The sequence below is a fragment of the Pelobates fuscus genome, chromosome 2, assembly GCF_036172605.1.
Source record: "Pelobates fuscus isolate aPelFus1 chromosome 2, aPelFus1.pri, whole genome shotgun sequence".
In the NCBI taxonomy this organism is placed as follows: Eukaryota; Metazoa; Chordata; class Amphibia; order Anura; family Pelobatidae; genus Pelobates; species Pelobates fuscus.
The window spans coordinates 210,322,891-210,394,979 of record NC_086318.1 but is presented as its reverse complement, the minus strand read 5'-3'; the positions used below and the strand labels follow the sequence as shown (position 1 = coordinate 210,394,979).

The window sequence follows — 72,089 nt, the reverse complement described above, 5'->3', positions numbered from 1 at the left end:
CTGAATGGTGGGTTTAAGCCATCCATTCAGAGTGCTCTGACAGGTAAATGAAGAGACTGACAGGTAAGTCTCTACGTTTACCTGTCACAGCACTCTGATTGGTTGGTTTGAAATCCACCAATCCGAGTGCTCTGTGTCATTTTACACAGCGTGGGAAAGTTCTTTGGAATTTTCCCACGCTGCGTAATTTGACTCATAACTCTCTGATTGGTGGATTAAGTAACCAATCAGAGAGTTATGAGTCAAATTACACAGCGTGGGAAAATTCCAAAGAACTTTCCCACGCTGTGTAAAATGACACAGAGCACTCTGATTGGTGGATTTCAAACCAACCAATCAGAGTGCTGTGACAGGCCCTCGCCTGGTGAAGATGGATCATTTTTTTTGCGCTCGTTTTTTTTTTTTTTTTTGTTATATAATTGCGTCGGTTATTATGTTTTTTTATTTTGCCTTTTTTGGGGCTGAAAAAAGAAGATTTTAGAAGAAAGAAAACATCGAATGGTAAGTTTTTTTTTTGTTTTTTTTTTACAGGTACTTAGGCCCCCCTATTAGTTTTTAGGGTGAGGGGGGTAGGTAGGGGGATAATTTTGAGGCAGTGACTAAGGGTTTGGGGACCCCTAGTCACCTGGGGGGGGACACATTTTTTTTAGGGCCCCCACCCGCCGCTCATTGGTGGGGGCCAGGGGGGAGGACCTTAGTCCCCCCCTTATTAGTATTTAGGGCCCCCACCCACCGCTGAGGGGTGGGGGACAGGGGGGAGGACACTAGGTCCCCCCCCTTATTACAATTTAGGGTCCCCACCCGCCGCTCATGGTTGGGGGCCAGGGGGGAGGACATTAGGTCCCCCCCCCTTATTAGTATTTAGGGTCCCCACCTGCCGCTCAGGGGTGGGGGCCAGGGGGGAGGACCTTAGGTGGGGGCCAGGGGCTCGGGAGGGGGCAACTTATTATTTTTATTTTTTTTACAGTGAGCAGCCACAGGCTGCTCACTGTTTAATAGACATGCCCCTACTCGCGGTATAGCGAGTAGGGGCATAATTTACCGTATTTATCGGCGTATAACACGCACCGGCGTATAACACGCACCTCATTTTCAGAAGGAAATTCCAGGAAATTTCCACCCCTCCCATAGTATTCCCCCCCCCATCCCATAGTGCCCCCCCCCCATAGTATTCTCCACCCCCTCCCATAGTATTCTCCCCCCTCCCATAGTATTCTTCCCCCCCATAGTATTCTCCCCCCCATAGTATTCTCCCCCCTCCCATAGTATTCACCCCCATAGTATTCTCCCCCATCCCAAAGTATTCTCCCACCCTCCCATAGTGTTCCCCCCTCATCCCATAATGTTCCCCCCCTTTCCATAGTATTCTTCCCCCCTCCCCTAGTGTCCCCCCCTTTCCATAGTATTCTTCCCCCCCTCCCATAGTTACTTAATCCACCAATCAGAGAGTTATGAGTCAAATTACGCAGCGTGGGAAAATTCCAAAGAACTTTCCCACGCTGTGTAAAATGACACAGAGCACTCGGATTGGTGGATTTCAAACCAACCAATCAGAGTGCTGTGACAGGTAAACGTAGAGACTTACCTGTCAGTCTCTTCATTTACCTGTCAGAGCACTCTGAATGGATGGCTTAAACCCACCATTCAGAGTGCTCTCAGCCTAATTGCAGGGCGGGGCAAGGCTTTATTAGCCTTCCCCCGCCCTGCAGAGCTCAGTCTGCGCGGAGCCCTCCATGGGTGAAGATGGATTATTTTTTTTTGCGCTGTTTTTTTTTTTTTTTATATATAATTGCGTCGGTTATTATGTTTTTTATTTGCCCTTTTTTGGGGCTGAAAAAATAAGATTTTAGAAGAAAGAAAACATCGAATGGTAAGTTTTATTTAATTTTTTTACAGGTACTTAGTTAAAGGTCACCCCCTCATTAGTTTTTAGGGTGAGGGGGGTAGGTAGGGGGATAATTTTTATTGGGGGGAAGGGGGTGACTAGGGGTTTGGGGTGGGGGCCAGGGGGGAGGATCTTAGGTCCCCCCCTTATTAGTATTTAGGGCCCCTACCCACCGCTCAGGGGTGGGGGCCAGGGGGACGACACTAGGTCCCCCCCTTATTACAATTTAGGGCCCCCACCCGCCGTTCAGTGTGCACACTTCCTTTCAGTCCCGCTGGAAACCGGAACCTGAAATTTAAGTTCCAGTACCGCAGTGCGCGCTGAACACCGGCCCACGCTTCAAGACAGGTAAGTAAATATGGGATATCAGCGTATAACACGCACCCATGATTTTCCCCCTATTTTCAGGGAGAAAAAGTGCATGTTATACGCCGATAAATACGGTACTAATACTAAGTAATCTTTACATAGTATTAGTAAATTTGGCTGAAAGACCAATTTAGGTCTTTCAGCCTTTTAGTAGATAGCTCCCTAATACCATGGGAATTAGGGAGTTATCTACTTATTCATTCCAGTCTTTACATTGACTGGCCAAGTAACTTACATTTTATATTTTATGTTGTAAGTGTTGCAAATGCTTACAGCTGAATCCTGGCTATGTTTGTATACTTTTTATTTAAAATTGTTTACAATGTAACATTCTTCTTCTTTCACTGGGTAAGTATATTAGTACTTAGGCAATAGTGTGCTTCAGAACTTCGGCACTTTGGAACTTTGACACTTCGGAACATCGGCACTTTGGAACTTCGGCACTTTGGAACTTCGGCACTTTGGAACTTCGGCACTTTGGAACTTCGGCACTTTGGAACTTCGGCACTTTGGAACTTCGGAACTTTGACACTTCGGAACTTTGACACTTCGGAACTTTGACACTTCGGAACTTTGACACTTCGGAACTTTGACACTTCGGAACTTTGACACTTCGGAACTTTGACACTTCGGAACTTTGACACTTCGGAACTTTGACACTTCGGAACTTCGGCACTTCGGAACTTCGGCACTTCGGAAATTTCTGAAATTCGGCACTTCGGACATTCGGAAGTACCTGAATGTCCGAAATTCGTCCGAATCCATATTCGGACCGAAACAAATTGCACATGTCTATTGGCCATATAGTGAATGGGATACTTTATAATTTTGTGAGGTAGGGGTAGGAGGGCTGGTTTTTTATAACTCTCCACCAGCACTCAGCAGATAAGTTTATGATAATTTGTGTTCCAGTTTTAGGTGTGTGCTTATGGCGGTAGCGATGTGAACAAAATTGGAGTGGGAAAAGGGTTATTAAGAATAACAGTATGGTTATATTTGGATTCATGTTAGTGGTATGAGGTGTGTAGATGAAAATGAAACACATATAGTGAAAAACAAAAATTAAATCAATGTATATAATATTGGTGTGTGATATATAGATATTTGTAGGGAGAGAGGGTATGTATTATAAAGGGTTAAGAGATTGGAAGGACGTGCTGATCAGTGTTTGCACCTGTCATTTCAGGAGAATGAAAGTTGTGTGGGAGACTATCTATAAATGAGATAGCACCCTCTAGCTACCATAACTGTGCCCCTTGCTCTCCCACCTACCCACTGTGCCCCTTGCTTCCCCACCTACCCGCTGTGCCCCTTGCTTCCCAGCTACCACCATTGTGCCCCCTCGCCCCAGCAAGCTTATCTGTGCACTGCGCCCCAGCTACCCACTGTGCCCCCCTGCTTCCCCACCTAGCCTAACTGTGCTCCTGCTCCCCCAGCTACCCACTGTGCCCCTGCTGCCCACCTAGCCTAACTGTGCCCCGATGCTCCCCCACCTACCCACTATGCCCCACCTACCCACTTTGCCCCTTGCTCGCCCACCTACCCACTGTGCCCCTTGCTCCCCCACCTACCCGCTGTGCCCCTTGCTCCTCAGCTAACACCACTGTGCTCCAGCTACCACCACTGTGCCCCCACTCTCCCAGCTACCACCGCTGTGCCTTCTCACCCCAGCTAGCTTAACTGTGCCCCTGCTCCCCAGCTACCCACTGTGCCCCCTGCTTCCCCACTTAGCCTAACTGTGCCCCTGCTCCTCAGCTACCCACAGTGCCCCTGCTCCCCACCTAGCCTAACTGTGCCCCCTGCTCCCCCACCTAGCCTATCTGTGCCCCTGCTCCCTAGCTACCCACTGTGCCCCCTGCTCCGCCAGCTACCCACTGTGCCCCTGCTTCCCCACCTAGCCTAACTGTGCCCCTGCTCCCCCCGCTGCACACAGTGCCCCTGCTCCCCACCTAGCCTAACTGTGCCCCCTGCCCCCCACCTAGCCTATCAGTGCCCCTGCTCCCCCAGCTACCCACAGTTCCCCTTGCTCCCCCAGCTACCACCACTGTGCCCCCTCTCCCCCAGCTACTACCACTGTGCCCTTTCTCCCCCAGCTACTACCACTGTGCCCCCTCTCCCCCAGCTACCCTCTGTGCCCCTGCTCCTCCACCTTCCCACTGTGCCTCTGCTCCCCCAGTTACCCACTGTGACCCTGCTCTCCAACCTACAACTACACTACCCCTGTTCCCCCAGTTACCCACTGTGACCCTGCTCTCCAACCTACAACTACACTACCCCTGCTCCCCCAGTTACCCACTGTTCCCCTGCTCTCCTACCTATCACTACACTACCCCTGCTCCCCCACTGTGTCCCCTGTTCCCCCACCCACCACTACTTTACCTCTGCTCCCCCACCTACCAATACACTACCCTTGCTTCCACAGCTACCACCACTGTGCCACCTGGTCCCCCACCTACCACCACTGTGCCCCCTAATCCCCTACCTACCACTACACTGCCCCTGCTCCCCCAGCTACCACTACACTACCTATGCTCCCCCACCTACCACTACTGTGCCCCTGCTCCCCAACCTACCAATACACCACCACTGTGCCCCCACCTACCACCACTGTACCCCTGCTCCCACACCTACCACTACATTGCCCTGCTCCCCCACCTAGCACTACACTACCGCTGCTCCCCCACCCTCCTCCACTATGCCTCCTGCTCCCCACCTACCAGTACACGACCTCTGCTCTGCATATCAGCAAACATATCACACACATCCAATACACACATATATCACACACAGTCAATACAACAATTACAAATATTACACACAGCCAACACATAGCATACATATCACACACAGACACCACACACTACATCATATTATTATGAGATTTATTACAGCAGAGCTCTCTCATACAAAATACAATATGTAGCTGTCCTCCGAGCTCCGGACAATCAGAACGTTGCCACGGATTACCACGGGAAAGCTTTGTCACTGTAAGTGCCTGATCTCACAAGACAGTTACTTATGGTCTTGCACCCGGTGGAGGCGCCGACCAGACTCCCAGCATACTGGATCACCAGAGATCAGCATGCCCACCTCCCTGCAAGGTAACAACAGGGAAGGGGGAATCATTTTTGTTTTTAAATAATTATTAATTTAATAAATCCTATATACAGACACTGCACACACAGTACATGGATAAAGGGGTATGATGGGGGGGGGGCGCTGTGAAGATTTTTTGCACAGGGCGCCTTAAGGCCTAAGGCCGGCCCTGATTACAGCTAACTACCCAGTAACCTCTCACTACTAGGCAATCTCTCATATCACTAGCCTCGCTGAATTGGACACACTGCCTGATACTGGACTTCCCCCCATAAACTGGCTCAAGAGAGGCACAGACTAAAGGAAAATAGGCAGATCCCAAGTTTCCTCTGCAACTAGGTTTATGCACCGCAGCAGCTCCCTTCATTTAATTTGATCAATATTCTTTGCACCAATACTCGTTACCAGTGGTTTTATATTCTGTTAGATATTCTGTTAGATCTTGATGACGCATACACACCCAAATGTCTAGATGGTACTGCGATGATACACTACATTATTAGAAAGCACTAGATATGTTCGCTTAACGTGTTAACTACGAAGGTTACAGGATTAGCCAGTTATTTTACTGCCAAACGCTGAAACATGTAGGCTCTTTGTGTAACCATGCTCCTCACTAATATTATTAAATGTGCACTGCTCATCAAGACACACAACTGTTATACCATATTCAATGTTATGCATGCACCAGCTGTTGTGGCTGTACAAACCTGCTTGTCTTATATATGCACAAATAAAATAAAGAATTAAAAATATATATATTTTACCTGGATGGATACATTGAGACTTCTCTCGTTTTCAAGTAGGTCCTGGGCCTTTGTCCTTAAGAGGTTACATACCGCATGTTTGTACACGTTAAAGTGTTTCTTTAATAGTGCTCAAAAAACAACTCGGTTGTTGAAAATGATATTTTAGGGATATTATCACACTAATATTTCATACATTTCTAACATAACAATAGCCACAAGGTGGTAGTATTGGATTATCTTTGCTTTTTTTTAAAAAAAAATTTTTTATTTCGGAACAGTAATTTTGTGAGTCCACATAAATTTAGAACTCTTTAAAGACCACTGACATTTTACAGAATAATTTAAAGAGATTTCCCTAACCATAGAGGTTAAATATACAGGTATTTATAGAATTAAATTTAAGGTGATACTAAAGCAATATGCATGGTTGGAAAGGATCAATTATAGCGAAACATTTTTTTTTATTAATGTTAATGTTTCATGAAGCTGTTTAGTAGACAGCTCCTTCAATTGTTACCCTTATGTGTAAATACTATTTTTAAGAATACTAAAATGAGGGCACTATCTGCAAAACAGGGCACATATTTGTTATTGTGAGATCCAAATTATATTTTGATTCTAAAATTCTTCTGCATTTCGGTCCAAATTGATAATTTCTGAATTTTGGACAACACTAAACTCAAGAGTAAACAAATTGGAAGGAAATGCAACAAATTTTTCAGCCATCTACAACTCTACCCCTTATTACCATTACAGCAGGCAATATTAATCTTCTGTGTTACTATACAATCAAGATGTAGCTGACATGGTTAACAGAAGCAACAATCATTACAGATTTAAACAGATGGAAATTAGAATCAGCTCAGTCCCCATATGTCACAATACCTGTCCCTCGTGGCACCGTCATTTTGATGAAGTTGTTATAGAGCCTGGAGTATTCCTTTAACTAGATTTTGAATGTGGAATAAGTTCAGCAATGACAGTTGCTAATGAAAAAATTTTGTCCCTTCGCGGTCATGTATAGGGATGGGAGCTAGGCTATTTAAAATGAACAGGATAGTTTCTAAAGGAAACGTTGCCCTCTAGTGGCCAGATCCTGCATAGGCATTGGAATTATAGTATTCCAAAAAAAGCATCCAATTTTACAACAGAACGGAAGGCTTCATATTTGCTTTACTTTCCTTATTGCATCTCCATAGCAGCAAACCTTTATTAGGGAACTTAAGAGGCATGTAAAAATCTTCTCACTGCTTAAGAAAGAACAATTGTGAGAAAGTTCTTTCATAATCCATAAGGTGTTTTTCCCAGGGCTTATCGGCAGAGAGGCATTGCCACCAGCTTGCTATGGCCTTCATGATTCATGATTCATGAAGTCCTACCAATCAAATCAATTCTACCCGGAATTTAATTTAAGAACCTCGTTCCCTCCCTATCGTGGTTCCTCAGGCGAGTCAACCTTACACAAAGGGTTTTTTCGCTACATCTGACTGTAGGCCTGCTAATTAATTTCTTCCAGGCATGTCCAGAACTTTCTTTGGACACATGGATTCTGCATATTGTGAGGTGGGACTCAATAGAATTTCATTCTTACCCCATAAAAAGGTAATACCCCTTCAAATCTCTGACATGCAACACCATCTCATTTTGGAAGAACTATGCAACCTTACAGAGAAAGGTGCCATTCAGTCGGCTCCAGTTGTGTTCTTGTCTTTCTGGTCTACAAAGAGACGGGGGATATGCACCGGCTATCAATCTCAAAACCCAAAACATACATGTGCAATTGATACCAGAGAAACTGACGGAAGCCAAGCACAGAGAAGTGGACACAGGTTTCTTCAGGAAGGAAGAGATTCTTTATTCGATTCACCGACCGGGGCTCAGAGGGACTAATGTCACCAAAAAACAGCAAAGTCTGAGCCCAGAACTGACTGTGTAAATGCATAATATAGACATATAGCTCCTCCTATAGTTAACTCTACCCACATATACTCTTTACCCAATCAGCTGAACAAAGCCTAACTTCCCTTACCTGTTAGACCACATGGCTCACCCAGAACAATGGAGGAGGGGAAGTGTTTTCAGTTTCTGCATTCCTGCACTTGCTCAGTAGACTATTGATTGTATCTTAGCTACGTGTAACTGACTAACTGATACACCAACATATGCAAGTGCACATACCACGTGGCAATCTTGTCCTAGTAAATTTATTTTTACTGAGATTCCACCACATTCCCCCCTTTGATGCTTCTGATATATATATATAATAATTCCAGATGCATCACCTAATCATCGCTTACTTACACCTCAAGTTACCATGAATCAGAACAGACTTTGCGACTCCCTAACGATACGAATCCCTCAACATTCCTCTTCCTGTACTAATTCTCCCTGATTTAGAGCCTCATACCTATATATAGCCATTATCTGTGCAGCAGCCTTTCTCTCTGCTATATTCTCTATAATGCTCTGCACAGACCTAACTACCAAAGGAATCAGACATGGTAGGAGAAGGCACAGCATCAAAATTAGCATGACTCCACCTACCAATGCCTTAAGTCCTCCAAACTGCTCATACCAATTACCAAACCAACTACTTGGATTATACCCTTTCCATACCTGGGTAGGCACATGCGCTAGTTTAACCATGTGGCTTGTGAGATTGAACTTTCCACATACACCTCCTTCTATTTGCACTGGAAGTGAATGGAGGACTTTATCAACAGCCCAACTGGTTTACCTGGTAAGAAGGCTATGTGCTTTACAGAGGAATCCATAATTGCCTAATGGTAGAATGAGGCTTGAATCCCTGTATTAGAATACAATAACACTTCATGGGCATACAGTTTGGCTGTTAACCAGTTCCCTCACATATTACATCCCTCCTATTGGCAATGAAGCACGCTAAGGTAGCCAGTGCCACTCATTATCTTCCCAGCTACCTACATTCAAGGATGCTAGCTTCTTTTTATGATTCATAAAACATCATAAACCTTAACTTCCAAGGTCTCTCCTGTTTCAATTGGCAACAAGAAGAAGGATGGTCTGAGCATACCTAATACACATGCCCCTTCCCAGTCCTGTGGTAACTCCGAATAGGCTTTCTTACCACAGATCCAGTACAAATTTGCTGGGGCTTTCCAACTAGATGTAGCAGATAGGTCAAACCACACATCCTTTAAATTGGTATAACTTGCAAACGGGTTAGGTGGTTCTGAGACATTTAAAGCTGACCACCAAGTTGTATTCTTTGTATCATCATCATAAGCTTTTTGCCCTAGACAAGTTAATTCTCCTACAGAAGTATTATACATCATTCCTTTCCTTGCTATGCAAACATAACCTATAATGGAGGTCTTTAATCGCCACTCAGATTTACCTCTAACACTCACTTGATAATCAGTTTGAGAAGATATTAACTGTTCAATTGTCTCAGAACCGGAATACATTACCTCCTTTGCTTTCCAGGGCCATTGGTCTCCCATGTTAGTACCTCCACACACATAGCAGTTGGTTACATTAAGACTACCAGCAATGCTTTCGGCTAGATCTATAAACAAGTTTTTCGCATTATGGGGGATCTTATTTTCCACACTCATCTCCTCATAGAAGGAATGAAAGACCTGATGAGTCTGGGTTGCCACAGTATCGGTCTCTATTCATATAAATAATATTGTCCCAGGATCCAAACCTGTTCCATATATCTGGAACCCAAATAAGTTCCCAAACCTATCTATGAATCGTTCTGGGTCATTGATAAGTATATGGACTGGGTTACACTCCCTAGACTTACAATATGGCTTGGTAGGCAACTTAGTAACAATCATATCCTTATCTACTGTCTGTCCCCAAGTTGCCCACCCTACACAAGACCAATATGGACAATAATTATAATTCTTATTTGGGCATTTTGGATCGATATACTTGTTCTTACTACTGGGGCAAATATACTTATCATTAGACCCATACGTTCTTTCCCATTTAAGATCCCCGCATACATTCCACGGTTTTCTACCACTTGATATCGCCTTACATGCATCAAATAGCAGAACACCCGAAGAATGTACGGTTTCTAGTATTGTCTTATTTATTAGGGTCCCCTGTGAGTCTCCATTCCGAAGGGTCAACCAAATTGTACGGGGCTGATACTCTGGACTAAAACACTTAGGTTCTCCTACTCCTAAATGGTATACACTATAATCTATACCTAAGTATCTACACTTAGATACATATCCTTTACACTCATATTGTGAATGCCAAATAAGAGTCTGGGAAATCCCTGTTTTACCTGTTTTTGTAGTCTTAATGCAAACCTCACAGCCAGGTGTATCGGTACCTCTACCTTCCTGAATAATTAAAAACACACATATATACATTATAAAACACATCACTCCTAACATATTTGTCCTCATTCTTCGACCTCAGCTTCCAGGATGTAAGGGCTGCAAGGAATGGAGTCCTTCAAGTTCTCTCTTCCCTTCACAGAGGTCCCTTCAAGACACTCTGGCTATGTAACGTGGGTAGGTGGTCAGGCTTTATTGTGGCCGTCAAAACACCTACTTGTAGATCTTTGTTGATGTTCCCTTTTAACAATATTCTCTTCGCAAAAAAACACTTTTAATCCAACTGGGTCACACGCTTCAACCGGATCTTGCAAGGATTCTCTGGATCTATGGTAGCTTGTCAGGAATCTGCCGCTGGTTTTTACCCTAGAGTGATGAATCCACTGAGTCACTTCTACAACCTTTACAACTGTTGGGGTAGATAAAAGAACAACATAGGGACCTCTCCACTTGGAACCTAATGGAACAGTGTTCCATTCTTTTATCCACACTTGATCCCCTGGATGGTAAGAATGAACAGGTGGATATATGTTCACAGGTAACATATCTTGCACCTATTTCTGTACCTTCATCATAGTTTTACTCAACTCAGCCACCTACAGCCGAGTAATTCCATCATCAAACTGACATAAATCTCCTCCTAAATTACTGAGTATGGGAGGTGGATGCCCATACATCATTTTTCAGCAGTACCCCAGAAACAAAAAAAAAGCATCTTTGAGGTCTAGGAAGGTATAGTAGGTTGCCCCACCTGGTATTAAAGCAAGCAGATTATAGGGGATGGGTACCACTGGGTGTATATTGACTACTGCATTATTAACTGCTTTTGTACAGGATGATACTCATCTGATCCCGGCTTCTGAACAGGTAATAATTGAGTGTTCCAAGGGGAGGTACAGAATTTTAGGATGTCATACTTTACACACTTATCCACATAGGTTTGTATATTTTTCTTAGCCCTCTATAATATATGGTACTAACTAAGGCTAACAGGATACGCTCCAAGCTTTAATTCAATGTGTATTGGTGGAATATTGCGAGCAAGTTCTGGAGGATTATTCTCTGTCCATATTCTTGAAATGTCAAATAAGGATTCATCACTCTTAGGGTCTGTATTTGTTATTATAGAGTAGAAGTGCCATTCTTCTTCCCTTTGCACCGATACTGATATTATGCCTGGTGATCTATTAAACTTCAGAGACGTTGATCCGTTGGGTTTAAAAGTTATCTGGGCTTGAAGCTTTGATAATAGATCTCGTCCTAGAAGCTGAACTGGACACTCCAGCATATATAGGAACTGGTGCTTAACAAAATGGCCTCCTAGAATACAAGTATGACTCCTGAGAATTGGTCTAGCAGCGCTTTTCCCAGTAGCTCCTATCATAGTTATAGTCTTCCTGAAGGAGGAGCAACTAGGTTAGTTACCACAGAGTACTCAGCACCAGTGTCAATCATGAAAGAGCTCCTCTTTCCCTCTATTGATACATCGACCATAGGCTGCACTCGGCTAAAGGGGGATGGAGCCCAGTCGGTATCAATAGTCTTCCATGACAGTGTCAGCCAGACCGGCAAAATCTCTATCTTCTCTATCCCTTAATCTCTGGGTAGGGGAATAGTATCTACTTCCCTGAACACATCCTCTGTTACTACTGTCATTCCCTCCAAGACTTTCTCTATAGCCACCTCTGTAACCATCTCGTAACCTTCTCTCTTGTCTTATCTATAACTTGCTTTATATTCCCTCTGTGGGCAGTCACTTTTCCAATATCCTTCCTCTCTACAATACGCACAGTGATTCCTACTTCCTCCCTTACTCAGCCTATTCTCAACTCCTCTATTCACCTCCCTTCCCTGTCTCTCTACACTTATGATAGCTACAGCTAGCATATCTGCCTTCATCCTCATTTTACGTTCTTCCTCCTGCTTTGTTTCAATCTCCCTTTTCATATACACCTGACTTGCAATTTCCATTAACTGTGATATGGACATTCCTACAAATCCCTTTAACTTTAGCAATTTTCTTTTGATATCACCTTGGGTCTGGCTGACAAATGCTGAGTTGTTCATTCGAGAGTTCTCAGGGGCCTCTGGATTAAAAGGAGTATATAATCTATATGACTTCAGCAATCTCTCATAGAAAGCACTAGGTGACTCGTCGGCTTTCGTAAAGGAATTATGGGTCTTCCAATTAAACAGATCAGTCATGGTGAAAGGGACATAAACAAATACAGGGTCTGCCAACTGTAATTGACCATTAATATCAATGTGTGGTGGACCAGGGGTAAGCTGCAGTGGCATTTGTAAATGTCAAAGTTGGAGGGCACCGGTCATTTGTCAGGTTAGGGTGGGACTTAGATAGGGTTGTTTAGTCATAGGTTCCGGTCGGGGAGTGGTGAGGTAGGTGGAAATGGATAAATTAATTTTACTAGTCAGTAACTCGATTAACAAAATGTTTCGGACAGGGCTAGGAGGAGCCTGACCAGTAACCAAAAATGGTAAAAGTGTATTCCAGCGTCCTATACCATTGACCATTTCATCCAGCTGTATTTCAAAACTAATTTACTGTTACTAAAGGCACACAAGGCTCAGTAATTATAGTGTTATGTCAGTGGTTATGGTGTTTTCAGTGGTTATGGTATTATCAGTGGTTATGGTGTTTTCAGTGATTATGGTGTTTTCAGTGGTTATGGTGTTTTCAGTGATTATGGTATTGTCAGTGGTTATGGTGTTTTCAGTGATTATGGTATTGATAGTGGTTATGGTGTTTTCAGTGATTATGGTATTGTCAGTGGTTATGGTGTTGTGTAATTGCTGAGAATTATCTGATTCAGTGGACTCAGTTACTGTTATTAAGAATTCTCCTCACAATTTTGACTGCTAATAATAAAACTGAACAATAATAAAAAAAACACTAAAATACCCTTCCACCAAAAAGGGCCTCAGGGTACAAAGAACCAGTTGGGGGAGGGGGGGGTAGGAGGGCACAGAAATAGGAGGGCTTAAAGCAAGGGGACAGGCATCTGAGAGCCAGGGACAAAAGAGCACAGGTGGACATACCAGCTGAATCAGTTCTTGCTAAAGAATTTAGTTGAGGGATGGTCAGATGGGTCAGATTCCATTGGGGATGGACAAACCAGTTTTGGTAACCATCTAGTAACACAAACGGTTTAACAGTCAAAATATGGAAACTGGGCATAGAATTCAAGCATAATAGATACAGCCACATGTACACGCTGCACTAGATTTAAATCAAGACAGATTACCACAGAGGCCATTCTCTACTACATAAGGTAGTCAGGTGATTTGGAGCCAATTTAACCCCAAAATCACACACATTATATCCCTTTTTAAAGTTATTTAGCATACATTCTAAGGAATCAACAATCTTTTGAATCCGGCACACCCATACTTAGCAACGGAGCGTCTAATTCAAAGAAACACAACAAACACACCTCCAACAGTCAAACTCGCTTCCTTGGCAACAGCACCATGTTGCACAGTTACTAGGTCAAACTCATACAACAAAACATACAGGGAATTCCCGTACACACACAGCTGTTACACCAGTCACTAAATAACTAATACTGTGCCCTTTGGCGAAACTATACAGTCACCCACGCTATAATTCCCTATATCTGAATTACCCGTCTATAACACACCCAAGTAAAATCGTCTTTACAAACAGTAGTTATAGTACGGTTAGCATTGGTTAGAGAACAATTTAAAGTCACAGTTCAATTAGTAGTGGTTATGGTGTTAAACATACAACATAGACGACAGTTATCAGTAGTTATTATACATGGTTATGGTACCGTGCGCTATAATACAGTTACACACTATTCACACTCTCGCTAGACGGCAGAGCTCACGCTATCTAGCAAGATATACACACTACTACAACAATCTTTAACACATTTACAATTCCCAACTAATCTATTGGCCAGTACCTCGATGGACTACCTAAAACTATTTACATCCGTTTTGGTTAGCCACGCTGCCCAAGCACCACATATAGCGAACTAGAGGGCGGAATTTACAACAGCACCCTCTTAGTCTATATACTCTATCAAAAATCTAGTGGGTTCCAAATTTACACGCCTTCCCACTTAGCCAAGATAGGTTGAGATCTAGCGGACCGAATTTACACAGACGCCGCTTAGTCTCCCGGTCCCTCCGACCTAGCGAACGTAATATACACCCTAGAACGCTAGTCTAGACAAGACACCGGTGTCCGGCTTGGGCTATTTACACAGAACCCAGCCTGACTCCAAACCAAAATTAAACGGGCTGACTACAGGGCGTTTAATTACGAGCGGTGTGCCTTCGCTCCTTCCCTCTACTGAGGGGGCAGATTCCATACACAAATAACCCCTTATGGGCCTACCGCACAATCGGTATCCAATACCCCTAGTGGGTCCACCGTCTAAAACAGTAGTCGTCTTACCTCCTCGTTCCTGAACCTGGGTTCACACTCATCGACGGGGGCACCCCAGCACTTACTACGTAGAGGCCGATGATCTCCTGGACAACAGACCAGTGGTGCCGAGACGAAAGGAGGTCCACGCAGAAGTTCAGGGGTGCAGCCGTAGGGAGCGTGGGCAAAGATAGACCTCTCACGCCTCTGCTTCTCAGCTACCGTTGAACGATGAGCTTCCCGGCCAATTGCACCAAATGATACTGGAGAAACTGACGGAAGCCAAGCACAGAGAAGTGGACACAGGTTTCTTCAGGAAGGAAGAGATTCTTTATTCGATTCACCGACCGGGGCTCAGAGGGACTAATGTCACCAAAAAACAGCACAAAGTCTGAGGCTAGAACTGACTGTGTAAATGCATGATATAGACATATAGCTCCTCCTATAGTTAACTCTACCCACATATACTCTTTACCCAATCAGCTGAACAAAGCCTAACTTCCCTTACCTGTTAGACCACATGGCTCACCCAGAACAATGGAGGAGGGGAAGTGTTTTCAGTTTCTGCATTCCTGCACTTGCTCAGTACACTGTTGATTGTATCTTAGCTACGTGTAACTGACTAACTGATACACCAACATAGGCAAGTGCACATACCACGTGGCAATCTTGTCCTAGTAAATTTATTTTTACTGAGATTCCACCACACAATATCGCCACTTTAAAATGGAAGAGATCCATCTGATCCAAGAGTTGAGCAAAAAGGGAGATTGATTCTCATGACTGGATCTCAAGGATGTATACTTGTCCAGTCACATGCCTCACATTCAGACTGAGCTCAGGCCCTTGGTGTTTCACCAAGCTGCCCAGACCTGTAACAGTACATATCTGAGCTCAAGGAACCCAATGTATAATTTACTTGGATGACATTCAGCTATTTTCCATGATGGCCTACTGGAAACTCTAGACTTTGTGGTAAGTCGAGTTGGTGCTAAGGCCTGCTCGATGAATATAATCCCTGGGATTCGACTCACAGCTTTTGTGCTGAAGTTACCCATAGTTAAGACGGACAAGATTCTAAATGAAGTTTGTGGAATCCTGTGACGAGACCCTCGGCCACTACGCCACCTGATTTGTTTGATCTGACTCCTTTCATCATCTATCTCCTATGACAGGATTGAAGAATCTTCATTACACATCAACTGTTCTGCAAGTTGAATTGATGCATCCTATTATAGATAGATCATTTTCCCACTGTACATTATATTAATCATCTAGAAGGAATGCGCTGGAAGATCTTACTAAATAAATGTACCAATTTTACATTGCCAAGAACATATCCATCCAAGCGGTGTATTTACCAGGAACTTCAAACCTGAAAGCGAATTGGTTCTCCAGACACTGGAGAGATTTCAGTGACTAGAGGTTAGACAGGTCCATCTTCTGTGGGTTCCTTTTAGTCTGAGCTTTGATTTCTTCCAGCTTTGGATCATTGACAGGAAGACTGTTATATACAGTGTGCACATGTATGTCCATACCTTCACTGAGGCTTAAATCTTGGTAAAATATTGACTTTACGAGTCTGCAACTGGAATGTCTTTGCCTGGATGGTGAGTGATAGTGAAGTGATACCTCTGGATCTGTAGAATCATTCTTTGCAGTCGTGGAGGACTCAATGCCATTGGTTTGCGCAATATGGACTCTAAGGGTATATGGTCACTTTTAACAAGGCTATGGCATCGATAAATATATTGATGAAAATGCTCGCAGCCAAACAGTATAGCAAAAAGTTAATTTTAAAATTTGCGCGTAATTTCACTTTCAGTAAGTGATTTTGATGCATACATGATAGGTCTTCCATCTTGCAGCAATTTCACCTCAAGTCAATACTTGGAAGCATTAACTTGTAGTTTTAGTTCTTACTGAGGATTGAAATATGTTAACACTGGTCCTGGCACGCATGTGAGCAGCTCTTTTATTTTGTTATAAGCTTCGTCTTTCTGTGTGTCCCACACAAATGCAATTTATTCCTTTACACTTAGAGGTGTACTCACTTTTGTTGCCAACGGTTTAGACATTAATGGCTGTGTGTTGTTATTTTGAGGGGACATCAAGTTTACACTCTTATACAGGCTGTACACTTACTACTTTATATTGTAGCAGAGTAATGATACATTACTGCTTGGGATGGATAGTATCAGTTTAATGACGCCACAATCTATGATGCTTTTTAGGCCTATGACGGGAGATTCTCTTGTCGCGACAATGTAGAATGTCAGGAACATTTCAATGTCTTTGTGCTGACATTTCAGGTCACATTGAACACTTTAACTGCCAAGTGTTCACCACTGTAGCTATATAGGTGGGCAAGGTGCCGGTTGCATAAATGTACAGGGTTTTCAGCTTATTGTAGGGGAGGATCCAATGTCTATGTCTGTGTATTCGAATTCGCTTTGGACGGACTTGGAAAATGACCAAAACTTGCTCTGCACCGTAATTGTTTTGGGTCACAGAGGCCACAAACATTTCATCACACTCTTCTGGGTCAGTGTCATCATTGTTTACAGCACAGACATTTTTCCCACAGGTGGAGTGGCACACTTTGGCAAAGCGGTTTTTTTTCCACGTGATTTGCATATTTTTCCCCTTGCAGGACATTGATAGCAGGCAGAATGTAGCTTTTTTTCACAACAGTCGCACTCTATGGGGTGATGTCCGCATATGGAGCATCTGGGCTACACTATCCAAGAACTTTGGGAAACATCATACATAACGTACAATGGAGCCTGATTTAGCAAATGTCCGATCTTTATTAAACAGAACAAAAGTGTTATAATAACATGCAAAAAAAAAAAAAAAAAGGGAAATCTAGTGGAAGTATATTAAGAATCAAATATTGACAACGATTAACTAATATTATGAACTATCTTGTGTAGACAACACTTTCAAAGCATGTAACAAATCATTGATCCACACATTATCTATTCTAGGGGACATTAATAGGTAGGGATGTCTTTGAATAGGAGTTTGTAGGGTAATGTTTTCTTAGAAGAGGGGGAACAAGAAGGATCATACGCAAAACTGTGTATGTGATATGAAGTCTTTGCAATGCTCACAGCTGTTAGTCTTACGATTTCAGCTGAACAGAAATTAACACTTTCACATATGCAATAGTAAAGTCCAGATGCCAGTTGTAGGTAAACGTGTGTCGATTTATTAAATACAGCAGAGAGTTGAAAATAACTGTTACAGAGCGGCTCAACCTGAATACTGCTATGTGATTGGTTGTAACTTACATATGCCAATATTACACAGAGCATAAGTGATTGAATGTGGAAGAGATAGGGAGCAAAAAAGAGGCAGATTGAGTGTAAGGAAAGGATGCAAGAAAGTGACACTCACATAGTGAGTGTGGAAGGGTGAGCATGTCTGACAGTGATTGAGTGTATGGGAGAGAGAGGTGAGAACAAGAGAAGGTAAATGTGAGAGCGACAGAGAGCATGAGAAAAAGAGGGAGTGTGGAAGAGAGGAAGAATGAGTGTCACTCAGAGTGAGTGAGCATTAAAAAGAGTGGGTATGTGGGAGACAGAGTATGAGTGAGTGGGGGGAGAGTATGAGTGATTTAGACAGGGTGAGTGAGTGTCGGTGACAGAGTGTGAGTGTCGGTGACAGTGTGAGTTAGACAGTGAGTGAGTGTCGGTGACAGAGTGTGAGTTAGACAGTGGGTGAGTGTCGGTGACAGAGTGTGAGTTAGACAGTGAGTGCAGTATCACAGCAGCTCCCACTGATTCCCAGTAGCTGTTTCCCTCTCTCTGTGCCATGTGACCCGGAGTAGTCGCACGGCTCCTGTGTCCTTTACCCGGATTGGATCCAGACTCTGCTTGGGGTCACTATGTTCGCGTTCCAAGGTCTAACATTACTATAGTCTCGCTTAGCGCCCTGTCAGCCCATCACGTGACCCGCGCGTGCTCATTGCAAACCGCACTGTGCCAGTACTAGGGTTCCCCGGAAGTGCTTCACAGCTGCCCTGGTGTTGCTAGTTTGCTTTTCCGGTGTTTATGGGCTGCAGTGGTGCAACCTTCTTTCATGACCGTGCTGTTTCCGTTTGGTTTTAAACATATTGCTTCTTCATTAAACCCCAAATCCAGCAACTCGAGCAATTATGGATTTTGCTGGAGGAGAGGAGGAAGAAGATGATTACATGTCGGATGCCTTCATCAACTCACTGTGAGCATCTTAAAATCACACTCTGTGCAGAGAGCACACTGATATTATAAATGTTTTACCAATTTAAAAGGGATCAAGCTTTCTAAACAGCTAATTACTGCTATACCCTAACAGTAATCATAAAAGATAGCATGAGCTTGTTTTAGTATTAAACCCATATTCCAGAATGATTTTATCCTCCAGAAACGTTTCCAGGCATTGTGTAAATATATACATGTGTCAGATAACCTGTATGTGGATTTCTTCTGATTAGGGTACACATATGAATGCAATTCGTCAAAAATAATAAACATCAGCCCCTTCCCTACCTGACCTTTGTATATACTGGTGGGAGAATTTTGGGAAATCCAAGTAGTTAGCCATGAACCACAACAGAGCGTCCCTCTGCTTTGATATTCCTATGGTACAGGGCAGATAAACTTTGTGAGTGTACCCTGATCTCTCTGGTACAAAGTGCTTGATATTACTAAAGACATCTTTTAATGGCTGCTGCTAAAATCCTTTGCAACTGTACATGATGCCTAGTAGACAGAAGGGTTTACATCTACCTTACCAAATCCATATGGGGCTAACCTGTCATTGCACCTTGCACAGCTGTGTTTTAATGAGCTTACACTAGTGGTGAATAACACTCTGATTTGAAATTGCATCTCTACCGCATACATAAAAAGGTCCTTCTTACAATAGGGTTGCAATATATCAATGCTGTAGTGAATCATACCTGTCACTGCACCAACATAATCATCATGAGTGGATGAATTTTTTGAGGCAGGCATTTTAGAGGGTTATTCGAAATGATGATATTGGAGAAAAGAATGTGAAGTAGGGACTGAAATAGGAAAAGAGAATGAAGTGCGGATTAGGTAGAGGGTCTGGGGTGTAACTTGTAGGTGGAATGCAAAGGAGCCTGGAGATTGTCAGAAATGTAACAATAATAATAATAAAAAAAAAAAAAAATGATGCTCCTCTATAGATTTATGATAGTCCCTTGCCATTGTGCCCCTACTGCATCTTCAGCCTAACAGGACATGTTCATGTTAAAGGGACACTATGGTGACCAGAACAACTACATCTTATTGTAGTTATTCTCGTGAGTATGGTCAGTCCCTGTAGGCTTTTTAATGTTGATATTGCCTTTTCAGAGAAAAAACAGTGTCTACATTAAAGCCTATTATGAAACCTAGGGACACTTCCAGTGGCACCACGGACGTTCAGCCGGAGACTTTGAATTTTTCTCATTGAGATGCATATGAGGAGATGCCGATTATCCAGGCTGGTGTTTGGCCCTGCCCCCATCCCACCTCGTTGATGGTCTCAGCCAATCCAATGCTTTCCCTAAATAGTGTTTTTATCATTATATGGTCTGGAGTACATGTCTGTGTTCCTCATAAAAAGTACAATACACAATAAGTGGGGAAAAAGTGTCAGCAACAAGTGCTATGGACCACCTGAGTGGGAACCCCTTATACCACTCCAAATAACATAAGATAAATACATACAATAGGTGGAACACTTTAGATGAATCTGTGGAAAAGAATATCACATAGGATAATACCGTCAGAGTATAATGGATCTATATAGATAAATTCCAATACTCACAAGCGTGGAGCCAAATAAAATCATAAGGCTCTCATGAGTAGCGCTGAGGGACTCTTAAAGGATGTCCCCAATCCTGCTTCCAGCTGGTATAAGTAGTAATAACAAGTAGAAGTGCCTTAAGGGTAAAACTTCACTTTATTAGTAGAGTGAGCACATATAGCAATGTGCATTGAAAATATATATATATATATATATATATATATATATATATATATATATATATTGCTTGGAAAGCAAATCCCAACGAAATTAGTCAAAAAATATAAAATAAGGCCAATGTAAAAGTCCAAATGGTACCTGTAATGGTAATGTTTGTACCAGTGCCAATACGCGTTTCGCCCCTATGGGGGCTTCCTCAGTCGGTCTGATGTGATGAAGAGTGTTCCCGGCTTTTTACACTACCCGTAGCGTCCACTTCCGGGTCCGGCTTGTGCGCACTTGGAAAGCAAAGTGCATTTCAACTTGCACATCGTGCGTTCCATTTCCGGGTCGCACAAAGTGACGTAATTAATTAGTTGGTTATGGTGGATTTTAAAATGGTTGGAGACACTGTGTGTCTCCAATCCTTTTTTTTTTTTTTATATTTCTTATATGTTCCGAAATTACATTCACACATGTAATAGTCCGTCTTGTATATATTAAGTTGCACGGACATTTCAGGAGCTATATTACACATTTTAGAGTAACAAGTTTAGCACTATATGGTCTGGAGTACATGTTTGTGTTCCCTACCCTATAGTATTCCTTTAAAGTGCATGTTAGTAGGGCGAGCACTCTCCATACTAGTCTCTTCCTCCTCTGATTGGGTCTTTCATAGAGAAGAAAATAAAATAAAGGTTTTACTCTTCTTTTTCCAGTGTTGAGGCTGTTCTTTTTTTCTGTCTTCCGCTACATCATCGAAGAGTCACAGCTTCCTCCGGCGATGGCCCAATCCAATGCTCCTCATCCAATTATTTCCTATGAGCTGCCGCTTGGTCAGTATCGGCTCTACAGGCTGTTAGTTTGTCAGCCACTAGAGGTGTGTGAACCCTTCAAGGTAAGCATTGCCCTTTCTGCAAAAGGCAATGTTTTACATTGAAGTGTTAAACATACAGGGCCACTGCACCAAGACCACTTCATTGTGATGAAGTGGTCTAGGTGACTTTAGTGGACTTCTAATTCACAAAAATTATTAATGGAGCTACAAATTACTGCAGTTATAAGCAACTGTGGGCAAGGAAGCAGTGACCAGAAACACTCTGTTCTGTACCGTGTGTAAGGAGCATAGTTTGATGAGGTGCTTGGAGTGTCTCTTTAAAGCAATATTTCACTAGAAGTAATAGTTCCTTCTTCCATCACTCTAATATATGCTCTTGTATGAAATGAAAATGTTAGTAAGACTAATGCCTAGAGCAGTGGTTCCAAACCCAGTCCTCAAGTACCCCCTAACAGTCCAGGATTTAGGGATTACCCAGTTGTGTCTAAGGTAGTTTTTTAGGAGAGAATAAAAAAACACTTTTGATACAACAGAGTAATCCCTAAATCGTGGATTGGTAAGGGGTGCTTGAGGACTGGTTTTTGTGAAACCCCTGCCTGGGAGGTAAGCTTTAAAAAAAAAAAAATACTACCTCTGCTGTGTGTGTCTTTGCTTCATAATGCCTCTTGCTCATGCGTGTTTGGGTATCTACAGAAATATGCAGGCACATATGTACAGGAGCATATGGCACTACAGGGGGTAATTAAATTAGCTAGCTTTTTCTTGTGCCTGGATAGCAAAGCAGGCAACGTAATTTGAGATATAAAAACTAGTGAGGATTTAAAAAAAAAAAAAAAAAAAAAAAAATCAATTGGTACATCCCAAAGGTTTGTGCAGTTGACAGTTCAATTTTATTTTGAAGAATTCCTAGAATGCGCAGCCATCCTAAGGCATAAGTATTTGTCCGTAACAGGCTAAAGGTATTTGCTGTAATAGCAGCACACAAACCTTCTAAAGGTTAATGTGCTTTATTTGTTTAAAGATAAACATAATGAATAATAAAAAAAAATAATCTTAATACTAATGTTGCCCTCACATGTCTTTTTTTTTTTTTTTTTTCCCTCACAGGCAGGACATTCGACCAGGAATGCCCCTGTTAAGGAGGGTAAAGCAATCATATACGAAGGAAGAAAAAGAAAAGGAGACTAATCTGAAAAATAGACAAAAAAGTATAAAAGAGGTGGAAAAAGAAAGAAGGGAAACAGTTCTCGGCGAGGCTCTGGGCAATGACAACAAAGGTTTTGCTTTGCTTCAGAAGATGGGCTACAAAAAAGGACAAGCCTTAGGCAAAAAAGGTACAGGATGTACATGTGTAATTTTTTTGACTTATGAAATAAAATTCAAACAAATGTCACCCTAGTTCCTGATTTCCAGTTTACCAGGCCTACTTGATGAAACTCCACTTTAAATTTCAAGATGTTAGCTAGCATTCTTAATAATTCAGCCAATGTAGCTTAGTGTATGGATGATCAATTTAAAGTGAACCTTTTTAAGAACAAGATGCTGGCCTTCTAGGCAGAGTTAGCGGCATCAGCCATTGCACACTGAGATAAATCTGCTCTACATGTATAGTTTTATATTATTGCACTAATGATTTTCACCTTTTTTATTTTTTGTAATTATATTGTTACAACATATTGTATGGCTATGTAAGTGTTATGACAATTATTTTGTAAAATGGCTTGATAAAGGCTACAATGCATGCCCAAAACATTGCTACAACTGATGTTTCATTAAAGTATGCATGAAAAAAAACAAAAAACAGTGTCTGGAATACCGATTTTTGTTATTTGGTGAAGTTACACTCTGTGTCACTAGTTCTAAAGTTTTTTTTTTTTTTGTAAATACGTTTTTATTGAACGTGCAATCTTTCAGATCGTCGAATAGCTATGTATCTGCGACAATTAGGACACGCAGGTCCCGTTAAAATGAAACCTAAACAATTATAATAGGATGTGATGTCCACTCAGTAATATATCAGTGACACGCAGGTCACAACATAACATGCAACCTCTTGCTAATAATATAGCTAATCCATTCCATACAGTAACGGGTAGTAATGTGCGAACTTGTGGTGAGACTCGTATGTCTCAGTCTGCGTCTGAACTACAATGGCGTGAGCACAACATGCGTCCAAGATTAACGTAAACGGCAATGCCATTTTCGTAAGCCTGTGGTCTATAACCTTGGTGAACACATAAATCTTGCGTGCATGTTCCTACCAGATGTCGGGTAGTGGGGTTAGTCCCAAGATAATATCCACTAATGTGGGGGGTGCAGTGCGGATCAGTCTTACAAAGTACTATGGTCAAGTACCGGGCCGTGGTCTCCCCCGACCGTCTGTTCTGATACTAGCGTCTCCTGTTCTGCAGTGTTTACTCAGGTCTAGTACAGGGTGTTTATTGTCAAGGGCTGGATCCTTATCTGGGTCTCATGTGTGGGGCGATGTCCACATGGTGTGGCTTTGTGGTGTGGCAAGTCATCGCTACTGTCTTGCTTCCTATCTGGTTGCGTTTGGTGTAGTCCTTTAGTCTTTAGCTACTACCGGAATCTGTACTGTGTCGTGCAGGTGTACCCCTCGTAAGTCAAGTGTGCTGTGTCGACACACCATCTGTGTGTCTATTCTCATATGTCGTCTTGAGGTTGCTCCTCTGTGTAGGTGTAATCTTTACAAGAGATCGTCCCTACTGCAAAGTGCAGCGTCGTGTGGGTATCTGTTTCTCTATGTAGTCTCGTTTGCCCCGTAGGGTCTCCCACAAGTGAGTTCAAGTAACGCCGGGCGGCTCCCAGATCCGTCCGAAGGTGTAGAGGGGGGGGGGAGGAGAGGGGAGTGAGGTAGGAGGGGGAGGGGGGGGGGGGTTACTGAGCAGGCTGTATGTGTTGTGTTGTCATATAGTGCTAGCGTTTCTCCCAACTGGTTCTAAAGTTAACTATAACACCATCCATATTCAATGCTAACCCTAACTTAGAGGGATTAACTTTGCTGATGACAGTATTAACATCAGCAGATAGATTTGTCCTGCTTACATAGTTCAGAACTGCCTTTGAGTGCCCTCTTATGCTCCACAGGTCCTGCATGCTGTCCCTGCCTATCACACAGTAGCAGTACAGCCCAACGCCGATAACTATTGGCAGGAGGGCATGTAGGCCCCCAATCCAGCAGTAGAACACAATCATTTATCTGTGGTGATGATTACTGCACCAATGTCATCTGGAAGTCTGACAAAGTATGAAAAATTTTTTTTTTCACTTTTCATAAAAAAAAAAAAAAAATCTATACATTTGCCTGGAATTCTAATCCCTATATGTCACAGTAGTCACTATCGCTGGGACCATATGAACTCTGCCTTTCCTTCTGGAAGCTATTTTAGTTAGTGTTATCCCCAGAGTTGCTCCACCTTGGACTGGGTTTGCTGTTAGGAGTAATGGAACTGTGGGTTTTTTGTATGTTTAACACCTCTTGTGGTTTTTCATATGTTTATGTCTAAGTCACCATTTGCCCATTATGGTTGCAGGGTCTGTATTATGTCATGTTAAATTTCGTATGTGCTCACCTTTCACATAGGTCACTTTGACTTTGGGGCCTATGTAGCGTCAGCTGTTGGTTGTGAATGATCTTGCACCACTTGTTTTTTTTTTTTTTTTTGCAGCAATAATGTGCAACACCTGAATAGCAAGACTCATTCATTTGTATATTCATGTAGATTTGCATATAATGGTTTATACTGGTAGGGGACATTATTTCTCGTCTGTGTTTTCCCCACCTATTTATCAATATTGTATTGTATTGTGTTATTAGTGCCTGTATGATTCATCTTATAATTATGTATTATTTATTGGATTGTGTGGGTTTGTCTAAATGTAATGTGGATAGGGGCTAGTCCTGAGTGTAAATAAAGTATTTGGAACTGTGTGTCCTGCCTGGTTTGTTCAGGTATTCCAGTATCAGAGTTGTTGGACCCGTTTGCTGACTGCACTGCAAGTGCCTTTTTAAAATCAGTATTTCGTAGCAGTGTAGGCAGTGGTGTCGCTATCAGCCTGAGATAATGGCAGCAGGCACAGGGGTCACTACCTTCCTGGAAGGAGGCGGCATTGGTAGATGGGCCTGCACACTGAGATCAGCTTGTAGAGATACAAATTGACCCCTCTATGATGTGGCAGACAGCATCCTAAACAGCATTTCAGTCACAGTATAGGTTACATTTTATCTTGTTTAAAAAAAAAAAAAAAAAAAAATGTGTGTACCATAAACTGTACATGTTAAGTCTCCACTGCAAAATCTCTTTGAGAAAATATCTTAATGTGATTCAGAACGCACTGTATAGGGCATTATGTAGAATTCATTCTGCCTGCCGAGATGATTAAACGTGGCATAGATATTTCAAGCTTACGTGTTGTTGATGCTAAGCTTGTGTTATTCAGAAATTCATGTATAACTTACCTCTAATCCAGCGACGAGATGGTCACTTGTTGCAGCTCCGCTTTGCCCATTAGGAGAGCATTCGTACTGGTGGTCTCCTGACCAATCCAATGCTTCTCATAGGGAAACATTGGGATACAAAGTGCTTGTGCAGCACTGGGGCACAAAGCAATCAAGAAGAGCATTCTGATAACTGAGGAGTGCAACCATGTAATTCTATGGAAATCTTCACTTTTGTAAAGTGAAAAAGAGGGGACACTGTTAATCCCTTAAAGGACCACTCTAGGCACCCAGACCACTTCAGCTTAATGAAGTGGTCTGGGTGCCAGGTCCAGCTAGGGTTAACTAATTTTTTTATAAACATAGCAGTTTCAAAGAAACTGCTATGTTTATCAATTAGTTAAGCCTTCCCCTATTTCCTCTATTGGCTGTCTCACTGACAGCCGCTAGAGGCGCTTGCGTGATTCTCACTGTGAAAATCATAGTGAGAGCACGCAAGCGTCCATAGGAAAGCATTATGAATGCTTTCCTATGTGACCGGCTGAATGCGCGCGCAGCTCTTGCCGCGCGTGCGCATTCAGCCGACGGGGAGGAACGGAGGCGGAGAGGAGGAGGAGAGCTCCCCGCCCAGCGCTGGAAAAAGGTAAGTTTTAACCCTTTTCCCCTTTCCAGAGCCGGGCGGGAGGGGGTCCCTGAGTCTGGATTCGCTCTCGCAGAATATCAGAATGTCGTCTAGGTAAATTAGGCACCGAGTACCCAATGTCCTTAAATGCGCCACTGCCGGCTTGAGTAGTTTTGTGAAGCACCAAGGAGCGGAACTGAGTCCGAACGGGAGACATGTGAACTGACATGTTCGACCTTTCCAGTGGAAGCGAAGGAATGGCCGGCTGGATTGGGCCATCGGGACTGACAACCAGTCGTGATCCAGTAGTAGATCCCTGAGGAGATGGATGCCTTCCATTTTGAAATGTCTGTAGGCTACGAATGTATTGAGTTCAAGCAGATTGATGACGGGTCGGTAGTCTCCCGTCTTTTTCTGAACAACAAACATGTTGCTGATGAATCCCGTGTCGTCCGGAGCGAATTCGACCGCTCCTTTGAGGAATAAGGTTCGAATCTCTTCGTCTATGAGTTTGGCGTGTTCCGTCGAAGTTCTTATTGGTTGTGGATGGCGTGTCTGGAAAGGAGTGTCCGTGAAATCTATCTCGTAGCCCTTGATCGTACTTAGGATCCAGGCGTCTGCAGAAATCTTTTCCCAATTCTGTGAAAAAAGAGACAATATGCCAGCAGTTAAGTGAGAATGGCAATGAATTGGTGTTTGAGTGCTCACCTGAATTGATGCGTCCGCGGCCACGGGTACGTGCCCCTCTGGGGCGGAAGGTGCCTCTGGTGAACGGTGGTCTTGATGGGAAGAAAGCTTGCGACGCTTGAGTTCTGGGGCCTGTCGGCCAGAAGCGGCTGGTGGCTCGGCCCCGTTGGCGACCAGCCCTGCCGAAACCCCCCCTGTATATTGAGGGTTTACGGAAAACTTGTTTGATCGAAGTTTGAGCTTTGCTTAAAGTGGTGAAGAGGTTCACGTGCTTCTTTAATTCGCCAATGAAAGGTTCCCCAAACAATTGCCCGTTGGCTTGCGGGCCCAACTCCCTTTTCCCCAGTTCCAGCAGTTGAGTCCATTTTGAGCAGGGCGGCCTTGCGTCTCTCTGTACATAGGGCTGCGTTGGTATTGCCCAGCTTTCAGATCGCCCGTTGAGCCCATTCCCTAATTGCATGGGCGTCTAGAGTACTACCCCCAGTGAGGGCGTCATCGGCCAGATACAACATCTTTGCTAGTGGTCCTAGCATGTCTAAAAGCTTATCCTGAGACGCTTTGAGGCCCTTCTCGATGCCTTTGCGTGGATCACGGCCCGCTCGTGACATGAACAATTCTACTGTAGCGTCGAATTCTGGGGTATGGGCAATCTTGTCCGGAAGTATGGGTCTCGGACACTCGGCCTTTAGTCTTGCGCGTACTTCTCTTTCCATTGGCTGCCGTTGCCAAAAATGAATGAATTGGGCCAGATGGTCCGGGAGGCCCCACTCTGATGACCTTGGGTGGCGTATTGTGCGTGGGTCAAACATCGGTGTGCCCTGGGGGTCCAGGAACGCACCCTCTTCCGATCCGTCTGTCCGGATGCAGGGTTTCCTCTGTCCGTGACGGGTGTCTCTGTCTTCATCTGGGTCCGACCCAGAATCATCTTGGCGTGCCCGCCAGTCTTCCTCCTCGGACGGTGAATCCTCCACCTTCCATTCGTCCATAACCTCTAGTGCCGGAGGTGGGTTATGTTCTTCCTCATCAGAAGAAGATAGTGGAAGGGTAGAAGGGTCTTGGCGTTCCGCCTGGCGGCTCCTTTTCAGTGGAGCTTTGCCCTTTCCGTGGGGCTGGTCCATTACCTTTCCAATGTCTCTTGGATGAAACCAAGTCTCCTGTAGACCGTTCCAGGTCTTTAGTCTCAGGATCCTCGCCTGAATTATGGGACCATAATTTTGCTATAGCCTTTTCCATGGAGGCTGCTACTTGCGGAGTTAATCATTGACTGAAAGTCGGGTTGTGTGGGTTGAGAGGATTCGCTCATGATGCCACGGTCTGTCTGTGGGAGATAGGACAGGGTCAGTTACCGAAATACTGAATAAACGGTAATGAGTATTGTGGCCTTCCACTTACGACTGGGGTTCCCCAGTGTATGAGAATGGACCCAAGCGGTTCGTAGACCGGTCCTGTAAGTGTTGCACCGTTGCTGCAATTATGGGCTGGTGAGGGGGTCACCCTCTGTGAGACCGGGGTAAGCGGTCATAAATTGACAGGTGAAATTCGTTCAGCCTGTGTTGTCCAATAATAAGTTTGTAGGACGTGTTCCAATAATGATAGCCCAATGGAAATATATTCTCATAGATCTTGCCTCCGATGTTTGGAGGATTGTTACGGGTCACCCGAATTGTAAAGTGGAGGGTGCCGGTGTCAATATCTGCAGCTTATGTATAGGGGGGTCACCCCAATGATTGTATAGCTTGGTGCAGTGGCAGCACACGACTGGGGGTCACCCAGTGCAGGGGGGTCACCCCTTTAATAATAATAATAATCAGTGTGCTAGTGGGGGGTCACCTCTGGAGAGTACACTTATGCTGAGAAAATCAGTGTGTCTCTTTAAATTGTATATATAATTATATTCCAATATTTTATCTCCACAGACTTGTTTGAATATGTAGTTGACTGTTCCTTTAAATCCAAATCTGTTGTTAATAATTTATTTCCACAGATTTATTTGCACAGTTGAAATCCAACACTTTTAGGTAAGTATGAGCTTAACTGGTTGGCTGGGTGTATTGGGAGTAAGTGGCCGACCGTTTGAATGATGGTCTGCCAGAATCCAAGATGGCCGACTTGGATTTCGCGGTCTTCCGCGAGATCTAAGATGGCCGCCGTTCGTGACAAAATGCTGAGCGGTCCGCGGTCGCGGTGTTAGCCGCGATTGTGGCCGCCAGTTACAAAACTACAGAAAATATTTCGGGTCTCCCCGCTCCCACCTCTCCACGAATCCCCCCCCCCAGAGGTAATCCTCGCACCTAATGTTAAGCGCGATCGCGGTAGCTACCTGCGATCGTGCCGTGGGAAAATGATAGGAAACCGGGAGGGGAGTGACAGGGCGGGAAAGCAGGGGAAAAACCTGAAAGGGAAAGAACTCAATCTATGGAACGAAAATTTTGTTTAGACACTAAGATAAAACAAATTAAGAAGTAGCTATGGTTTAAATAAAATTATGAATAATAGCAATAGGGAATAGAATAAAACAGTATGACTAACAGAAAAAACTCAACCAGAGAAACTGAAAAACGTTTAGACACTAGATAAAACAAAATAAGAAGAGCTATGCTTAAATAAAATTATGAATAATAATAATAGGATATGAATGAATATTATGACTAACAGAAAAATCAATACTCTGACCTGTGCCTTGGCTGGAGCAGCAAAGAAAGAGGAAATGGAGAGTCTGTCAGGGACTTATATGCTATATGTGCTGGACTCTGGTTAAAACTTTTTTTCATTTGATTGATTGACTTGTGCTGCTGGAGGCATAAAGTAAAGAAAGTTTATGCAAAATAGGAAGCCTCCTGTCATGTAATAAAATTACATTGCTACTTCGATCCCACCAGACAATGATGATTTCATTACTGTGTAGCCTTTTATGACTCCATGCAATTTCCACCTTATTTTGTTTTTTTGTCTTATACTGTCAAACATTTGTTTTCTTATTTTGATGCTACATTCAACACAGCACACCTAATGCTTTATGCCATGTGTATAATTTTATATACACGGGCGAGGGGGGCACTATAGAGTTGATGTATTTATATAATACTACATATGAACTATTAGATTCCTACATATATTTTCAGAAAAAGAGCAACTATATTACCTATTTTAAGATATTTGTATTTGCTGTAGTGGGAAAAGCACTTTCTGCAGCAATTTTTTTTTTTTGTGTAAATATCTTTTTATTGGAAAAAAAAAATGTCAGAGTTTCAGAGAAAGTGTAGTGCGAGGAAACACGCAGGTTTCAGACATAGAGCATAACGATCAACATGTCGAGATACGCAGATCTACAGAAAAGTAGTAGGTAACGAGACACGCAGGTCTCGAGGCATATTAAGTGCCCAGCAACTATATACAAATTTGAGCGGCACTATCTTTCATTGGCTATTAATAGACACGTTCAATATGACCTATCTGTCTGTGGATGATGTAAAGCTTCCTCTCTGCGCTTAGTCTTGAACAGAGGTGTAGATAGTTATAACTTGACATTCGTGTCTGGGCACCTAATTTTACTACACGGACAGGTCCGCTGCAGGCTGACTGTATGTGAGACTTGTGCCTGATGGCATCCTAGGGACTTTTTGCAGCAATTCTATGTGACTTTTATGCTGGAAGCAGCATGTTGAGCTTTTAAGCAGGTTATTAATCAATATTCTAGGCCCAGAACATATTAGTGTAGACTGATTAGAGTCTAGTGTATTACATATTTTTTTGGATGAATTAAATTTTAGTCTCTGGCATAGTATATCACTTATGTAGAAAGTACTTTGTAGTTGCTGTGCAAGCTGCAGTGTTTTTCAGGTGATGCAGTAAGGACATTTACCATCCACGAAACTCAGAAATGACAGGTCTGTGCAAATTGTAAAAATGTGCCATAATCTATAACTGTGCAAGTCTGAAATTGGTGTACTGAGAGTCTCCAAGTTAGAGTTTATGCATCTATGTTTAAAGATGGACATTTTCAACTCTAGTTTGAATAAATCTAACCAAAAAATCAATAACTAGTTCACCTGCTATAACATTAGTAGACATATAGCTGTGCTCCTCTAGGTTTGTTTACATTGTCACGAGGTCTGATGTACATTGATGTTTTCTGTTCATGTTGATAATTTGTAATCAGCTTGACATGTGTGAGATTCGACTTAAAATGTACTACTCAAATGTCATGTTTTGAGTAACATTTCTTTTTTTTTTTCCTCTCTCTCTCTCTCTCTCTAGGTGACGGTATTGTTGAACCTATTCCTCTCAAGTTAAAAACTGGTAAGTTCCAAAATAATTTTTTTTTATGTACTTTTTTTTTGTTTTTAGTTTTGTGGGTCTCTAAATCAGAATTGGATGTATAGTACAAAAAAAAATAATTAAAACAAAAATTTCTTTTTTTACACTCTAGAAATTGATTTTAAAAATGAACAGTCACTTTTGAAGAATTTACACTATTGAATAAACATTGAAAATCACATGTAGCTAACCTTTCTTTTATTTCTTTCAGGAAATGCTGTTTTCTTTTATATTTATATTAAAAAAGCACTCCAGACCCAAAAAGCACTTGCTGAAGGCATTTAGGGATTAACGGAGTGCCCCGCTCCCCTATCCCCAAAAATAAGAGCCAACTTCCACACAAATGGCACTATTTTGAATTAACGTGTGACAGCCATGAGGGCTTCTTTGTTCATTCTACTTTAATTTACATGAAAGTGAGTGCTTACGTTGGGAAGCATTAATCTAATGCTTCCTTACAAGAAGCATACTATTGGGTGATTTTTGTATTTGCCGAGCATGCACCAGTTTTGTCTGAATAGGGAGGCTTTTATCACTCTCTCACAGTCTCCCGGATGGGGGGGGGTAGGGGACATCTCAAGGGTTAAATGAATACTGCAAACATTTGACACAATAATTTATAGTGAGCTAAGAAGAAGGTGCCCTGTTTTGTAGATTACGACTATTTTTACATTTGGCAAATACATATTTATTACATATAAGTTAAAGTAAACATAATATTAAAATCCTTAGAAGTGACAGTGACTATTTCTGATACATTTTGTAGTCGGCCCCCTTCTCTAAGCCTGTTATATAGACTCATCTCTGAACTCCGAGCCTGCCTCTCTTGCTGATGCACTGATAATGCAGATTGCATTAGACTTGTGAATTTGGTTTTAAGAGAGCTGCAATTTGTCTGAATTTTGACTGATCAACCGAATCCAATGTGCCAAATGAACTATAGAAACTTTGATATCTGCTGTAGAGGGAGACAGACCAGCAGACAGGGATTGAGCATGGTTTTACTTTTGCTGTGCCTGTGTCTGAGTGAGTGATAGCTTGTGTCATTGATCCTAGTATGAGACTGGTTAGGTGTAGGGTACTGACAATTGAACACTTACACCAACTTTGAGAGTGTGATAGCTTGTCATTTGTCCTAGTGTAGTGATGCAGGTTCTGCCAGGGACACACTTACACCAAGTTTGGTTAATTGATTTAGATTTTGAATAATTTTACTGATGCGTGTGTTTTTTTTTTTTTCTTTATTTCTTGTGAGAGATTATTTGATTTCCAGTTTCCTTCAGATCCACTGCTTGTGCTTTGCAAATTGCAGTAAAGTTTGTGACAGTTTATTGCACCTGTCAAGCCTGCACTGAGTGTGGCAGGTCTAGCTATAGGCATTTAAATGTGTATTTAAGGAGCTGCGTGCACGCTGAGCAGTCCATGAGCAGTCCATGCTGCTCAAATGTCGTCAGTCTAGGGCAACTAAAACATTTTCAGGTGACAGAGAGGAGAGCATCATTTATTGATTTGAGGAATTAACCCGGCTCACACCGCATTGTAGTAATAGGGATTTAAAACCCCATTTAAATGCCTATTTGCAATCTTCACTTTGAGAGCTACGAACAAAGCTTAATTTATTCTGGGGCCATAAATCTGACCCCAGTTGTCAGAGGGAAGCCCTGGGTATCAAATAATAGAGCTAAAAGACTGAATACCACATGGCAAAACTATTCCATCATGGTTGCTTAAAGGGTTTCTCCAACCACCATGACCACTTAAGTGATTTTAAGTGTTCATGGTGGTAGGACTATGGGTTGATCGTACTGGAATTGCATATACATTGAAATTCAGTCAAAAAGCTTTTCATAAAGATTGACAGAGCTCCTGTACCAATTTTGTTGTATAGTGAGCAGTTTTTCTCTAGTAGAGTTTCATTAAGAGTAGGAGGATCTCCTTCCAGTTCAACCCTAGACATGCATAGTTGATTTATCCTAATCATTGATTAGTGAGGACTTTTCTATATCGATTAACCTGAGGGGTTTTTAACAGTTACCTTACTATTTTTGCTGATGTGAATGGCATTCAACACATTAGCTACTTATTTTTCTGTAGAAAACGTGTTGCAATCCCATTTTAGGCTGGTTTTCTTGTATGCCCCTACTTATTCCCTTATTTTTGGCAGCATTTCCATTTCTTTGACTCTTCTGTCATTTTATTTTATTCTTCTATTTTCTTTCTTCCAAATGTGTAACTTTTAATGTACAAAAAGGTACAAACGTTTGCTTTTTCTTAGCAACATTTTTTCTGCTATTGTCCAACTTACTGAGACTGGTAAGCAGCTTTCACATTTTTCCATTTCGTTTAAAGTTTAAGTCTAACAGTTTAAAGTCTAAAAAAAAATTCACATTGTAAAAGAGCCATCATTTTCCTAGTAATATTCATCTATCTATATTTTGCGAATGGAATCCATGGTAAAATATTCCGAAAAAAAATAAAAAGCTCAAAAAAATACAAAAGATGAATGTAAAGTGATAGGAATGCAGATTATTTTGACGCAATGCTGTACAGGCAGAAACAATGCACCACTATACATAGGGTGAAGTAACTGTTTTATATTTGGAGCTCAAACATGAAAGTAAATGCAACTATTTTTATTCGTAACCCCTTTAGTATATCCTAACAGCAGACTCTAGTAACTGTTGATTTGTTATTGCATCCTACTTTACTTATACAAAGCATGAATATTTATTGATTGGACTTTTACATCCTCTTGTTCTATACACTGTAGTTGTGTAGATTTATTGGCTGTTCTTCGTCTCTTGGGTTTTATTTGATCTTAATTGTATGCTTTTTAGGATTTACACACTTGAATTTTTCATTAATAATTTACTATTATAATCATTTTCTTTGATTTTATTAATGGTAGATAAAGGTTGTTTTAGTTGAGAGAACCTTCATTTTCCACTGTATAGAGGTTTTACGTGTAAGTCTTAATGGAAATAGAAAATTTGTTGCCTACATTTAATTTCTATAAATAGTTATACATAATAGCATTTTAGCCTCATAACATTTACATTACACTAGAGTTTCTAGGGCTAAAAGACTGAATAAGCTGTAGGCTTTAGTAGATAAATGAACATAAATAGCTGAAATTATTTTAATCTTAGCCAAGTTTAAAGTTTGTACACTTTTATGTGAAGCAAGGTTAGATCTTACTTTTTCATCTTAGATGAAATACTTGTCCATCTTGGTGTTAGTGAAGTCCATATGAAGATCTGTAGGCTCATGCTGGCTCAAATCCCATCATAGAAGGTTGTAGAAATAATCCTAAATTTACAAGGATCAGCTGTTAGCTTATTTTTTGTTGACATATTAAGCAATCTACAATAATTTATCAAAATTAAGCTTGTTAGTAACTAGGCCCAAGAAACTGCTTTTGTGTCATAATGCTCGTTTCTTTTTCTGAAAGACCTCTACACTTGGATGAGGTTATAAAATGTTATAGGGGGCCAGTGCGGGGACTTAGAGCTGCAAAAGTCAATTACTGATCTCATAACCATTTATTGGCTAAGAGTTAAACTGAGCATTTTCAGCCTTTCATGGCAATTGCTGCACGTGCTGACTTCAGGCACCATGATGCATTCAAATCACTGTAGTAGTCATGGTGCCTGTAATAAAACGTTGAATATCATATTTCTCTTAGTTATATTTCACATTTAATATGATTGCAGATTATCTTAATGTTATACATATCTTTTATGTTGAATTTGGTATACAATATATTACAATTGCACAGTACTCCACAGATCGTGGTGGTATTGGCCATGAAGAAATGAAGAAGAGGAAAGCAGCAGAAGATCTAGAAAATTATAGGAGAAAGATTCAGATGAGCAAATGTAATGAGGAGCAAGCAGCAGATGATTTCAGGTGAGGGTCTGCCAGGAGTGCTACTTGCAGCTTTAATGGCTGCCCTGTCGTATTAACTCGCACCCCAAGATATTCTGATAGTACTTCAAACCTCTATTCTCCCCCTCTTCCTTCTTTCTTCTCATTTGAAGTTCACTCAATTTGCCTGTTCAAACTCATCTCTGCAAACATTGCTGTTATTTATCACCTCCTGGTTCCACTCTTCTCTTCCTTGATCTTTTTACTGCTTGGCTTCACTACTTCCCTTCAAGTAATATTCCATCTCTAATTCTTGAGGACTTCAACATTCCAATTAACCTACCTTGAACTCAGTAGCCTCAAAACTTCTTTCAATTACTTCCTTTGTCTGGCAATACCCTAAATCTTGTTTTGTCAGATGCATGCACAGTCTCCAATCTCTGTAACACTCCATTTCCTCTCTCAGATCACTGCATCTTATCTTTTGTTCTTGAGCGTCCCTACACCTAACATCCATATTCTAACTCTCCTCAACTCGGGAGAAACTTGAATTCTCTTAACCTTCAGCAACTGTCAGCTGACGTCTGTTCGCCACTCTTTCTGTCCCTCTCTGGCTATCTCCTCATGTAACACTAGCCTCACCTTTTACCTGCATACTGCAGCCCAGCTCCAAACATGTACCTCAATGAGGACACGCCTCCAGCCTTAGCACAGTAAATTGACCCGTTGCCTACAAAGATGCTCCTATTCAGCTGATCGCTGCTGCAGGAAGTCTTGCACATTGTCAGTCTTTCTCCATTACAATTTAGTCTGCCGCTCATACAGCACAGCCCACACACTTGCTAAACAATTATACTTCTCCTGTCTCATTACTCCCACAATCCTAGGCGTCTCGTTCATACTTTCAACACTCTTCTTTGACCAACCTTGGCCACCCTCAAATTAAACATTCATCTGATAGCTTTGCAAGCTATTTTACTGACCAGATTAATCAGTTAAGGATTAATTCTCTCCCTCCTTCACTCCTTTCTCTCAACCACATTTAGACCGAGCATTTCCAACCCTTCAGTCCTTCTCTCCAATTACTGAACAGGAGGTGGTTGTGCTTATCCACTTGATCCCATCCTAGCTCACCTTATCTGATCTCTCTCCCCTTGTCTTGTGCCATCTTTAACGCATATCTTCAACTTCTCTTTCTTCTGGCCCTGTCCCCACTTCCATTAAACATGCTACTGTTGTACCCATCCTCCTCTTTCGCTCTTCCTGCAAGTTGATTGTATGCACATCAGTCCTTCCTTGCAAGCTGTCTTGGTGTTGTCTTTCTGGTCTCACCATCACACCTAACATCCAGTCTGTTGTAAAATCCTGTCAATTCCAGCTTTAAAACGTTCCCTGCATTGGAAGTTTTCTTACAGAAGACACTCCTAAGGAGCTTCTCATGCTCTAGTAATTTCTACCATTGATTACTGTAATTCTCTCCCAATTGGCCTCTCCAGATACTGCCTTACTACGGTGCGGCTGCTGCGAGGCTGTTTTTTTCACTCCCATCACTTCTATTACACCTTGCTACTCTGCCAAGCCTTGGCTTCCTGTACCCTATAGGAGTCAATTCAAAGTAGTAACCCTTACCTTCAAAGTTCTAAACAGCTCTGGACCCGGCTATATTTCTTCACTAACTCGTTGGTATACTCTTCCAGTATAATCATTCACTCTCAGCACCCTTGCTGCTAACCCGCGCTTGCAAGACTTCTTATGTAATAGTGTGTACTCACCATTAAAGCGGCACTGTCATGCCGAACTTACCTTTCCTCAATCTCTTCCTCTTCTCCCCCTCTCTCAGGATCTGTTATTCTTTTCTTCCAGTCTTCTTTAGTTTTCTTTAAAATTATAAGACAAAGTAGGGACTCTTTGCCTTATGGAGGATTCCTCCGCTTGACCAGCTCTGACCAGCGGAGGAGCAAAGTGTGCTTCCTTTCCGCTGGTCAGAGCAATTTTCCCATGATCCCTAGCTTTCCTCCCTGTTCCCACAATGCTTCCTGTCAGTATTGCCGAACGTCCTGTCACTTAGACAGAACGCCGGCAAAACTGCCGAATTGCATCCTAACAGAATGAGAAGATTTTCTCCATTGGTGTTAGGATGCAATTCGGTACTTTGTTCGTATCGGAATTTCATTCTAATGAATGAAACTCCGATCCTATTCATTGCTGTGGCTGCATCTTGCAGCCGCTTAGTAGATAACTCCCTAATTCCCACGGTATCAGGGAGCTATCTACTAAAAGGCTGAAAGACCTGAATTGGTCTTTCAGCCAAATATACTAATACTAAGTAAAGATTACTTAGTATTAGTAAATAATATGCCCCTACTCGCTATACCGCGAGTAGGGGCATGTCTAGTAAGCAGTGAGAAGCCTGTGGCTGCTCACTGTAAAAAACAAAACAAAAAAAAAAACACCTAATAACCCCCCCCCCCCCCCCCCCCCTGCGCGGGGGTTAAAGATGGGGGGGACCTACTGGCCTCCCCCCTGGCCCCCACCCCTGCGCGGTGGGTGGGGGCCCTAATAAAACAATAAGGGGGGGGGACCTACTGTCCTCCCCCCGGCCCCCACCCCTGCGCGGTGGGTGGGGGCCCTAATAAAATAATAAGGGGGGGGGGGCTAATGTCCTCCCCCCCGGCCCCCACCCCTGCGCTGTGTGTGGGGGCCCTAATAAAATAATAAGGGGGGGGGCTACTGTCCTCCCCCCCCCTGGCCCCCACCCCTGCGCGGTGGGTGGGGGCCCTAATAAAATAATAAGGGGGGGGACCTACTGTCCTCCCCCCCGGCCCCCACCCCTGCGCGGTGGGTGGGGGCCCTAATAAAATAATTAGGGGGGGGCCTACTGTCCTCCCCCCCTGGCCCCACCCCTGCGCGGTGGGTGGAGGCCCTAATAAAATAAGGGGGGGGGACCTACTGTCCTCCCCCCCGGCCCCCACCCCTGCGCGGTGGGTGGGGGCCCTAATAAAATAATAAGGGGGGGGACCTACTGTCCTCCCCCCTGGCCCCCACCCCTGCGCGGTGGGTGGGGGCCCTAATAAAATAATAAGGGGGGGACACCTACTGTCCTCCCCCCTGGCCCCCACCCCTGCGCGGTGGGTGGGGGCCCTAATAAAATAATAAGGGGGGGGGGACCTACTGTCCTCCCCCCCCGGCCCCCACCCCTGCGCGGTGGGTGGGGGCCCTAATAAAATAATAAGGGGGGGTCCTACTGTCCTCCCCCCTGGCCCCCACCCCTGCGCGGTGGGTGGGGGCCCTAATAAAATAATTAGGCGGGGGACCTACTGTCCTCCCCCCCTGGCCCCACCCCTGCGCGGTGGGTGGAGGCCCTAATAAAATAATAAGGGGGGGGGACCTACTGTCCTCCCCCCCGGCCCCCACCCCTGCGCGGTGGGTGGGGGCCCTAATAAAATAATAAGGGGGGGGGACCTACTGTCCTCCCCCCCGGCCCCCACCCCTGCGCGGTGGGTGGGGGCCCTAATAAAATAATAAGGAGGGGGGACCTACTGTCCTCCCCCCCGGCCCCCACCCCTGCACGGTGGGTGGGGGCCCTAATAAAATAATAAGGGGGGGGGCCTACTGTCCTCCCCCCCGGCCCCCACCCCTGCACGGTGGGTGGGGGCCCTAATAAAATAATTAGGGGGGGGACCTACTGTCCTCCCCCCCTGGCCCCCACCCCTGAGCGGTGGGTGGGGGCCCTAAATGAACCCCCCCCCCATCAAGGTGACTAGGGGTCCCAAGCCCCTAGTCACCCCCCCACCCCCCCACCCAAAACATTCTATCCCCTACCTACCCCCCTCACCCTAAAAATAGTGAGGGGGGAATAAAATAACTAACCTGTAAAAAAAAAAAAAAAAATTAAACTTACCATTTGACGTCTTCTTTTTTCTAAATTCTTCTTTCTTCAGCCCCCAAAAAAGGCAAACAAAAATCCATCATACCCGTCGCACTTTAAAAAAAAAAAAAAACGAGCGCAAAAAAAAATTAATCCATGTTCACCCATGGAGGGCACGCCGTATACTGAGCTCCGCAGGGCGGGTCAAGGCTTATATAGCCTTGCCCCGCCCTGCAATTAGGCTTAGAACACACTGATTGGTTGGTTTAAGCCAATCAGAGTGCTCTGTGTCATTTTACACAGCGTGGGAAAATTCAAAAGAACTTTCCCACGCTGTGTAAAATGACAGATCACTGTGATTGGATGGTTTTCAAGCCATCCAATCACAGTGCTCTGTGTCATTTTACAAGCGTGGGATAATTCCAAAGAACTTTCCCACGCTTGTAAAATGACACAGAGCACTGTGATTGGATGGATTTCAAGCCATCCAATCACAGTGCTCTGTGTCATTTTACAAGCGTGGGAAAATTCCAAAGAACTTTCCCACGCTTGTAAAATGACACAGAGCACTGTGATTGGATGGATTTCAAGCCATCCAATCACAGTGCTCTGTGTCATTTTACAAGCGTGGGAAAATTCCAAAGAACTTTCCCAAGCTTGTAAAATGACACAGAGCACTGTGATTGGATGGCTTGAAAACCATCCAATCACAGTGATCTGTCATTTTACACAGCGTGGGAAAGTTCTTTTGAATTTTCCCACGCTGTGTAAAATTACACAGAGCACTCTGATTGGCTGAAACCAACCAATCAGTGTGTTCTAAGCCTAATTGCAGGGCGGGGCAAGGCTTTATAAGCCTTGACCCGCCCTGCGGAGCTCAGTACGCGGCGTGCCCTCCATGGGTGAACATGGATTAATTTTTTTTTGCGCTCGTTTTTTTTTTTTTTTTTTTTAAAGTGCGACGGGTATGATGGATTTTTATTTGGCCTTTTTGGGGGCTGAAGAAAGAAGAATTTAGAAAAAAGAAGACGTCAAATGGTAAGTTTAATTTTTTTTTTACAGGTTAGTTATTTTATTCCCCCCTCACTATTTTTAGGGTGAGGGGGGTAGGTAGGGGTTAGAATGTTTTGGGTGGGGGGGTGACTAGGGGCTTGGGACCCCTAGTCACCTTGATGGGGGGGGGGAGTTCATTTAGGGCCCCCACCCACAGCTCAGGGGTGGGGGCCAGGGGGGAGGACAGTAGGTCCCCCCCCTTATTATATTATTAGGGCCCCCACCCACCGCGCAGGGGTGGGGGCCAGGGGGGGAGGACAGTAGGTCCCCCCCCCTTATTATTTTATTAGGGCCCCCACCCACCGCGCAGGGGTGGGGGCCAGGGGGGGAGGACAGTAGGTCCCCCCCCCTTATTATTTTATTAGGGCCCCCACCCACCGCGCAGGGGGGGGAGGACAGTAGGTGTCTCCCCCTATCTTTATTTAGGGCCCCCACCCACCGCTCAGGGGTGGGGGCCAGGGGGGAGGACAGTAGGTTTCCCCCCTTATTTTATTAGGGCCCCCACCCACCGCGCAGGGGTGGGGGCCAGGAGGGGAGGACAGTAGGTCCCCCCCCCCATCTTTATTTAGGGCCCCCACCCACCGCTCAGGGGTGGGGGCCAGGGGGGAGGACAGTAGGTCCCCCCCCTTATTATTTTATTAGGGCCCCCACCCACCGCGCAGGGGTGGGGGCGAGGGGGGAGGACAGTAGGTCCTCCCCCCTTATTATTTTATTAGGGCCCCCACCCACCGCGCAGGGGTGGGGGCCGGGGGGGAGGACAGTAGGTCCCCCCCCTTATTGTTTTATTAGGGCCCCCACCCACTGCGCAGGGGTGGGGGCCGGGGGGGAGGACAGTAGGTGTCCCCCCCTTATTGTTTTATTAGGGCCCCCACTCAACCACGCAGGGGTGGGGGCCGGGGGGGGAGGACAGTAGGCCCCCCCCTTATTATTTTATTAGTGCCCCCTCCCACCGCGCTGTGGTGGTGGCCGGGGGGAGGACAGTAGGCACCCCCCCTTATTATTTTATTAGTGCCCCCACCCACCGCGCAGGGGTGGGGGCCAGGGGGGAGGACAGTAGGTCCCCCCCCTTATTACCATTTATTTTTTTACAGTGAGCAGCCACAGGCTGCTCACCGTTTAGTGGACATGCCCCTACTCGCGGTATAGCGAGTAGGGGCATTGGGGAGATTGTAATCTCCCTTGTGCTATTATGGGTGTCATATTGACCCCCATAGAGTGAGGGGGGGACCTGGGGGGCTTATGAAGTGGTGGGGAGCTCTGCTCCCTGCCGCTTCTATAGTTACATATTACAAGGAGGGAGCTGCACGCCGGTAGCTCCCTCCTTGTAATAAACTGATCGAACAAACTAACACTGATACACAGTGTTAGTTTGTTCATCTGATTTTTTCTATTCATTCATTCGTCTGTCTGATGAATGAATGAATAGATGAAATTCCCGTTCGCATGTCCAGGTGTTTCACTGGGCATGTGCGGGAATCTCACAGTCTGTGTAGTGTGGGTAGATGACGCTTCCCACAGGGACTTCACCTACCCACACAAAGATGGCGGCGCCCTGAATAAAGATCAGGGCAAAAAATACAGATTTAAAAATAGGTAATCTGGGGGGCTTAGGGGCATTTGGGGGTGACTAGGGGGTCAATTGGATGTAGTGGAGGCGGGAGGGGGGTTAAAAAAAAAAAACGGGAATCGGCATGACAGTGCCGCTTTAATAATCCGCTTCATTTGTGAGGTTGTCCAGTAATAGACTGAAATGACTGTCACAGCCAAATGACTGATGTGGCAGCCAGTTACAGTGGTCCTTTGGTGCGATTTAGATCTGATGCTGGTTGCAACAGTGCATGCCAGGATCACCTTTCAATTAGCTGTTGTTGGACTACCTTACAAAGAGCAGTTCTCTAAGAGTGAATGATTGGACTTCAAGGAGACTGATCACCCTGGGAGACCATCACAGTGCTGACATGTGAAGACCTAAACATTTTCCATGAGCTTTTAATAAGAACATATAGTAAAATGTAATGGAAAAGATAAAATAAAATATAATAAAAATGGTAGATGTGTACCCTATAATAGAAGAGTACACAAAACAAACAGACTGAGAACTAGACTGTAAGCTCGTGTGAGCAGGGCCTTCTTCAACCTATTATTCGTGTATGTTTTTGTAATTGTCTCATTTATTGTTAAATCTCCCCCTTTGATAAAATTGTACAGCGCTACAGGATATGCTGGCGCTTTATAAATACCAGTAATAATAATAATAATGGCAAACGGATGGGAGAGACTGGATAAAATGCAGTAATAAGTGGATGTATAAAAGTTGGATAAAATAACTATAAAAAAATACACTATAAAAGTTAGCTCAATGTGGATAAAAGTCTGTGTTACAATACAAGTGGAAAAAGTCCCGTAAGTCCATGTGAAGTTTACAATCAATATAGCAAACAAGTCTGATTGCTGCTGCAGGTTATAAGGTTGCAGCAGTGGGGCAACCACGGGAGAAGTGTGTGGCGGAACCTCTGCCGGTCCGTGAATTGCCTGTTTGATATTATGTGTATTTTCCCACCTGTTCATATCTTCTATAACGGGGACCTCGCAACATAGTGTAAAACCGCAAGGGAAGCAATTAATGAAGGCTCCTCTGGCTGGCTGCTATTCGTACAGACGAAAGCCAGCCAGGGGGAGCATTCGTGGATTGTTTCCCGACTTGTTAGTTTCCCAGATGAGGGTCTCTCCAGTGCCCCATGAGAATGTTCACACCAATCAATTAAAACGTTTGCACTCGCAACAAGTGTAAGTACTGCAAGGGAAGTAATTGAGTGCTCCCCTGAAAGGAGATGCTTTCCTTGCCTGGTTTCCATACAGGGACCCCGCGAACAGACACATTTCATGACAGGGGCCATTGTGAGGGTCCCTGAGGTTGGTGTGGACGCTTTTGAGGCACTGACGATTTTGACAGGCTTTTCGGTGCCCGCAGGGACTAAAAGACCATCTTTTTTCCCGCGGGCAGGCTTTTCTGTGCCTGGGAGACAAAGGGATGGTCCCTTTTTACTGCGCCTGGACCAGGCACAGAGACTCGTGGGAAGAAGACCCCTTGCAACTAGTGTGGGAAACCCTGTGGTTCCAGTGGCGGGCTTTGGGGACAAAGGGAACAGAGTCCCTTCCCCGTCGCTAGGATCCGGGGAATGTGTCCTTGTATGTTTGTGTGGTCAGCCCCTTGCAAGGCTATGCATAAAAGCCATGTGTGGCCATTTAAGTGTTGTTGTACCTCCAGGACTGTGTGCCGTCCAGTTACTAGGGGGAAATGGATCTCTTTATATCCTAAATGGTTCCTGTTCTTCTGAAGGAAGGGAAATAGCAGAGGTGACCGGTCGGGTTACCAGGTGGTCTGCTACAAAGTGGTTGCTTAAAACCAGCTTGTTTGCTGAATTGATATAGTACATAGAAATAAAAACCAACCAGTGGGAAAATGACCATATGCAATAAAAGGTTCCCACTTGGTATCGTGAGCATACCTAAAATTATAAAAAAAACAATCCATAGTACTCTCTGTATAGGTAATTATTAGGTAATATAATGAAAAACACTCACATATTCAAAGTGAGTAATGGCCAAATAGGGGATTGACCCTGGCAAGGAAACGAGTCATGTGGTCCTTGAGCTAGTTGTGAGGGATGGGAGCCGCATTATGCCCAGTCAAGCGATCCAAACCGACTTTGTGAAAACACTCTGCATGAGGACATCCATCATCAGAGAAAACATTGAGGCAATGCTTTCCTATGGGGAAGGCCTAATGTGCGTGAAACACTCTCTGCGCATGCGCATTAGGTTCCCCCATTGGAGGAGGTGTAGCGCGACCCAGCGCCAAGGAACATCAGCACTGGAATCGGGCAAGTAATTAAAAGGGTTTTTATATTCATTTGCAACTTTGTATTCCTAACACTATAGATTCCCTTTAAGAGGTCTCTTAGCGCATTCCACATGTTGTTTGCGACAGGGGCTGGTTAGGAAAAAGATAACTCCAGAGGTGTTGCAGTCCTTCTACGTTTTTATCCTATAGTTCTTATTATCCGTAAGAAAAGGAATTGGGTCTAAGTTGCAAAGTGGGGTTATTGCAACAGCCCTGGCATTTCTTACATCTAGTGAAGTTTCCTGTTTGGGCCCTTTCCCTTGTATTCATATCGGTGTTCTTCATGGTAGGTGCCAGCATTAATTGTAGTTTGGATGCTTTACAATGGATGATTCTTGCCAGAATGGGATCATCTCTCAGGATATTGCAGTGTTTCTGTAATGTGCCTGTAACTCTTCTATTGAGACTTTTGTCATAGATTGAAAGGTTTCTTCTCTTGGTATGGGTGCTGCTCTTTCCACAGCTTTCTCCAGGAGAGGGCATGGGTATCCCTTATCCAAGAAACTTGTTTTCATTTCCTCTATCTGTGCCATCCATATCTCTGTTTCAGAAGAATTCCTCCTATTCTCCTAATCGTTTTATAATGGCTATCTGCAGGAATGAAGCAGTCTACATACTCTTTGAACGTTTTGGTTTGCAATGCTCCTTTCTTGATCTAAATCTCCAAGCGCAGAAACTTGACCTTGGAGTAATACAATTAAGCTATTCTTTAAACCTTTCCAGTGATTCCTTACTTTTTTTTTTTTTATTCTATATTTTTCAGAAAGTGAAATCCTAGACAAATGAGGTATCTTCAAAATCAGGACTTTTTAAGTGGAGCTATTTTTGCTTTTCACATTATTTTTATAGAACAATTAAAAACAAATATGATATCAACAACATATAACTGAACAATAGGAAAAAAAAACGTTTATTACAGAATATATTAAAACCATTAATATATACAGTTGTGCTCAAAAGTTTGCATAGCCTGGCAGAAATTGTGAAATGTTGGCATTGATTTTGAAAATGACTGATCATGCAAAAAAATTCCTTTTATTGAAGGCTATGATGATCATATGAAGCCATGTATTATTATTATATAGTTGTTTGGCTCCTTTTTAACCCCCTTAAGGACGGCGGGCGTGCTACGCCGGCCTTGGGGACCTGGCTCTAAACGCCGGCGGGCGGCATAGTGCATACCCGCCATCCAGGGGATTTACCAGCTCGCTGGCGATCCCCCGCATGCGATTGCGATCTGGGGACTTACCTGTCATCCCAGGGAGTCCCCCTGCTGCTGATCCGGCCCTCCTGGGCCATGTGATTGCAAGGTCCTTGCGAGGACCTCACGATCACATGGACGGAATAGCCGTCCATAGCAGTGCCAGCAGGGGGAGTGCCTGGAATGACAGGTAGTCCCCCTGCTGCCTGTAAAAAGTTAAATAAAAATTAAAACCGTGTAAAATAAAATAATATATACTTAGCTCATATATATACACACTTACACTTAAACAGTGAATGTGTATTTTAATATATATATATATCTCAAAATACACGTAGGATGATATTAAATATATACAAATTATATATGTGCAATATAAAATAAATATATAAATACGTTAAAAATGAAAAAAAATTAAAAAAATCATTAATATATATATGTGTAATTTCATTGTAACTGTTTTTTTATTTTAAATTATATATATATATATATATATATATAAAAATACACTTAGAACGAAATAATATAGCTATATACATAAATAGATATGTACCTAAATATAAATAAAAATAATTAAAAAATATATATTTTAATTCTACGTATATATTTTTACATAATTAAGGCATATTTTATTCATTACAATTAATTACAATAATATAATGATAACCCAGTCAGAAAGCCCAGAGAATTTAATTTGCTAGCACTATATTTAACCCTGTAACTTTCCAAGACACCATAAAATCTGAACATGGTTTACTACAACATATAACCGAACAATAGAATTATACCTAAAATAAAAAATAGTTTTTTCAAAACAGTAGAATGTATTACAACGATATCATCATTGAAAGTGATGTTTTTTGCATTTTTCACACACAAACGGCACTTACACTGACGATATAATTGGGATACGTTTTATGATTTTGAAACACTAATATTTGTGTTCAGCAAAGTCTCTGGAGTATAACAGTATCCCTCATGTACAGGTTTTATGGTGTATTTATAAAGGTTGCAGAGTCAAATATAAGACCTGTGTTTAAGTTTTTTCATATTGAAATTCGCCAGATTGGTTACGTTGCTTTTGAGACCCGTATGGTAGCCCAGGAATGAGAATTACTCCCATGGTGCCATACCATTTGCAAAAGTAGACAACCCAAAGTATTACAAATGGGGATTGTCCAGTCTTTTTTAGTAGCCGCTTAGTCACAATCATGATATCATGGAAAATGATATAAAAAGATATCCAAAGCCTTGAAAATGCCAGTCAGTACTGTTGAATCACTTAAGAAGTGGAAAATGCGGCGATCTCTTGATACCAAGCCAAGGTCAGGTAGGCCAAGAAAGATTTCAGCAACAACTGCTAGAAGAAATGTTCGGGATACAGGTAAAAGACGGAGTGGTTGTTTCAAGGAGCACAATACGACGATACTTGAACACAAATGTATGTTCGAGTTGCCAGAAAGAAGCCTTTACTGTGCCAATGCTACAAAAAGGTCTGGTTACAATATGCCCAACAACACCTTGACAAGCCTCACAGCTTCTGGCACACTGTCATTTGGAGTGATGAGACCAAAATAGCTTTATGGTCACAACACTTTCTTTGGAGAGGGGTCAACAAGGCCTATAGTGAAAAGAATACCATCCCCACTGTTGAAACATGGTGGTGGCTCACTGATGGTTTTTTTTTTTGAGGGGGGAAAGGTGAGTACTAAAGGCACAGGGAATCTTGTGAAAATGTGAACATTGATGGCAAGATGAATGCAGCATGTTATGAGAAAATAAAGGCAGAGAATTACCAGATTTTACAAAAGTCATGACTTTATTAAGCTGTGGTCCTGTTTCCACCGGATGGAAATGGTCACTAAACAAACAGGGGGTTACGCATCAATTGCATTACTGGCAGGTTCACTTGCTCTTCGGAGTCTATTAGGGATGTCGACCAACTGCACCATCCTTTTACGTATGGACATCGTTTCGGCAATGCATGACCTAGAGGCATTTTGCCAAGACAAATAGGCAGCTATACCACCTGCAAGAATTAGGGGCCTCATAGAGAACTATTGCAAAAGATGACAGGCTGTCATTGATGCTAGAGGGGACAATACACAGTATAAAGAACTAAAGGTATGCAGACTTTTTAACATGGGTCATTACATTTTTTTTCTTTGTTGCCATGTTTTGTTTTATGGTTGTGCCATTCTGTTATAGCTTATAGTTGAATATGAATCCCATAAGAAGTAAAAGAAATGTGTTTGGCCTGCTCACTCATGTTTTTTCTTTTACAAATGGTACATATATTACCAATTCTGCAAGGGTATGCAAGCTTTTGAGCACAACTGTATGTTTATATTGTTATTAATCGTGTTGCAGGGTGTATGGATTTGTCTACAGAAGAAACTCTTTTCTCACTTCTCATTCCCATTTGTCATAATAAAACTTTAAATCCTTTTGGGATGAAGAATGCCAACTCATACCTCTTGTTACCAAGTGCTTACAGCAGCACTTCTTTCATAGATAGGATAGTAGCTGACGTCCAATAACAAGGTATGAGCTGCATAAGTATATGGCCTGCCACCCCTCCCCCCACCCTTTTTTTTTCTTTAATAGTTCTTCATAATTAATATAGTGTGAACTATGCATTTGGAGTATTCTAAGAAATCCATTCCTTTAAAAAAAAGAGTATGTGTGCACGTAAAGAGAAAGCGTTGATTACAGTGGGTTAAGCACATAGCAAAAATTCTATATAAGGCCTGGGTCTCAAACACACAGAACCTTGTTAAATACCTTTTGCCATGAACGTGTTAATGTTCCCCTCCTAAAAGCCAAATATATACAAACATTTCTTCCCTTTGTAAGATATTGCTAAATTTTGCCCAAACTTAGAGGAACTGTCTCTAGCCCCAAGCAATTAGTTTATTAAATGTTTGCTATTGATTGTGTTTTTTTCTTTTCCTAACTAGTGCGTTTTATTTTAATCTCAATGCATGGAATGTCTAATGTCAAATTAGTACCTCGTCAGTTACTGCACGGACGGTACATGGTGAAGAAAATCCAGAGTGTGCATGCATTTGTACAAAATATTTCTGTAGATGACAGATTGCAAGAGCACTCCCAATGCATTGTGGAATGACTCGCACAAAGCAGTAGTGCAGCAATTGTAATTTTTTTACTTACCTCCTCTGGTTTATTCACTCCAGTAAATGTTGCAATAGCATGGGTATAGTAATTATGCTTTCTGATTTAATTGTATGTACCGTATATACTCGAGTATAAGCCGATTTTTTTCAGCACATTTTTTATGCTGAAAAAGCCCCCTTCGGCTTATACTAGAGTCAGGGTTTGTATTATGGCAACATTGCCATAATACAGACCAGGACCGCTCATTACAAGCCCGGCGGTCCTGGGGGGACCTTAACTGAAGCTCCTCCAGCTCCCCAGTGTAAATCTCGCGATTCCCGCGGCCGTCAGAGCGTTGCCACGGGTTACCGTGGCAATGCTCCGCGCGGCACGCAGACCACGAGATTTACACTGGGGAGCTGGAAGAGCTGCAGGAAAGGTAAGTAACAGCTTGCTGCCGGCCCCACCATTGCACAGCCCATGCCACTGTACCACCAGGGAATGACATAGCCCCCCTCCCTGGCCAGGTAACAAGCAGGGAGGGGGGGACAAAAAACAAAAGTTAAATAAATAAATATTTACATAATAAATAAAAAATAAATAATACATACAAATATTATTATTAAATTAATTATTAAAGGAACACTATAGTCACCTAAATTACTTTAGTTAAATAAAGCAGTTTTAGTGTATAGATCATTCCCCTGCAATTTCACTGCTCAATTCACTGTCATTTAGGAGTTAAATCACTTTGTTTCTGTTTATGCAGCCCTAGCCACACCTCCCCTGGCTATGATTGACAGAGCCTGCATGGAAAAAAAACTGGTTTCACTTTCAAACAAATGTAATTTACCTTAAATAATTGTATCTCAATCTCTAAATTGAACTTTAATCACATACAGGAGGCTCTTGCAGGGTCTAGCAAGCTATTAACATAGCAGGGGATAAGAAAATCTTAATTAAACAGAACTTCGAAGTCACATGCAGGGAGGTGTGACTAGGGTTCATAAACAAAGGGATTTAACTCCTAAATGGCAGAGGATTGAGCAGTGAGGCTGAAGGGGCTATGTTCTATACACAAACACTGCTTCATTAAGCTAAAGTTGTTCAGGTGACTATAGTGTCCCTTTAATGTCACATAAAGGTATTATTATAAATTATAGTTACATATTTTATAAAAAATATTAAAAATGCCCCCCCCCCCCCCAGTTTACACACACAGTACACAAACAACCAAACACTTTGCATTATATACACACACTACACACACACACACACACGCACACTCTGCATTCATTATATACACACACTACACACACACACACTGCATTCATTATATACACACACACACTACACAAACACACACACACACACTGCACAAACACACACACACACTGCATTCATTATATACACACACTACATAAACACACACACACTGCATTATACACACACTCTACACACACTGCATTCATTATATACATACACTACACAAATACACTACATAAACACACATACACTGCATTTATTATATACACACACTACACAAACACACACTGCATTCATTATATACACACACTACATAAACACACACACACTGCATTCATTATATACACACACTACACAAACACACACACTCTGCATTCATTATATACACAAACTACACAAACACACACACTGCATTCATTATATAAACACTGTAAATAAATATTCAAAAACATTTAACCCACTGACGCCTCAATTAATGTAATTTTATTGGTATAAATTTTTATTTTGAAATTTACCAGTAACTGCTGCATTTCCCGCCCTAGGCTTATACTCGAGTCAATAAGTTTTCCCATTTTTTTGTGGTAAATTTAGGTGCCTCGGCTTATATTCGGGTCGGCTTATACTCGAGTATATACGGTAATTATACCCATATTTGTCCATTTTATCATATCTGTACCATACTCCAATTATTTTTTTCTATTTGCCCTTCACAAGAGTAATGCTGGATAGTTTATCTTAGTTAAAGGCCCACACAGGCATAAGACTAGCAGCTTTTGCAAGATTTTTTTTAGATGCATGTGTTGATTTAGGGTATTTATATTAAATGGTGATTTTATTTTCTAATAATCGTAAGTGTGGAGTGTTACTTTAAGATAAAAAATATTTTACCACATCTTATGCTGGGATCTGTTAACACCACTAATGTAGGAGAGTTTTCCCAATTCTTTCTACCTATGACAAATGTTTAGCTAATGGAGGTGAGCAGGACTTTCATAAAGTAAAATTTATTGTGAAAATAATTAGTTAGTGACCATTATTGATAATTTACTGCACAAAAAGTAATGCACATTGACGGCACCATTAAACATAAATTATTATTCCCTGCTGATATGTTGTAAACTGCAGTGAAAGATGAAAAGCGGTGGATTTACGCATCCTTTGAAAGGCACAAAATTGGCTATAAAAACAGTCTGAAGTTTGACAGTAAATGAATTGTTTATTTACCGAATTGTCCCTGTGGTAGATTGCTAGTGTGTGAGGCACTCAGACAACTGAAGGTGAACAGTTTAGATTTTTTGTTGTTGTTGTTTCATAGTTGGTGTTCCAAATGTGAAATCTTTCATGGCAGCAGGTTTTGTTAAATCAACACATTTACATTTTTGTATTGACCTAACTTATAGGAAATAGGTAACACCTTTTCTATAACCTTTTGTTAAAGAGGTATTCGAGGCGGAGTAGACCCCAATTTTATTGCATTGTTGGTGTGGCGGACCACTGTAGTAGCGCCGCCAAGGATTCCTTTAATGCTGGGAGCAGATCTGGTTTTATTAGGTTCGACACGGTCATTTATACACGGACCTCCAGCATGGGGTCCCTATTCACAATACAGTCAACCCGCCCTGGTGCCTCTGTGTCTGGGAGATAATTGAGTTGCTGTTCGCTAAACTAATTATCTCATGGCTACAGAGAGCACAACACAAAAACACCCCCAAAACATCATAAAAAATACAGGAACCCCCCACATTTGACAGCCCCCTGATAGCTCTGATTAGAGCGCCCATGTTGGCAAAATAGCGGACGGATCCATGAAGAGATGACAAAACGCCACCGGGGTTTTGACCAGCCGCACATGTGGTCCATGTTCAAGAGTTCCAAAACAATTAGTGTTTTGGACGGTCACGTTTTGGGAGCTCCTGTGTACGAAGTAATGGGTGCTCCTCCTGGCTCCCAGGGAGCGATTGTTCCACACAGTCTGAGGCACCTTCCCTCCAAAAAGTGCTCTTTTAGCTGGTATGGAAGTAGGGGAAAACCGGGGTGGAAATTGGCCAGGCGTTGGGACTGGCTGCGGTCGAATAGGAGTTAGTCTTTGCGGCTTTCTGGACTCCGGTTACTGTCAGGAAAAGGGCACTCCAGGGCAGTTGGTTTGGAGAGGAAGGTGCAGAGAACCAGGAGTAGTGAGGATAGTCCTTTTGGGGAAAATACTGTTACTGTAACTGTACTCTGTTACATGTGATTGCTGAAAGTGGTTGCTCTGGAAATAGAGCTGCTGCTGGCAGAAATAAGCCCAGACGCAGTGTGTAGCACTGATCAGTACAGCTCTGTGTTTCCTGCGCTGAAATCATATGCAATGTCCCATACTACAATGTAGCACTGAGTTGTACTACTCCGAGCATACTGTATGTGGTACCACTCATATAGCTATAACAAGTGCCTGAAATATCAGAAAACACTGCAATCTGACTTGAAATGTTGAAGGACTGCTCAATCTCAATGAGTATTTGAAAAATATTTATGAGATGGGCACAAATAATATTAGAGTGTATATACTTATACACTCAGAATGTTCTGGTAGCTTATAGTGCAATATAACTTAACATATGTGCTCTCTCAACCATATCGATCAGCTGTTAGCCACTCAAATCGATAAACAGTTGAGTATCAATCCTCCATACAGACAAAATAATCACCACAATCTAGGTAGCAACAAACTTTATTTGAAACCAAAATAAATAAAAGCCAGCCTAGTGGAGGGCATAAAGCGGTTGTCCGTACTTTCACACACAAAAGAGTGATACAGCGTTATCTCATGACTATAGAAGGGTTCTTGATTTTCTGAAATTTTACTCTACTAAAGGTAACTTGTTTTGTAATTTCTTTATTGGAAACATTCTCCAATGTATAACTCTGCTCTATCATATCTGTTGATTTATATTTTCATAGCTTTTTTTAAATTTACTGATATCAGTTTAAAGATATATAATGTATTTAGTACTTCCCAATGCTAACTGTCCTGTGTTTTTAACATCTTTTCAAGCAACAAATCATAGATTTGTTAAATATCGGGTGACCTCTATTATCCACTTGTTGACAGACTCTTGCTTGGAGTACTTCTTCAATGTTGTCCATTCATTATGCAGTGCTCACCCATGGCACATTCGACTCTACCAGTTTTTGCGGTCCTTAAAACTATCCCTCTTTGGAAAAGCCTAGCAGCTCACCCCTTAAATGGATACTCCAGACCCCTGACGCTTGCTGAAGTACTTTATGTATGAAGAGTGTGTCGTGTGTCCTTTTTTTTTTTTTCTTTTTCAACAGAAATTGGCATATTTATAAAATACTTTTGTTTCACCCACTGGCTGGTGCTCTTACTTCCTGGTTGTTTAGCTTAGTGGCAGACAATTGCAAAGATTTATTTTTGAGCTGCATGGAGACAGCCACAGAAAGTCTCTTGGACAGCCACAGAAAGTCTCTTGGACAGCCACAGAAAGTCTCGTGGACAGCCACAGAAAGTCTCGTGGACAGCCACAGAAAGTCTCGTGGACAGCCACAGAAAGTCTCGTGGACAGCCACAGAAAGTCTCGTGGACAGCCACAGAAAGGCTCTTGGACAGCCACAGAAAGGCTCTTGGACAGCCACAGAAAGGCTCTTGGACAGCCACAGAAAGGCTCTTGGACAGCCACAGAAAGGCTCTTGGACAGCCACAGAAAGGCTCTTGGACAGCCACAGAAAGGCTCTTGGACAGCCACAGAAAGGCTCTTGGACAGCCACAGAAAGGCTCTTGGACAGCCACAGAAAGGCTCTTGGACAGCCACAGAAAGGCTCTTGGACAGCCACAGAAAGGCTCTTGGACAGCCACAGAAAGGCTCTTGGACAGCCACAGAAAGGCTCTTGGACAGCCACAGAAAGGCTCTTGGACAGCCACAGAAAGGCTCTTGGACAGCCACAGAAAGGCTCTTGGACAGCCACAGAAAGGCTCTTCAGGGTTAGAAGAAGAGGGCTTGCAAAGGCTTCAGCCAAGATCTGCAATCTTGGCTGCATTTGCAAATACCACTAATGAAAAAATGCATAATTAAATGCACACGTTTTTTTATTGGTGTATACCTATTAAACCGTGATTTTTTACTTTTTTGTACTTGGTCAGTGGAATCTGCCATCTCAAATCTACTGTGCTCTTTCCTCTCGAACACCCCTTCAAGTTCTTAGAGCTCATTTGATTCCCTCACTTCCCTTTGAGTATTTGTCACATTTTGCTTTACCTTATAAGTTTGCTTGGACAGGACCCTGTTCACCTACAGTTACTGTATGTCAAACATGTCTTGTTTAAATTAAATGTTTGTCTCGTTTACATATTTTCAGTGCTTCTGGCATCAAGTGGTGTGTGTGTGTGTGTGTGCGTGTGTGTGTGTAAATTTGTTCTGCTTTATTATCACTAAATCAATCTTTGTACTATTACATGCAATTCAAAGAAAACTGAAGTATTAATCTTGTTTTGGTGTCTATTCTCTTTATTAGGCTGAGAATGAAAAGTAAAAAAGAGAAATTAAAGCAGCAAGCTGACCTTAGTAGGAGCCAAAGAGCATGTCTGCAGCTAGATGAACAAAAGGTAAGATAATGGCCAAAATGCCTTTCCTTAAATTCACTTTGTTTGCATGTATCATGAGATCTTTGCAGATATTGTGCTTGTCTACTGTTATGCTGTAGAACAGTAATCCCAAACCAGCCCTCATGGCCCACCAACAATCTAGGATTTATGTATTTCCATTTTTTTTTTCATATGAGATACTGACAAAATCTGGACTACTACTGCCTTCACTTTCCACATCCTTTCTAGCTCCACTTTCAGTCCTTGGTATTTGTTCACCTTCTCATGTGCTGCTAGGATTAGTTCCTTAGTGTTGTCCTTCAGTTCTGCCTTTTTTCAACCTCTGGTAGTATTTTGTAATGTGAGCCACATTATCTGCAAGTGGTACACCTCATGTAGAGGTTTGTCTTGCTCTGTCATTTTCCGCATTCTCCATCTGTTGTCTCAGGCATTCCCTAAGTAGTTCATCTTTGGGAGCTTTTTTTTGTGATGTACCTGTGAGTGCTCTGTGTTTCATCCAGGACTGTGGCCTTGGCACTCGTCAAACCCCAACTTCCTTCCTTCCAGCTGGTGTAAACTCTCCATTCATAATGAGAAGTTTCCATGTCTTCACATCCATGGTGACCAGCTCTTTTCTTGCCCAGCTTATCAACTAGGTACCTTATTACTAGTTGGGCATATGTGTTGATGACTTGGATACTATTCTTGCCATTGAGCTGGGACGTAAGGACCTGTCTATCCCCATTGCTTTTCTGAATAGACCTCCACCCCGTAGCCAAAACATCATTAAAATGGATACAGGTTCAGGAGTGGAGATGCCATCAGCCACCTACTCTACATGGATGACATCAAGCTGTATGGCAGAAGTGAGCGGGACATTGACTAACTGATCCACCTAACTAGGATATACAGGAAGGACATTGAAATGTTGGTAGGACTAGATAAGTGTCCGAGGATGATAGCAAAAAGAGGGAAGATGATCAGGACAGAAAGAGTTCAAGTTCCAGAATGTCAAATTGGAAATGTAGATAACCGCTACAAGTACCTGGAGGTACCACAAACACATGGCAACCATGAGGAAGAGGCTGAGAGAGAGTGTATATGTATGTGTGTGTATAATTTTTTTGTTATTTACTTACAACAATTTACCTGGTGGAACAGTGCTTATTTACTGTCTAATTTACTGTCTTATAACATACCAACCTGAAGGAGATTGGATGGTTGGGCAATGATGTAAGTTGTTTATACACTCTGAGTAAAACAGTGCATCTATCATCTACTAGACAACAAAAAGTTTTCTTTTACATTGTGATGTTAGATGCATTAGATGCCCGTTATGTCTTTTTAAGCAGCTGTCAATACTGTTAGTTGGCCAACTCAGTGAGACAAAGAAACCTAAAACAATGCCTTTTTGTAGTAGACCGAATAATGTTTTAATACATGCAACTTGAACTACACCTAAAGACTTTTTCTTGTGAAATTTGACATATATATTGATCCAAAAGCCTATTCTAAATACTTCTGATGTGTTTGTGGTTTTTATTTTTTTATTTGAAATTCCATTTTCAAATTCCATTATCGATCTACACCTCTCACCCTGCATGTTTAATCAGAGTAGGCCAGCTAGGCATGGATGCTTTTCTTTGCAAAAACAGAATAATAAAGGATTTCATTGATATGTAAACAGGTTGTAGATCGAAGAAGAAATCTGATTGTTATTATGGAGTAAAGAAGAAATTATTTCCCTTAATGTGACATTATTGGTAGTTATTTGTCTTATTTAGGATCACCAGCATAAAAGAATGGGTTTCAAGGTTGAACCTAATGGAATTTAGGCCTTTTTTTTTTTTATCTAGTGATTGAAAACAAGATAATTTCTTATACGATTATTGATTTTTGAACGCTAGAAAACTTGTGAAACTGAAAAAAATATTAGCACTGAAACATGTTCACATTTTTTAAATTCCAAACATTTCTTCAAAATGAACCTGCAGTATGCTTGTACAGTTGTTGCTAACATGAAGAAAATGGCAGCACATAAAGGGGAAAGTTACACCGTGTGGCACAGATTGGAGTAACTCTATGAAATGAGAATATTCCTAGATTTCTTCCATCAAAATTAGCTTTATGTGCACAAGAGCAGCCCTGAATTTGGCCTAACTAAATCCCTAGTTGAAGTTGCTGCTTACTGAATTATGATTCAGATTAATTCTAGAATGCTGAGTTGCTCAATAAAAATAAAAATGTAAGCATACTAGCAGTTTATTCTGCATCTTGGACATATGTTTATATATAGAGTATGTGCGCTCTACGTTATAGAGTAGATGGGGTGTCAACATTAGCAACTTTTATAGCTTGGCTAATAACTATGTATATTATATTGTGAGATTAACCGTAAAATAATCTTTCTTGTAGGGAGTGCAAACGCCTCGAGAGAGTTGGTATTGGCCAGCAACTGAGGATGAAGAGGAGGATGAAGAGGAGGATGAAGAGGAGGATGAAGAAGTAGAGGAAGAAGACGATGACCCAGGAGAAGATCTGAATGTGAGTTTCTAGACCAACATAATGGCAAGAATATGAGCATTGAGGTTTCTTGGAATTTTTCCAGCTGTTTTTTTTTCTTCTTCCTCTTCCCATTATGAAACACCTCAAATTAGCTAAAGTAATGTGTATATGTGGTTAAGGCTCAAAATTTGAAGTCCTTTATCCCCTTAAGTACGCATGACATGTGTGACATGTCATGATTCCCTTTTATTCCAGAAGTTTGGTCCTTAAGGGGTTAAAAGACTACTGTAGGGTCAGGAACACAAACATGCGTTCCTGACACTGTAGTGTTAAAACCACCATTTAGGTGGCTTGCCTTCCTTAACAGGTAAGAAAACTTACCATATTTCCAGTGTCGTGGTGGTGCAACTGCTCTGGCCCTACATAATTGATGATCCCAGACAATCAAGTGCTTTCCCATAGGAAAAGTATTGGGTTGGCTGAAATTGTCAAGGAGGTGGGTGGAGGCGGGGAAAAACACCGGTTTGGCCATTTAGCATCTCTTCATAGAGATGATTTGAATCAATGCATCTCTATGGGGTAAATTCAACTTCTCCATGCAGCGTGGAGACACTGAATGTCAGTGATGCACAATGTGCAGAACTGACACTAGAAGCACCTCCAGTGGCCCTCTGAGGAGTGCCCACTGGAGGTGTCCCTAGGCTGCAATCTAAACACTATAGATCAAAAGCATATAACTGTGTATAGGACGCTTCTGTGTTGGAAATAGAATACACTTCAGAAAGCTGCTGCACACTCTAGTGGGTATCTCTCTCACCCACCACAAAGTATCTTAAATACAAAAGGACTAGATAGTAAGGTTAGAGGTAAACAACCAAAAACGTTACTAACTATAAGAGTAGAGCGCTATATATTAGAATGGGGTTGCATATTAGAATTATGCTCTATTCTTTTAGTAAGTAAAGCTTTTGGTTGTTTACCTCTAACCTTACTATCTAGTCCTTTTGTATATGCAATCTAAACACTGTCTTTTCTCTGAGAAGGCAGCGTTTACAATAACAAATGCTTGCAAGGACTGATTATGCTCACCAGAACAACTACATTAAGCTGTAGTAGTTCTGGTGACTGTAGTGTCCCTCTAACTACTAGCCAGGCCTAGAGGTTACTTGCGTGAATGTCTACTCACCAGGGCTGAATGTGCATATGCCAATGGCTGGTGAAGAGTGGAAATTTTGAGCCCTTGTTTGTGGGTAGCCATTTTATTTTATTTTAATTTCATTATATTTGTGTTTGTGTTTTTGTCCACTGTAAGATTTTAAGTTCAACATAAATTAAATATATCATCTGATAAAATGCTTCTGTGCAAGTACAACAGGGTGGGGATTTCTTAAGAAGCCGCACAGGCTCTTCATTAAAGGTTTGTTATGTCAAACTGAAAATAATGAAGACAATTCTAGCATCATAGCCACTTCAATAAGTTGAAGTTGCTTTGGTGCCCAGATTTTTCTTTAATGAAATACATTTTGGCAGAATATCAGTGCAGACCACAATCTCAGTCACATAGATCTATAAATCTTCCTATGTACATTTCGACTCACTAGTAGTCTTTCTCAAGCTTGCCGACCTCTGTGTCTTAAAGCCTTCTTTGCATCAGCAAGTTTTGTCCCCTTACATTTGTCATACCATTTTGTATTTCTTGATGGGATTTGTACACAAGTCTCACTTTTTCACTGAGGATCAAATTTCAGTTGTTATTTAAATTGTAAGCACTAATCTGTGAGTAATTCTATCTTGTTCCTTTTATTTATTGTACCCTTATTCATAATATAAAAAAGACAATGTTTTACATTCAGTGATATGACTATGGCTACTTCTTACTATATACTTTTCACCTCTATAAATCTCTTTATTCACCCCTTAAAAGTCAACCTTTGCAGTTTAATTATGCTGACATTCTGTTTTTTTCTCTCTTCAATCAGTAATGAAACCAATAAATACATCACAATTGCAGTGTAGAGAGAGGATAACTTAAGGATAAATTAAGTATAGATTAGCAGGGAGAAGAATAACATGCTCTGTTCTAAACATTTTTTTCCAATCCTTTAGTGGTCAGGTTTTGGTTACCATTAATGATTTTTTTTTGACAAACTTCTTTGGATGGTGTTTGAGTATCACAGATTCTAATGATTGTTTCCCTTTTTTGGATCCAGTGTATATAAGCTGGATGTAATTTATTGTATATATTACATTTTGCATATTTCTTTAAATGCTCTCCGGAGTTGATTCTTGGGTACTGTTGTACACGACAAAGGAGAATTTCAACAAAATGTAACAATCATATAATGAGACAATAGGTCCTTCAGGAGAACATCGACTATATAACATGCATTAATTGTCTGAATCCTTCTGGATTAGACGGTTTTACTTGTCTTTCACATTACTACTCTATTACGTCCCAAGTTTTAACGTAGAATGTTTTTTGTTTGTTTGTTTGTTTTTCTGTGACATATGACATATTTGCAGCATATTCTGTGTTTGCATCTGGTTAGAATAAATATATGTATCTACTTTCATTTTAGACTCTAGACAAATTACAAATTCTCACCAGCTATTTGAGGGGAGAGCATTTTTATTGCGTCTGGTGCGGAACAGCTTATCAAGGTAATTGTAACCTTCTGTGCTTTTTTCCATGTGTTTCCTTAAATAACAGTGCCATATGGTTTCTAAAAGACCTGACCTATTTGTAACTGTTGCACTTTCATTTAAATAATAGTACACCACAAAGAATATGTATGAAGTGTATAATTTAACATCACTTTACAGCAACTTCAGAATCCTGATTCTTGAACTTGGGTTTAGCTTGTTTTTGTGGAGAAACATGGCATTAGTGAATTTAAAATGTAAATATCATCAATTTACCTTTTTTTTGTTTTTACATTTAAGCCAGGGGATGGTGACTTTTTTTTGTCTGTTATGTTTTATTGAGGCAAAGGTATAACATAGATCACTTCAACAATTCCGTTACAGTTTCAGACACACAACAGGGTGCATCACAAACCGTGTCAGATTATCATATGGAAGGTGGTCGAAGACATCTTAACATAAGTGTCTGATTGTGAACATAACTTTGCACACCATCAAATGTAATTGGTTAAAGCCTCTTTCTTTTTTTTTTTTTTTTTTTTATAAATGAAATAATAGAGAGAGAAAACGCATGATAAGCATGCAGTGTTAAAACAATGTAGCAGAGAGTCAGGCAGTTGCAGATTTCCTAACAATAGCGGTCATTCAGATGTACGCAGTGGTAATAAACTAGAACTACACATTGAGTGAGAAAACCATTGTCCCAGTGTAGATATAACAGGCAGAGAAGTTACCCATAAAATGCCCTCTGCACAGTCAAACAATACTATTATTATAAAACATAGAAAAAATAGAGTCTGCATTGGTGCATTTATCAACAGGCCCTAAACACCCGAGGGTACGCATGCTGACAGCCATATCAGCTTGAAAGATATATCTAGGAAAACTCCATGGCAGACATTCGATGCAAACCCACTGAGCGTGATTCATAGCGTCCTCGTTTACTCCTCTTCTGGCTCCAGACTTTGATAAGTTCACTGGCACATTGTCCAGTGACCTCAGTTGGCCAGGTCAGGATCCCTAGTGAGTCTCTTTTTGGGGGAATTCACCCAGGTGTATAGAGGTTCCCCACTGGGTGATTCCGGAGTCCCCGGTCCAGAATGTGAAGAACATACCTTGATGCTACCATGATCGCTTCACAAAAGTCGGCGCCAGCCACCGATATTTAGCAGCTAAAGTTCCCAGTGGTACCTGCACACCACCAGGTATCCACTGGAGGCAATTAGTTAGCTGGGTCATCCCTTATTTCAAGATTTAATGTGCTGCGGTAGAGGAGCTTACTCTCTCTCTGTGGCTGTTCAGCACATCGGCCAAGCCCCGCCTCCCAATGGCGACATTTCTGTTTGTACTTCTTATAAAAAAGAAACACAAAAAAAATCTTTTCAATGCTTAATGTACAGGATTTATCTTTTGTATGGTTTATATATGTAATAAATATTTATGTATGTGTTTATAAATGCAGCTTTTTTTGCTTACAGATGAGAATGATTTGTGTGCAAATTGCCCAGGGAACACCTCTGAAGATCATGATTGAGAGTGTCCGCTTTAATGAACAAATGCTGAAAAACTCTGTCCAAGACCATTAGCATTATTGTAAATAATGAAAGTCATTATTTATAAACTAATTGTGGATTTATTCTCTGCTCTTACACATGAACTCTTTTGTCTTGAATTTCGGAAATGCAGAAACCTTGATTAATCCAGAATTACCCTTGGTATGAAGAATTTGTAGAACATGTTATGGTTGCACATTTAAACAAAAATAAACATTTTTTTTTATAATTATACTTTTTTTTTATATATGTAAAAGGCCATAGGCCTGAATTTGTGGGAGGAGTTTTCCCTATAAAAACTCTACCCCCCTGCTTACCTATGCTGGTTCCTGTAAGAGTGACTATTGCCATGACAACCAGCACTTCCAGTTTCTGTGGCCCTCCATTTGTTCCAGAAGCAGCCACGGACTCGTCTTCAGCCTCTGACCCGGCTTACAGCTCTCCAAACCTGGCTTGCAGCTTCATTTGGGGCTCCATCCACCTGCAGGGCCTCCTACCTGGTTCCCGTTCTCTGTAACCGGCTTCCTGCCTCACGCTCATGTATGTACATGTGGGAACCAGGTCACGGCGTTCCCATGTTCGAGCCTAACAAATGCTGGGATTGGCTCCCTCAGTTTAGCTTTATTATACCATTCGTCTCCTATGCCGTACGTCTAATTCCGTTTGTTTACTTTGCATTCATGTAATCACTTTCGTTTAAATAGTCATGTAATCACTTTCGTTTAAATGCATTTGTCTACATTTGCATAAGTCACAATTACGTTGAGTAATTCACTTATTTGTACAAATTACCGTATTTATCGGCGTATAACACTTTTTCTCCCTAAAAATAGGGGGAAAATGATGGGTGTGTGTTATACGCCGATATCCCATATTTACTTACCTGTCTTGAAGCGTGGGCCGGTGTTCAGCGCGCACCGCGGTACTGGAACTTAAATTTCAGGTTCCGGTTTCCGGCGGGACTGAAAGGAAGTGTGCACACTATTGTGTACACACTTCCTTTCAGTCCCGCCGGAAACCGGAACCTGACATTTAAGTTCCAGTACCGCGGTGCGCGCTGTGAAGCCGGCCCACGCTTCAAGACAGGTAAGTAATTATGGGACAAGAGGGAAAGTGCACTAGGGGACACTATGCGAGGGGGGGGGGGAGAATACTATGGAAAGGGGGGGGGGCACTATGGGAGGGGGGGGAGAATACTATGGGAGGGGGGGAAGAATACTATGGAAAGGGGGGGGACACTATGGGAGGGGGTGGAGAATACTATGGGATGAGGGGGGGAACACTATGGGATGAGGGGGGGAACACTATGGGAGGGGGGAGAATACTATGGAAAGGGGGGGGAATACTATGGGATGAGGGGGGAACACTATGGGATGAGGGGGAGAATACTATGGGAGGGGGGAGAATACTATGGAAAGGGGGGGAACACTATGGGATGAGGGGGGGGAATACTATGGGAGGGGTGGAAATTTCCTGGAATTTCCTTCTGAAAATGAGGTGCGTGTTATACGCCGGTGCGTGTTATACGCCGATAAATACGGTAAACTGATTCGGGCTAAGCAGTTCCTAGACATTATTTAAAATATCATAAAATATCACTTTAGTACGTTATTGCACATATCTGCAGGTTAATTCTCTGGATCGTAAGGGCCAGTCACATTACTTCCCCCACCATCCCCTGCTACGCGGTTATTTACCCCTGCTACGCGGTTCCGTTTTCCTGGCACTGGAGGTTCCCTCTCCCTCCCACCCCCCAATCCCCGGTTACGGAAGGGGTGAAAACCCCTTTAGTCACTTACCTGAGGCAGCAACGATGTCCCTCGTCGCTGCCTCCTCCTCCGCGCCGCTCCTCCTATTGACTCCGTCGGCCGGTGGGCGAGACTGATCCCGCCCACCGGCCGGGGAGACCTAATGCGCATGCCGCGCATGCGCATTAGGTCTCCCCATAGGAAAGCATTGAAAACGAATTTCAATGCTTTCCTATGGGGATTTGAGTGACGCTGGAGGTCCTCACACAGCGTGAGGACGTCCAGCGACGCTCTAGCACAGATAATCTGTGCTATAGAGCAGGAAGTTCCTCTAGTGGCTGTCTAGTAGACAGCCACTAGAGGTGGGGTTAACCCTGCAAGGTAATTATTGCAGTTTATAAAACACTCCCAACAGGTACACTGGAATGTCCTAACTTACTCTCTGCTACCAACGACCCATCCGCCGTTGACAAATTACTAGAGAGAGAGACCACATCAGGCTTTATGTTCGGTCCTTTTTCACAACCTCCTTTTTCTTCATGGCGCACGAACCCTATCAGAGTGATTACCAACAACACATCTAATAAAAAACGTTTGATTATCGATTTGTCAGTACCTAATTTAAAAAAAAAAAAAACCCTAGTGTAAATTCATTAATACCGTCTGAAGAATTCTCTCTTCATTTTGCCTCCATGGATCATGCCTTACAAGCTATACTACTGTCCGGCAAACAAGCACATCCATGGCATCAAATGGAGGGATAATTATTACTTCGCCACCAGGCTCACTTTCGGCTCCAGTAGCAGCCCGAAGCTGTTCGATATTTTTGCAGAAACACTTTGTTGGCTGCTCCTGAATACAGTCAGAAGCCCCACGGTCATACAATATTTCGACGATTTTTTACTGGTCGAGGCAGGATCCCTCACCCCACGTAGTGTCATTAGCACCACTGCACTGTTTTCTGCACTAGGTGTCCCACTGTCCCCTGACAAAACAATAGGCCCCACAACACAGTAGGTATTCTTTGGGATCTCACTCGACTCACTGACCATGCAGGCGCGCCTCCCCGATGTGATATTGGTACGCATTAGACTGGAATTGGACTAGTTCCTCCAGAAAGGTTCTGGTTCTCGGAGGGATCTCCAGTCTCTAGTGGGATACCTCAATTTTGCGATGCGTATCATTCCACAAGGGAGATCCTTCATCTCCAGGCTACTCTGTCTCTTACCAGGCATGCCTGATGATGGCACCATTGGCCTTAACCCGCCAGCCATAGCCGATTTAATTATGTGGAAGCACTTCCCAGCAGAGTGTAACAGCATCTCCATGTTCATTCCCCCACTGACCAAGCACTCTCCTGTTATTTGGACTGATGCAGCAGCTCACTTGGGGTTCGCTTCAATCTTTCGTAGCCACTGGTTCAGGGACGTGTGGCCTCAAGAGGCACTTGCCTTACCGGCTTTCATGGAAACTTCAGCCCTTTTAGAGGTCTATGCCATGTAGCAGCAGCACATACTTGGGGTCATCTGTGGGCCGGTAAGGCAGTCAAGTGTTTCTTAGACAATTTGGCAGCTTGCAATATCAAAAATAAAGGAAGCTCTTCCTCCTTGACCATTATGCGGTTAATACGGAGATTGACATGGCTGGCCGCCAACCTTCAATTTTATCTAGTTATGAACACATCCCAGGCATCCATAATACGGCAGCTGCCGCGTTGTACTGATCAAACTTTCAGGCTTTCTACAAGGTGCACCCCTTCGCCAACCAGCTCCCATCCAGAATACATACTTTTCCAGATTTAATTATAGAATAACTAGATTATTGACCCACGCACGGTTTCGCTCATGATACACTCTGTCTCTCAACACCAAAACAGCCAACAACAGGGCTGTAACTGAGTTACACGTATTGGGCAGGGGATTTCAAGTTTATGACAATAACTTCAAGACCATGGTGGCTTTTGCCTCTTCTTTTTGGCCACCTACACTTAAAATTAGTACATATCGCTCGGCCATCTAGCAGCCATTTACATCGCACTTTACGGCTTCCTCAGACCCTGAGAGTTCACTGTGGTCCATATATGGATGTCAGCTCCTGTCTTAAACTATCGGTGAGAACCATACACGGTAACCACTACGTTATGTCTCGACTCTCATCCAAACCAACCATACAACTACCCAACTACAATTCCTCTGTTTCTACAGAGAACTCTGGTGCCCCTGTTAAATATACTCTACTTAATTCTATCCACTACTTCTGTCTCCCACCTAAACTTCAAAGACCGGGCAGATAGAATCCTCTGTTTACAGCACGTTACTTCACCTCCTGAGCACGTTACTTCACCTCCTCAGGAAACCTAAATGTCTAGCATTGTAATACATTTTGAATAAAGTGTGTTTTCCGCAATATCTTTTGCCCTCTTTATTACAGGCCTACCCGTACGTTGGTATCGGCACACCACTACCAACTTTCCCCCCTCTTCTCTATTTTCATATACGAATTAAGTTCCGACTACAAGTAAAAGGCCATAGGCCTGCATTTGTGGGAGGAGTTTTCCCTATAAAAGATCTACCCCCCTGCTTACCTATCCTGTAAGAGTGACCCCTCCCACCACTCCCTCTAATAATTTTACTATCATCATTACATTACCTCTGGTGGGCCCTCTTTATTACAGGCCTACCCGTACGTTGGTATCGGCACACCACTACCAACTTTCCTCCCTCTTCTCTATTTTCATATACGAATTAAGTTCCGACTACAAATATATTTAATGCTACAGGAAGAACTCTCTGATATATGGGATAGAGCAATGCAATTAAGAACATTTTAAAATTTACATTCTTATTACAAATCCGCTTAAACAAGCCACAAGAATGCGTAATATTATGCTTGTGTTTGTGTTGTATTTGTTTCTTTGAGGCTTTTATGAGTGATTGATTGTAAATATCAAAACTGGCATTATTCAAACTTTTTTTTGTATAGATCTCACTGTTTAATGACAATTATTTGTTACATATGTGTTTCAAGCTATATAAAAGCCTATATGTGCTACTTCCATTGTATCTGATGAAGTGTCGCTAGGGGACTAGAGGTGTAGGGCGTTAGGGGGTAGATCCAGATTTCCCCCTGTGTGTCTAAGCCATGTCATGTTCATTAATAAAAGTATGATTCATTTTCTTTTACCATTAAAGTTTATTGAGGTGTTCATCTTTATTTAATGTTTTTTTTTTATTTTACTTTTATTATGTTCTGAGCAGTAGTGGAAACTGGGAATGCCTATTCCTATAAAAAAGGTACTCTGCACAATTTTGTACTGTATACTGATCTCCAGTTGATAAATACACAGCAAAACTTGCACCATCCTGGGTTAGTGGGTGGTGAACAAGAACCTGGCATAGAGACTGCCGTTCTGTTATGTCCTGGTTGGGGTGTTGACTTATTCCTGGCTGACCATTTCTTTGTATACCTGTGGTTTCTGCTCCATATGCATTGCAGGGATTTCTGCTATTCCATTTTATGCTTTATTCACAATCTATCCCTTTCATTAGTTCTCTTACAGCCCAGTGCCAACAAAGCTTACCCACCGTAGCTATTTCTCTAACTTGTGTTACTTTAATAATGTGTAATAGTTGTTTACGCATGCAATACCTAGCATGTTTCAATATCATTGTATTTTAAAATGAGACTGCATTGTCTAGCGGTTAATTCTTATGTGTCCAACTAAAACATGAAAATATGTTCATGTTTTTATATATGCTATGCTTAGCTTTGTATGTACACTCCTGTTATAACTCCTTTTGTCTGTATTGCATCTTGAAGTTGCCTCAATAAAAAGAGATTGGCAGAAAAGAAAACAAAATTGCCATACAAAAGTATATATTTCTAGAAAGTAGACATCACGGGCTATTTACCTACGGGTATTTTAAAACTTTTTAGTAGCAATATAACTTCTCATCTAAATATTGTAGTAAAATCTGTATTTTCTTCTGATTTTTAACATGCGCACCTATAACAACGTTTATTGTAAAGTGTATTTTGTAAATCTGATGTGTGCTACTCTACAAACTCCATATTGTATTCATCTACATCTTCTGAGTACAACAGTACCCCCGATCTATGCTTTTGGCACTATCCTGTGACGCTACAGTTGCATAAAAGACCAGACCTTTTCAGGAAGTGCATGGGGGCACTGGGCAACTTTGAAACCTGGGAGACATGGGGCACTCCCAGTGTCCCCATGGCTCCCAGCCAGTGTCCTTAGTATCTCAGTGTCCCCATGTCTCCAAGTGTTCCTGGTGTCTCCTAGTGTTTCCTAGGAAAGCTGACCTTGATGGACGCAAGTCTCTTCTCAGCTATGTAACTATGTAACTAGTCTCCCAAAGTCCCCTAGTCTTCCAGTGTCTCAGTGTCCCCTAGTATAAAAGAAAAAATCTCAGGCACTCACTGTGATAGATTTAAGCAGGTTTATTGGACACCGCAACATTTTGATCTGTACCCAGGTCTTTATCAAGTCCCCAGTGTCCCCTATGTATCACGTTGTCCCCGATGTATCACAGTGTCTCAGTGCCCCATGTCTCCCTGGTGTCTCTCAGTGTCCGTAGTGTCTCAGTGTCCGTAGTGTCACAGTGTCCTCTAGTCTCCCAGTTTCCTCATGTCTCACTTTCCCCCTAAGTGTCCCCTAGTATAAAATAAAAAAAATCTCAGGCACTCACTGTGATAGATTTAAGCAGGTTTATTGAACATCACAACGTTTTGACCTATACCCAGGTCTTTATCAAGTCCCCAGTGTCCCCTATGTATCACAGTGTCCCCGATGTATCACAGTGTCTCAGTGCCCCATGTCTCCCAGTGTCCCTGGTGTCTTTCAGTGTTCCCTGGTCTCCCAGAGTCCCCTAGTCTCCCAGTTTTCCCATGTCTCACTTTCCCCCGAAGTGCCTCAGTGTCCCCTAGTATAAATGAAAAAAAAATATCAGGTACTCACGGTGATAGATTTAAGCAGGTTTATTGGACATCACAATATTTTGACCTGTACCCAGGTCTTTATCAAGTCTCCAGTGTCCCCTATGTATCACAGTGTCTCAGTGCCCCATGTCTTCCAGTGTTCCCTAGTATTTCAGTGTTCCCATGTCTCCTAGTGACATGGGGACACTGGAAGCACATGGGGACACAGACACAAAGGGACTGGGAGACTGGGAGGCATGCCCCCTTTTTGGGTATGTTTGCCCCTTTTGGCAGTACTGGTTATGTGATTTGCATCAGTGGCCCACCCTTTTACTCCATCCATAGACTTCCTGCTTTACTGGACACTGCTGTTAGGGGGTATGGATTTACTTGAAAGATGAAAGCGTGAGATTAGCATAGGGTATGTGTTTTATCATAGCTGCATCCTATGAGTTTTGATCCAGCACCATCTCCATCAGATACATGACGCTTGGTAGGACTGTTTTAGTGCTTTTGGTCGATAAGATATTGTAATTAGGCCCATCATAATTGTCAGTACCAGGCCCACTGGGCTCTTAATCTGACCCTGCCTACACACACAAACTACATTTCTGACATACACACTCTGGATCGCCTATGTATACACTAGATTCCTTGTAAGCAAAGACATACTATATTCCCTAAAAACACACTCTCTACAACCCCTACACATACTAAATCGCCTATACACACACACACACACACACACACACACACACACTACAGCCCGTATGCACACACTAGCGACAACCCCTATACGCATTATGCCCCCTATACACACACACTCTTTACAGCACCTAGACACATATACATTACATTACATTACACCACAAACACAACACGACTGAAACCAACCTATTAACACAATACCACACCACAATCAGTTCACTCTATACACACACAATCCCACAAGCAGGCTCCAAACACATGCACAATACTCTCTCCTGGCATTTTTGTCTTCTGGTATCCCATTTATGGAGACACCAGAGACAAACTTCATGCAAACACAATTCAAGCATGTTATTATATTTGCTAGCATAGTGCAGAACATATACAGGACCTTTGTCTCATGCTAGAGCTCTTCAGCAGTGCTCTGCGCATGATCTGCCTTGGAAGAGCATTGAACCAACACGCTCACTTTGAGATGGGGTGTGCTTGCCATTGGGGGGTGACAAAACACACCCTGTCTGGCCCGCCCAGTCTCAGTGGGCCGCTGTGATTAAAAAATGCCGGGACTGAATGTTTTTCCAATCTGGTCCTGATCACATATATGATATGCATTGTGAGTATATACATCAAAGTGCTATCACTTTATTTGTTTAGTTTTGACACTGCATTTTTTTGTATTCTGTTTTCTATCACAATGATTTTGAATTATATATATATATATATTCAAAATGCTCTTACAACAGATTATTTAAATACACTTTACCTCATTTAGCACTAGCACTATTTCATTTGTCTAACATGTTTGAATTAGTGTATGACCCAACATTATTGGGGTTCTGTGGTGTAGTGGAGGGCTTAACACGATATGGCCATATGGTGGAACTGAATCCCCATATTCGTTTGCTAAGATAGATGATTTTAGGAGGTTTTGTATAATAGTAAACTGTGCTTTGCCCCTGCCCAGTCTTAAATTTAAAGGACTTAGTATATGGAGGAGAGGCAGCAGAGCAAACGTTTCAAGAGTTCAAAGAAGAACTGTAATTCAAATCACTGAACAAGACATTAAATATCACATTGAATCCTCTTCAGTCTAGGCAAAGCCATTTGTGAATAGCATAATTGGAATATTACTATTATTATTATTATCGCCACGTCCAGCGTTACAGCTTGGCTGTCTCCTACCCACCCTGGACCTACGACAAGGCTCCAGGTTCCAATGGGTAAACCTCTCTTCCTCCATAGAGTCAAGCAGGAACAGCTCTTAAAAGAGCTAAGTGATGGGGCGGGGCCTGACCGCAGAGCCGAGCAGACGTGTCTCCGTGCGGCTCCCGCATCAAATGACTAACTATGTCAGTAATCTGCTCGGGGAAGCAGAGGAGAGACAAATCCTGACCCTAACGAGGCAAACAGAGCCAGAACCTACCAGGGGATACCCCTCCGGTGGCCCAACCCGACGGATTCTCTACACCAGCATATGCGGCCTACACACGTGGCTGGCGCGGGGGAGACGGCGGCTCCCCGGCGTCCACTAGCTACGACACGCTCAAGCCTGAACCCCCGTTCCCCCCCAATGGACCGGTGGGGGTTATCCCGGTCCCCGCCAGCCCGAGGCATACAGCAAAGCCACCCATGGTAGCACTTCACCAACCAAGCGCTACTGGCGGCGGCCAGTACAAGATGGCGGACGGGCCCACGAGGACAGAGCTCACATTACCACAGCCTACTGGTAAGCAGCTCACCCCGGTAGAGCACTATTCAATGCAGCTAGACATAATTTTCCACTGCTTCTGGTACAGCCTGGAACTACGCTGTAAGCCGATGGAACCAGCTTCAGAGAAAAGGGCAGAGAGGCGGGAGGCGCAGAGCAGGAGGGGGCCACATCCAGGCACACCGCGCAGAGAAGCAAGCGACACTCGCCCTGGCAACCATCCTGGGCTGAAGGCCAAGCGGAGAGTCACTCCACGGCACCGACCACACCGCCGGAGGCCCGACCGCCGCAGGTGGCAGCAGCAGAACATCCGGCCTGGTGCTGGAGGGCGGCCTCTCAACACTCACTCCTCGCCATGCCCTTGGGGACACTGCAGACGCGTATTCCCTTCCCTCCACGCAGAGGTATCGGCTGAAAACGGGTCTATCGGCACGCTGACACCTCCAACAGTGAGCAGCAACACCTGCAAAGAACATCTCCAGGACTATCTGTGACACCCTCCCGGAATTTAACCACATCTAGCCTGTTCTCACTTTGGGCTGCCAAAACGGACTGACGGCCTTTATAGCCTGCTTCACAGACTTCTGCAGCCTGGTTTAGTATTACCCGGTTCTTACTTATGTATGCTCAGCCTGAGACACACCAATCTACGAATGAGCATACTCCAAGGCATACTCTTCTTGTGATTACTATTAAGTTACTGTTAATCGTTGTTTTACTCTTACCGTGACTTTACCTAACTAACCTAAGCTAGAACCTTAGACGTATGTTTAACTATTAATGCTCATAAGCCGTAGATATGTCTATTCTGCATAGCTACGTTTGCGCATATTTTGCTAGTTACCTATATCTTGCAATCGCATGTTAACTACCTACATAGTGTATCAGCAGGTTACTTCGCACTGAATAGCTTTCGAACAAGTTTATAGACCCGCAGCACTCAGATGATTCCAACGTATTAACTATTGGCTAGGTGAATAGCATGATTGTATATACACTGTATCTGCATTGAATACAGAGCTCCAAGCATAGCTCCAGTATTCTGGTAGTAACTTAACATTGGCGGTGTTTGCTTGCTTTTAAAATGCTTTATATATGTTTTCGTTAATAAACTTAAAAAACAAAAAGTGTCATTACTAAACAAAGAAATGTATCTATCTAATCTAGCGCTAACGATGTATTAACCCCATCCTGTGAACAAACCGTACATTTCCCCTTCTCTCACTTCTGTATCCCATCTCATATGCCGCAATAAAATAAAGATTGACAAAAAAAAAAAGAGCTAAGTGATATAGCAATCCCCAGGGTAGATGCAGCCTTTTCCCCCACACATGAGACAAGACTCTATGTTGAGGGTAAAACAGGAACTCTTTAATGCAAAGCAAGCACTTACAATTTATACACACATTTAAACCCCATTTAAAAGCTTTATTTACATACAATAGGTTACGTAGAGCACTATAGTACAAGGAAGGGTGGGGTCAGACAGTAGCAAGGGCTGATGGGAGATTGAGGAGGGACAAAGCAGCCAGTTTAAACTGGTCTGGCAGTGTCCCTGGGACAACGCCCTACTGGGAAACAATAGGACAGGAAAAAGGTGGAGGGGAAGAGGCACATTTTCCCATGGAAGTCACTTTTTAACATGTCTTTTTGCAGGGCCCATAGTCTTTGGGCAGGAGGCTGGC

At 42.6% G+C, this 72,089-nt stretch overlaps 1 protein-coding gene across 2 annotated transcripts; it reads left to right on the top strand.

The window, feature by feature from the left end:
- The first annotated feature begins 18,919 nt into the window (after nt 1-18,919).
- On the top strand, nt 18,920-66,260 carry GPATCH11 (G-patch domain containing 11). Of its 2 annotated transcripts, XR_010086611.1 has the most exons (9): nt 18,920-19,080; nt 22,763-22,989; nt 31,681-31,722; nt 35,529-35,649; nt 54,529-54,619; nt 57,014-57,142; nt 59,683-59,764; nt 61,225-61,636; nt 65,644-66,260. XR_010086611.1 is itself a non-coding variant. In XM_063443120.1 (8 exons), exons 1-8 carry the CDS (start codon nt 19,016-19,018, stop codon nt 61,278-61,280), a joined length of 813 nt encoding a protein of 270 aa, XP_063299190.1. In that variant the 5' UTR covers nt 18,920-19,015; the 3' UTR covers nt 61,281-62,021. The 2 variants fall into 2 exon arrangements, 1 of the variants encoding a protein (XP_063299190.1); XM_063443120.1 differs by lacking the exon at nt 65,644-66,260 and having other exon boundaries at nt 61,225-62,021.
- The last annotated feature ends 5,829 nt before the right edge of the window (nt 66,261-72,089 follow it).

Bases quoted from the DNA above. Each gene is read 5' to 3' on its own strand.
- GPATCH11 (XM_063443120.1), top strand. From the start codon at position 19,016: ATGGATTTTGCTGGAGGAGAGGAGGAAGAAGATGATTACATGTCGGAT. The intron at 22,990-31,680 runs GTACAGGATGTA...CTCTCTCTCTAG, and splicing joins ACAAGCCTTAGGCAAAAAAG to GTGACGGTATTGTTGAACCT. The intron at 59,765-61,224 runs GTAATTGTAACC...TTTTGCTTACAG, and splicing joins GTGCGGAACAGCTTATCAAG to ATGAGAATGATTTGTGTGCA.